Source organism: Pogona vitticeps, chromosome 3, assembly GCF_051106095.1.
Source record: "Pogona vitticeps strain Pit_001003342236 chromosome 3, PviZW2.1, whole genome shotgun sequence".
Classification (NCBI taxonomy): Eukaryota; Metazoa; Chordata; class Lepidosauria; order Squamata; family Agamidae; genus Pogona; species Pogona vitticeps.
In genome coordinates this window covers 151,526,678-151,598,766 of record NC_135785.1, presented here as the reverse complement: position 1 = coordinate 151,598,766, position 72,089 = coordinate 151,526,678, and the positions used below count along the sequence as shown (strand labels likewise).

At 41.3% G+C, this 72,089-nt stretch overlaps 1 long non-coding RNA gene across 2 annotated transcripts; it reads right to left on the bottom strand.

Moving 5' to 3' along the window:
• Positions 1 to 18,977: 18,977 nt before the first annotated feature.
• LOC140705455 (uncharacterized) lies at positions 18,978 to 68,923 on the bottom strand. 2 transcript variants are annotated; one of them, XR_013544026.1, is made up of 5 exons: positions 33,033 to 34,059; positions 32,238 to 32,401; positions 30,805 to 31,252; positions 30,309 to 30,470; positions 18,978 to 25,136 (listed from the first exon to the last, which is right to left on the bottom strand). It is a non-coding gene; the product is annotated as an uncharacterized LOC140705455 (long non-coding RNA). The 2 variants fall into 2 exon arrangements; XR_013544025.1 differs by having other exon boundaries at positions 32,238 to 68,923.
• Positions 68,924 to 72,089: the final 3,166 nt, after the last annotated feature.

Below are 72,089 nucleotides of genomic sequence, written 5' to 3'. Positions count from 1 at the left end.
GACAGAACATTCAATCCTGGAGACGAAGCGCTAATGCTAAAACCTATTAAAGGGAATAAACTCCAATTAAATTGGGCAGGTCCATTTAGATTAGTCTCTAAAATGAGCGAAGTGAATTATGTAATTCAGGAGGAGGGAGAAGAAGGAAGAAGACTGGTGCATGTAAATATGATTAAACATTATAGAAAAGAAAATTTTGTCTTATATATCCTGTTAAAGAAATGCCCAAGGAAAAACCTAAATTATGGTATTGGGAAGGAAGGGGTGTACCCCAGTATAACCCTGAGGAAGTCAAAATTAGCCTTACTCTAGCACCCAAGCAACAAGAAGAAACCAGAGCTTTATTGCAAAAATATAAGCACATTTTTTCTAACAAGCCTAGTGTAGCCAAGGGTGTAAGGCAGAAAATCCTCTGGACGGCCGACTGTGAGGAAGCTGTTGGCCAGATTGAAGGCAGTGTTGACTACTGGAAGCGGTGCTGAGCCAAGCAGATGACAACGGAAACCATCATCCTATAACCTATCTCAGTAAGAAACTGCAGGCGGGCAAGAGGCATTTGTCCATAATTGAACGGGAGTATCTAGCCATTGTATGGTCTTGCAGAAACTCAGGCCATACATATGGGGAAGACATTTTGTACTTCGCACTGATCATTCCCCACTTCTGTGGCTGAGAACTATAAGGGCAAATAACAACAAACTGATGAGATGGGCCCTACTTCTGCAGGACATTGATTTTGAGATCCAGAACATTAAGGGAACACAAAATGTGGTGGCAGTGTCAGCCAGGAGTCTGTTTGGACATACGTTGATAGAATCCAGTAGTGTGATACGGACTGGTAGGGTTGACAGGGTCTCTTACGATAAGTATCTCAAACACTCAAAATAAAATAAAGATTTAATGGTATATGTACTAAGACTAAAGTTAAGCATCATAAATACATATAACAATATTATGAAGATATAGCCATTTACCATTGAATGTCTGTTATACCAAATAATGAAGCACAGTACTTACTTTTAGTTTAAGTTTTTTATTGTTTCTAAACCAAGTCACTAGTGTTTATTATTTCAATTACTATTGCTGGCACAAACACACAATATGGGAGAATAGCTCTTTATACCATACAAACAGTGGTGGTTTTTAATTTAAATGCTTCCAGATACACTATGCTAATTCTGCTACTTTATAGGTTATAATTGATTTATTATAACCAAAACCCAAACAACCTGAACTGAAGATTACTGGAGTAAAACATATTTGACATATAAGACAAATTCTGTGAGACAACTAAATTTTCCTGGAAGCTGGAAACTCAAAAGATTTCACAGGAATCATGTTTAATATCATAGTTATCAAACACAGCTATGATTACAGGTTGCCCAGAAATGATCAATATACTGTATTCCAAGGATTAACACAGTAGTGTCACTGCTAAGACACTAGCAACGTGAATCCTATGTGAGGAAGTCAGGATATGTGGATGTGTGTGCATGTGCTCAGCATAAAAGAGTTGCAACTTCAACAGTTGCACCCTGTAGGCAGATATTACAGGTATAAACTTCTCCACACTCTGGTATCCAGTCAATTGTAAAATAAAAATAAGCAAAGAATGTTGGTGAAGTGTGTTGCTCTTCACCTTCACTGTCCTTCCACAAGCTGGCAAAGACTCTTCAGGCAGGCTTTTCCTTAGTGACTAGCAGCCTGAGAGGGTTCTTTTAAGTGGATCATTGTGCTCTGTTGTTCTGAAATGTGTTTTTGATATTGATTTTATTGACCATTTTCAACAGAATATTCATTTAATTCTTTTTAAATGTTTGTATATTCACAGTTTTTAGCTTTTAAATATTGTCTTTTAAGTGGTGCAAGCCGCCTTGAGTCCTTCTAAGGGGAAAGGCAGGGTTGATAGATAGATAGATAGATAGATAGATAGATAGATAGATAGATAGATAGATAGATAGATAGATAGATAGATAGATAGATAGATAGATAGATAGATAGATAGATAGATAGATAGATATTGGTGACGAAATAAGGTGGGATGGAGAAGAACATTTGGACTTAAACTTTGTACACCAAAATGGGTTATTTTAACCTTACTCCCAGTGCCAAAACTTCTTTTTGTGTTTGTGTGTGTGTGTGTGTGTGTGTGTGTGTGTGTGTGTGTGTGTGTGTGTGTGTGTGTGTGTGTGTGTGTGTGTGTGTGTGTGTGTGTGTGTGTGTGTGTGTGTGTGTGTGTGTGTGTGTGTGTGTGTGTGTGTTTTGGTAGGATTTATACAGAACCTACCCATTCCATATCACGTTCACCTACAGATTAGATTTTTGGAGTTCTGTTCCGAAATAGCTGGAGGAAACCAGCCTGGAAAAGAATTGTTTTGACTGCACACTGTTATCCTTCTGTAAGGGTATCCTCTCTTTGTTTGTGCCTTATCTTTCTCCTCCATACTTTCTCCTCTTTCCTTGTTCATCTTCTTTCTTCCCTCATATTTCCTCTTATTCCGTTGGTCACAGTTCATTCAACACTTATACCCGAAAAGAAAAATAAAGAAATCGTGCTGTTGGTGTGATCTGCTTTAGCTTGTGGTTGACCTACCAATTAGATGTCCATGCCAGAGCACAAGTGGAAGAGGAAGTCAGTGGTATAACTTAAAAGAAACAGGGCAATTTTACCCTGATGTGTACATTTTAATGTAAAAAAGGCAAGAAAAAATAAAGTTAAAGGTCAATTAAAAACATCATCTGCAAGGTGACCAACTAACAACAGTATTCTGTTTTGAAGGAAACAAAAGCTGTCACAAGGGACTTCCCAGTACAATTTTTAATCAAACTCAGCCTTCCTTCTGAATTTAATATATATGTATATGTGACAAATGAGATATGTGGTGTGCTGATTAGAGTGTAAGTTTAAGAAGACTGTGATTTAAAAATACATAGCAAGTTCCCTTAAATCAAGGTAAGATCATTTGTTTGTCTACCCAGACTTTTCTATTCTGAGGAGAAGAAATTCTCTATGGTCTTAGATACCAGATCCTTAAATGCCATTTGTCAATTTTTTAACCACAGGTACTGAGGGTTAAACCTGGAATTTTCTACACTACAAAACATGTGCACTGCCATTGAGTTTTGATTTCTCCTTCTCTAGTTACAAGGTATGTATGAATCTCTGGTCCAAATCCTCTTGTGTAGTTATTCTGGTATAACAAAAATGGCACAACTTTTGGGGGTCAATTTCTATAAATTATGAAATACATGTAAATATTATCTGTTGAATACTAACTTGTGTGATTCAGCATGCAATTGATAATGTCTACAGTAGAAATGGGCACAAACCACCAGTTTGGCCCAGTTCATTTATCACCATAAAATGTGCTTGGCAGTTCTGTGTCCCACCCCCTCTGGTGGTTCCCCACTCAGAAGCAGTATTCAGAGGAGATGGGGCAGGAAAGTCAGGATGCTGCTTCAGAGTGGGAGCCTGCCAGAAGGGGTGGGGTGCTGAACTGCCAGACACCTGTTATGGTGGTAAATGAACTGGGATGAACCACCAAACCAACAGTTCGTTTGTATCTCTAGTCTACAGTGAAGTCTTAATGTAAGAGCAATTTGACTCCAAGACTTGCATCATTTGCATTGCTACATAAGAAGAATTTGGCTACTATCTCTAAGCTTAAATTACTTCACAGGATTGTTATGGGGCTAGAAAAGTGAGGTAATAATGCTATCTATAAATAACATACTTTATAAGTTCATTCCTACAGAAACTGCACACACAACAAAATTACAAATAACCTTTTCTTTTTGTTAAAAAGAAGGGGGGGACAGGAACCTCTTCCTGTCAGGTAATAACAAATAAACCTTACTCAATATAGCTGTTATTGTGTCATGTGCATCTAATCATTACAACTTTTTTTTATATGCTGTCAAGTTGCTTCTCACATCTGCTGACTCTATAAATTTATGATCTCCAAAAGGTCCTGTCATTAACAGCTCTGCTCATCTCTTGCAAACTAAAGGTCATGACTTTATTTATTGAGTCAATTCATCTCACATTGGGTCTTCCTGTTTTCCTGCTGCCTTTTACTTTTTTGTTACTTCCTTTTCTAGCAAGACTTGTCATATCATTACATCTATGATAGCCTCAGTTTAGTCATGTTAACTTCTATTGAAAGTTCAGGCTCGATCTGATCTACAACCTATGCATTCTGTCTCTTTGGCAGTCCATGTCATACATAAAGCTCTCCTCCAATACCACGTTTTGAATGAATCAGTTCTTTTTTTTCTGTCAGTTTTCTTCATTCATTTTTTTGTCAGCTTTCTGTTCTGCACATTCACATGCAAACCATAATATGGATTGCTTTCAGTTTAGTTTCTAGCAACAATTCTAACATTTAAGGATCTAGTTTTAGTTTTTTCATAGCTGCTTTTCCAAATTTCAGTGCTCTGATTTCTTAATTGCTATCTCCATTTTTATTATGGTTAGAAACAAAGTGTAGAAAATCTTTCACAAACTTGATCATGTTGACCCACTTATCTTTACTCAACTTTCTTTTCTCAGTCATGAATTGAGAAAAAGACTATTCTCTGGAACCTTTGTAAATAAAAACCACTCCATTGCTTGGAGTATAGGTTATATATCTGACATTCAATATTCCATACATGGTTAAAAAATTGTAACATTTTGAGTAGCACTTAACTTGTATGGGAGACTAATAGATGTCCCTACAGTTATATTGTAATCTTTTACATCTGCATTCTTGAAGATTCACGTGTATATTGAAGTTTATGGACCACTGTTTTATTTTTCCTGTTGGTTGGCACATTCTTGTTAGGATTTTTATAGCTGTAATATCAGTAATTGGAAACATCTCTTTGTTATTCCATCTATTCCCAATGATGTTAAAAAAAACCCTTATATTTTCTTTGCCCTCACAGCCCGGAAATAAAGAGGCGAGACACAGATTGTTGGATTAAAACTTGGGCCACAACTTTATTTACTGTTTGAATTGTATCCCCCAAAATACAAGGGAGCCTACCGTAGTGCGATTTTCTTTTATGTCCAGATAATCCTAGATCTCTGGACGCTGCCTAGGACGAGCAGGACGAGCTCCTATTACTGAATTGTGCTGTCCACTGAACAGCACACCTTCAGTTGCTCTGTGAAATGGTACACCCCAACCAGCTCCTCCCATCAAGCCTCATGACCCTAAATGGGCAGCCTGCAGGGAGGTCCTTCCATATAAGACACCTCTCACCTGATAGTCGATAGGCTCGACCTGCCAGCGAGATGTCCTAGTTTTTGGTACCCCGTGCCAACATGAACTCACCCCTACTTTTTCCATTGCACTACCCAAGGCTGTGACCGGTAATGATATTAACTAAACAATCTTCACAAGCACATTTATAATGCCACACCCATTAGTTAAGAATGGGATGGGCAAAAATGCATCCAAAATCTTAGTCCAATTAGGTTGTGGGCCAAAAATTCCCATCTGGCTCCAGAGACAACCAGCTAATCTCACTCTTAATCTAAGGGTAGGCAGGAGGGATTGCTGCCTCAATGGGCAAAGAGGCTGAGCCGGAGAAATGGAGCCTTTTTGAAAGCCCTCCCCTCCAAAAGCAGCGTCACCTGTCATCCAAGCAGGAGGGCAAAGCATCCCTGCCATGGCAGCAGAGCGCCATGGCGGAGCGGACATTCTAAATTTGCTAATTCTTTGCTGAAGGATTCCTTAAAAGACTCTGTCATTCTTGCATCTTCTATAATTTTTCATTTTATTTTCTCTATCTTTTTATTTTATCCTGCCCAGATAATATATTGCATTATTGTTTTTTCAGCATGCAAGTTTTGATTTAAATTTCCCTTTCATTCCTTGGCTCTTCTGAAAGATGTCTCTGATTTTTTTTCCCTGTTGTTCTCTTCTGTTTCTTTGCAATAACCATGAACAGTTGACTTACCAGAATTCTATGAGCCACTCTCTTGTTTAATTTCACAATCCTCAGCCGAATAGTCTCATAATGTTGGCTTCTGCTTTTTTCCTGCTTTTATATTCCAGTCACTTACGCTTATCAGCACATGATTAGTCATAGCCTGCCCAATATCACAGGATCTCAGGGTGGGTTAAAAAGCTGTGTAAAATAATTTTAAACATAAGATATTTGAAGCAATTTAAATTCAAACAATTTATAACACAAAGTTGAAACATTGAAACATTAAAACCATTTTTAAAAAAACTAATGTATTAAAACTTTTGCACATCCTATTTTGGTGTGTGATCAAGTCCCGCCTGTACAGTTTCATAAATGTTTTCAGCTTCCTTTTCTATGGCACTTGTAGTTGAAGTCTGATTGATTATTCAGTCTCTGTGTGCATTGTAGGGACTGATAGCTAAGTTGATAGGTTTCCATTATTTTTTATAGGACCAAATGGAATTCTGTTGGTCCTTTGTAGTCTCTCATTTCTCCAGAGTCTGTAATTTACATACCATCCTCTAGGACAGTAGTGTTTACAAGGGTGATTTTCAATTTTTGATCCTCAGGATGCTTTGGACTTCAAATCCCAGAATTGCTGAGCAGAATCCATGTTGTCTGTGGGTCCTGGGAGTTGAAGTCCAAAATATCTGGTGGACAAAAGACTGAGAACTGCTCTATAGCTGGCCATGAAGATAGTGTACAGCAACAGTTCCCAACCTTGGGTCCCCAAATGTTCTTGCACTAAAATGCCCAGAAGCCTTCACAACTAGCTGTGTTGGCTAGGATTTCTGGGAGTTGTAGTCCTAGTACAGCTGGAGACCCAAGGCAACTGGTGTAGAGCATAACTGATGTGATTTATGTTGCTACAATTCCCATTTTGATACAAGTTGCTTTGCACTTGGCTATGTAGCTGCAGTAAGAATATACAATTCTTTTAAAAAAATGAATTTGAGATATTGTGCTTCTGTACTCTTGGTTCAAAACTCTAGGAAATGGCTTGATATTGCTGCACAATATAGGGCTTGCATTGCCAGCACAAAAAGGATGACAAGCTTTACCTACGAAAGGACAGTCTAAATGTTAGCAATGCCAATGGCAGCAGTCAATATGGTCTACAGGATATTCTCTTGTCGTTGCTACTATTAACAACATGGCACCAAGGAAGGGAAAATCTCAGAAATTGAGTGATTTTTTTCATCAGTTAATCTCTTCTCACTCAAATACAAAGCAGCTGTCGGGGCTGTTTTTCAACAAGTATGAATGGTAGTGAGCACAATAATATAATATTTATGTTATTTATTTGCTGCCTTTCTCCCCATAGGAGAACTCAAGGGAGCAGGTAATAAATTTAAACCATACAACAATAATAATATGTTAATGATAAGTTAATGTTTAATATTCAAGTTGAGAAGGGGCTGAAGGGGGAGAATTCATTGATTTTGTATCAATAAAGGGCCAAGAGGCATACGCCTTTGCAAGTGTCAATGCAATTTTGGAAGGGGAAAGGGGGCTTCATAGAAGGGGAAGAAAAAGTTGTGACTTCCAAATGGTCCCAGTGGAGGGAGCACCATTTGTATAGGATTTTTTGTTTTGCGTTATTATATGTTTTTGTGTTTGTCTTACTTTGTTTACTATATATTAAAAATGATTTTTAAAGAAATAAGTTAATACTGCAGGAGAATTACATTTCAGCCCTCAGTATCATTTGGCAAAACCCTAACTAATGGCCTCATGTTAACTATTTAAGAAAAAACAAACAGATTTATTTTCAGGCCATTTTTAAAATATATCCAGACAGTACAATGAAACTTGCTTTTTTATACTTGGAACGTGCCTGAACAAAGTATGAGTAGTGATAGCCATTATGAACTTGGATATATTCCAATCAGATTAGAAGGAGAGAAATGAGAAAACGTTAAATATACTTACATTGCAGGTCTTTTCCATTTGTGGTCACAAAATTCTTATTTTAGGAGATTTGTATCACTGGAAAGTGGTTGTAATTTATTTTCCTCCTAGCATAATGCATACTGAATGGGCAGTGGCAAATCATGTAAACATTTCCTCAGTGCAAATAACTATCAGCAATAGCTCAAATGGGACCCTGGGTGTATGAAAAACCTTTGTATCCAGGTAAGCAGGTAGGTAAGAAGGTATGGTAGTATCAAGCTGATATTATGTTATGTTGCTTTGCAACATAATTCACTGAGACATACCTCTGAGTAGGTTTAAATACAGTTGTTCTGTTGTTGTTTCTAAAGAGCTCTGTTCAATACAGTATGAGACATCTGAGTGGTTCTTTCTTTCTAAGATAAGTAGTCATTATTTGGTTCTGCCCACTCAGACTTTCACTGCTATGCAGGCCACCGCTGAATTGAAACCAAATCTTCTATCTCCTGCCTTCCCTGTCTGCTGAGGAAATATTAATCAATGGCTAAAATCTAGCAGTAAGTCACAACTAGAGTAGGTCCATTGTCTCTGTGGAGATTTTGTGAGTCAACTCCACCATACGTTTTATGGATTCAATGAGTCTGCTCTAGTTGCAACTTAATTTCAGCCTTTGTCTTCCTCTGGTATGTTTATAATATTTAATTATTTTAAAACAAATAAACAAACAAAAAACTCCAGTTTATGAATGTGGTATATTGTGCTTCTCCACCTGTGATTCAAAACACCAGGAATACTGCAGCCGTTGATGAGCCAAAAAGGCTTTGGCCAGCCCAGCTCCCACCCCCAGATAACACGGGACCTTGAAGGTCTCCCGAGAGCTCTGGAGAGCGAGGGGGTTATTTAAGGGGACTCCCCCACCTCAGTTTTAAACTGCAGTCAGCACAAAATGGCTGGATGTGGCACCAATCCCTTGGCTGTTGAAGTCACACTAAAACTCTCCCATCCCATCTCCCTTTTTCCCATAGCGAGCTCTTGCAACATCTGGGGTAAGCTTGTGGTGGATTGGGACGTAGCTCGGGCCCATTTTGATTGCCCTTAACAAAAATAAACAAACAAACAAAATTAATAATAATTAAAATAAAATAATAATAATAATTAATATTTTAAATATATTAAATAATAAGTAATATTAAGAAATAATTGGTAGTAGGCATCCTTCAGTCTCGAGAGATTGTGGTAACGTGCTCTGTATGGAGGTCTTGGAACAGTGTCTAGTGTGACTGAGAAGGCCAATTCGAGAGTGACAATCTCTTCCACATTGAAGACAAATACAATCTGTCCCCTGTCCAGCTCCCTGGTTTTGCTTGTTCTGGGACTGCCTCTTTGCCTTGACCTGCTGTACAAGTGTCTCTTCAAATTGGGAGAGGCCATGATGCACCGCCTGCCTCCAGGCTGAACGCTCAGATGTCAAGGTTTCCCATCTGTTGAGGTCCATTCCTAAGGCCTTCAGATCCCGCTTGCAGATGTCCTTGTATCGCAGCTGTGGTCTCCCTCTGGGGCAGTTTCCTTGCACTAATTCTCCATACAAGAGATCTTTTGGAATCCGACCATCAGCCATTCTCACGATGTGCCCAAGCCAACGTAGATGGCGCTGTTTCACTAATGTATACATGCTAAAAATTCCAGCTCGTTCTAGGACTACATCAAAAACTACAGTGCCCTTCATATCCTCATGAAAGGACATGATGATGTTAAGGAGTTGAGGTGGACATCCAATCTTGGGAACTATTTTAAAAAAGCTGTCCCTGCTAACCAAGTCGAAGGCCTTTGTGAGATCTATGAAGGCCACAAAGAGTGGCTGTTGTTCCCTGCATTTCTCCTGCAGCTGTCTGAGGGAAAATACCATGTTGGTGGTAGATCTATTAGCTCGAAATCCATACTGTGATTCTGGATAGACTGGAGTCTCTTCAGCACCACACGGGCAAGCAGCTTCCCTATAACATTGAGAAGAGAGATACCACGGTAGTTGTTGCAGTTGCCCCTGTCGCCTTTGTTCTTATACAATGTGACGATGTTTGCATCCCTCATGTCCTGTGGTACACCACCTTCCCTCCAGCAAAGACGAAAGACTTCATACAGCTTGGTGGTGATGATCTCTTCACAGCACTTCAAAACTTCAATGGGGATGTTATCCTTCCCAGATGCCTTGCCAGAGGCAAGGGAATCCAAGGCCGCTTTTATTTCTGCTAAAGTTGGTTCACTGTCCAGCTCTTTCAAGACAGGCAGGAACTCTATGTTATTTAATGCCTCTTTGGTTACTACATTCTCTCTAGAATAAAGCTCAGAGTAGTGCTGCACCCAGCATACCGTCTGCTGTGCTCAGTCCTGGATGATCACGCCTGTAGCAGACTTCAAGGGAGCAGATTTCTTCTGTATTGGACCTAAAGCCTGCTTGATACTGTCATACATTCCCTTGGTGTTACCTGTGTCCGCTGCTATCTGTATCTGAGAGCAGAGCTGAAGCCAATAATCGTTGGAACATCTCCTGGCAGTCTGTTGGACTTGGCTACGAGCAGCTCGAAAAGCCTGCAAGCTGTACTCACTAGGACAGGCTTTGTATGCTGCTAGAGCTCTCCTCTTATCCTCAATGGCTGGAATCAACTCCTCTGAGTGGGCTTCGAACCAGTCGGCTGTCTTTTTAGTCTTCTTGCCAAATGTGGACAAGGCAGTGTTATAAACAGCATTCTTGAAATGTTCCCATTGTTCAGGTGCATTTGCATCAGCTGGGCCTGGAAGGGTTTCCTGAAGCGCTTGGGCAAATTCCTCCACTTTTCTTTGATTGTGGATCTTGTTGATGTCAATATGTGGTCTTCCTTCCTTTTTCGTGTGATACAATCTCTTTGTTCGCAGTTTTACTCTGCTACACACCAGGGAGTGATCAGTATCACAATCAGCACTCTGATAACTGTGTGTGATCGTAATACTAGGAAGGCTAGAATGTCTAGTGAGGATCAAATCAAGCTGATGTCAATGCTTTGATCTTGGATGTCTCCAGGAAACTCTGTGTTGAGGCTTTGTATTGAAGAACGTGTTGGTGACACAAAGACCATAATAACAGCAAAACTCCAGCAAGCGTTGGCCATTTTCATTCATCTTCCCAATGCCAAAACGGCTTAGACAGGTGGGCCAAGAGTTGTGATCAGCACCAACTCTAGCTTTAAAGTCTCTGAGAATGAACAGTGTCTCTCTTTCAGGGACTTTTTTGATAGTAGCTGCCAGATCGTCATAGAATTTGTCTTTGACTTCTGTTGTGGACAACAGTGTTGGTGCATATGCACTGATGAGGGTGACCAGTCCCGCTGATGAGTGGATCTGCAGAGACAGGATTCTTTCACTCCCCACAGTAGGTGGAACAATGGATCTCAGCAGAGCATTTCTGACTGCAAAGCCAACACCATATTCCCTGGTCTCATTCAATGGTTTTCCCTGCCAGAAGAATGAGAAGTTTTTTTCTTTGACAGATCCCATGTCTGGCAATCTCGTCTGTTGCAGGGCAACAATGTCCATCTGCAGTCTACTTAGTTCGATGTCGATGACAGCTGTCTTGCACACGTCGTCTATTTCCTGCCGGTTGTCAGAAAAGCCAGGGGTCATTGTCTGAACATTCCAGGTTCCCAACTTTAGGGCAGAAGTTTTCTTCTGATTGTTGCATGGTGCAGGGTTATTAATCTGTTTGTCGGCTCTCCCACCATCAGAAGTAGCCCCTGGCGTCATGCTCTATGCCAATTGAGCAAAGTAACTGCTAGTTCCTGTGTTATTTCGACACTGTATGCAAAGCTGGAGTGTCCTCTCCAGAGCACAAAGCCTGGGTAGAATAACATGGAGGATAGGCTGTTACCCAAGCAGCAAATTCCCCCTCTCCACGTCACTGAAATAGTCCAATGGAAAGACAAGAGCCAATACAGGTGGTTCCAGCGACGTCGCAGGAGTTTTCAGAGCGACACAAACTGCCTACGGCAGTGGTCCCCAACCTTGGGCCTCCAGATGTTCTTGGACTTCAACTCCCAGAAGCCTTCACCACCATCTCTGCTGGCCATGAGTTCTGGGAGTTGAAGTCCAAGAACATCTGGAGGCCCAAGGTTGGGGACCACTGGCCTACGGGACTCCGGCTCTGGATTTTGCCTCGAGGTTATCTCCTGAAGCCTTTTCCATCAGTGGATATAGCCACAAGGCAGTGGAGGTCTGAAATCAGAGTTTTTCCTTCTACATGGGCTGCCTTCCATGGCTGATGAGCCCCAGCTACCCGCCAAGAAATAATTAATATTATATAATTTAATTACATTAATAATAATTAGGAATTAAGTTAACAATTAAATGGCAACAATTAAATTCTGAATACCAATTAATTGACAATTGATTGTTTACTGGGATTAAATTTAATAATTTCATAATTAATTAATAAGATATTGGAATTGATTAATTAATTGTAATGATCAATTCTTTTAGGCAGTGAAACAACTAGAGGGGCTGGCAAATTTATTCCACAACCAAGATTAAGGGAGCTGTCAATCAAAATTTATAAATTAAATTCATTATAAGAAAATCAATAGTTAAAAAAAGAAAAGAGAAAAAAAATCTGTGAAATAGTCAACAACTTTATTCCTCCAGAATTATGTACAATGCTATGAAGGGTTTACATTGACCGCGGCATAGGAGCAGGGCACACATGGAGCAACAGAAGATCTATTAATATGGAGTCAGTTTTAGCAGAATTTAACGGGATCTCCTTCTGGAGAGGTGAACTGGGCTAAAGCAGATTTCCAGGTTGATTTAGATGAAGCAGGATCCATGGGTTTGGAATTTATTTCAGAGGACGGTGGTGTGCTGGCACTCAGCCTGATGAGCGGCATTGGAACAGAGATTTGGTATGCCTATAATTTTTCACAATAGTGGGTGTACTGTGGCTATGGGCTGAAGAGTGATCAAATGCTATAGTACGATTTTGGCATGAAAATTAAGTGGTTGCTTGCATTATAAACAACCTCATGTCACATTTAGAATGGGTTATGACATTGCTCAGGGCGTCTATATTAAGGGCACTGCATCTTGACATAGTAGTGCATGCCCGATAGATACCAGGTCTAGATAATAAGATAGCTGATGCAATATCGCGCCAACGGATTGAGCTGTTCAGGAACCTAGACCAAGGAGTTCCCAGAACTCCTGACCTTGGAGGCCTGGCAAATTGGCATGGAGATTCATCAAGAGCAATAGGTTTGGCCCTGGCACCATAGGATGAATAAAGGTTATTTAGCCGTGAGGACAGAGTTCCAGGAATTTAAGAAAATGGTCGACCCGGAGCCAGTTTGGCCAGCATGGGTAGAACAACTACAACAATTTATGGTACATTAAAACACGAAGTGACTGGCAACTGGAACCATTCAGAGAAGGCGGTCAGCACTGGCCTTTTAGAAAAAATTAAGGGCCTGAGAGATCACGTGGGGATTACCGTATAAGGAAATCATAACGGGAGGGTCTAAAGAGAAGGGTAGAGTACAAGATACCAGGGTTCCTATATCACTTCCATTACTAGAGCATGTTTGCAAACAGTAGGCTCTCCCATGCAGGGTCAAATACAAAAGGGCCCTATTCGAAATGAAGTCATTAATGACATTCGCTGGGGCTCTTAGAATTAGCAAAGGGATAGCATTGGGAAAAAATCATAAGGCTAGGCTAGCCCTGCAATGGCAGAACGTTAAGGTTGAAAAAGGGAAGGTGCAAATTCTTATTCGGCCATCCAAGGCCAATTAGCTTGGCAAGTATTCACAAATCACCTGTGGCAGCATAGCATAAGCAGCATCTACACCGTGACAGCCTCACAGACATATTTATAGGTTAGAGGACAGGCCCCAGTTATGTATTTCTGTCAACATACTGATAAGTTGCCTCCGATGAAATCAGTACTGGAAATTAACTGACCTAGCATTAGAAAGAGTGGAAATCCAAGGCATGAGTTTTGGCACACATTCATTTAGAATTGGTGCAGCTTCCACTGCTATATATATTGGGCAGAGCGCTATGCAGCTGCATCCCCATGGGGAGTGACGTGGGTCTTGGAGCCAGAGCACATGTCACATAGAAAAGGCTGCCCGACATGCTGTGAAGCCAGCTTTGCAGGGTGAAGGCCATTAGCCAGCTTCCAACAGATGTGTTTGTGGTACACCTTTGCAGAAATGATTAGGCCAGGCATCCTGGAAAGGTACTGATGGTAAACATCATACGGGACCTGAAATGGTTGGAAGCCAAGCACCTGGCCACGTGTACTGTGTGGTCCACAATCATACATCGATTGGCAGGGTAAGACGCCAGGTTTTTTCCTCAATGTTAACATGGCACTCATAAAAAATGTGGTCTGCAGTGGCCCTGGATCGGTGATTGGTCACCAGAGGATCTGATTGGATAGGCCTGAAATTTTTAGGAAAGATGGAGTACATCTTTCTGATTTGAGTTGGATGTCCTCTTAGAAGACATCAAGGGGGGGGCTGCTTGTTGAGCTCGAGCGGCTCTATGGCAGGCATGGGGCTTTGCTATGCTAGTCCCTATTCTGTGGCAGGTAGTGCGGAAAAAACAGGTATTTTCTGGTGAGTCCCAATGTAAGATCAGATAAGCTAACAGCGCATCGGACCTCCCAGCACTGCGGATCGTGCGATTACAGTGATTTGGAGAAAATACGTGCTGGGCCACTTCTGGACCAATAGTCATCAACTAAAGATGGCTGGAGGTCTGGGGGTGGTTATTAGCAGCTGGCTGGGTTCCTGCTGTCTTTAAGACCACAAGAACCTGGGGCCAGGGACTCGCCCATCTGTTGATTAAGAGGTATTTTGATACCTCTGCGATTTACCTTTTTCCACACTACAGCAGCCCCCACCCTTTGCCAAAGGATAGCTAATTTGAATTTCCAATCAATAAGGTGTGGCCCATGTTTTAACCCATATTATCTGTCTTGTGTCTTTATTCCGGGGGGGGGGGCAAAAGGTCTGATATAGCTGCACAGGATATCCTCTTGTGCTCACTACCATTCACAAAGTGGCACTAAGGAAGGGAAAATCCCAGAATCAGGGAATCTCCCTGTTTCTTTTCCTCTAACTTCTCAATATATTGTTACTACTGTATTTTATTCTGTTACTATTGCATTTTAGTTTTTATGCCATTTTTATTCTGAACAGTAGTATAAGACATGCATTATTCTGAGTATTTTGGAGCTGAATTATTTCTAATGAAACATAATTTAATATGCTTCTACTTACCAAATCAATGGCCAAAAACCAGCTTGTGAGTCATGCTTATGAAAGTGAAATGCCGTAAGTCATGATAAGAAATTGCTGCTAATTATCAAGGTGCTGGTTATATTTTGGAGTACTTCAGGGATACAATCAATATCTTGTTAGTCTGTGACAATTTGCTACCTTTCTGTACACCATTTCATTTAAATAAATATAAATCCTCAGGTGGATTCTAGCCAATGCCTGCAATACATTAGTATCCTACCCATGCAATACATATGTACCCCCCCACCCACCTGCACACATCAGCTCATAACTGCTACTTTCTTTGCCAAAAGCTGCATTGCTTATTCTTCATGTTCTTATCATATCATGGATTAAGGAAATCCCATATTTGCTGAGTGAAGTTAAGATAAGTCCATTTGTGAAGAAATATATAATTCTTATAAGGGCAGCAAGATGTCCTTGATCTGTGTGATGCTTTTCACAGCATGGCAGATGTCCGGACCAAATAAAATAAAATAAAATAAAAAAGCAAGCTTAGAAAAGGATATTCAACCACATTCTGATGAAAAATGTGTCCTATTTATGTGTTCCTCACATACAGAACATACTGATAGAAAAAAAGTAGGTTATAATTCTGCAGGCCCCATTTTATTTCTGTGTGACACTGGCCACCTCCCTAGTTGTTCATGAATCGCTGCTGACATCTAAGGCTGTGATTCCTAAGTGTTGAATTTCTAGTCCAAGAAGTTGGAGCATGAGGCAATTCTGATTATAATTCAAAGGCCACCCCTAAACTGTGCTCATGCATCAAAAACTGAAAGCCTGTAATTTAAGATTATGTATGATTTGCATAAATTCCAGATTATGTGAGTTTGTACATGGCCTGAACTACTGTTCATACTACAGAGGTAGAAGTCATGATTTAATATTAAATTTAAAAAAAGTCTTGAACCTAGAAAATGGAGAGTAATGGAAAATATATTTTATCCATTTTCTCTGGCATCGTAGTCATCTGTGTGGACTGGGGTTCTTTTTTCCTGTGGGTGAACATGGGAAAAAAAAAAATCCACACCAGCCCATACACATGACAGAATTCCCAGTGAGGTGTCGTGGATAAAGTGATGGGCTAGAACTCTGGAAACCAAAGTTCAAATAGCTGTTCAAACATGGATACTCCCTTGTAAAGCCACTCTTTAAATATCTCACTTATTATATTTTTCCATTTATAAGATGCCTCCCCTTTTCTAATCCCCAAATGAAGAAATCTTAACAGCTTTGAATATTCAGCCTCTGGGCTCAGAACGCTTGGACATTACAAGTCCCTGTTGAATCGGAGCCTACAGGCTCCACCTCCAACGAGGTGTGTTCCAATTGGTTTGTACAGCATCAGCGGACATCAGGCATGTGATTGAAGAAGCTAAGCCACCTGATTGGAGGCAGACAAGCCTCATGATTGAAGGAAGCCTGATTACAGAGGCAAGGTACGGGCAGTTTTTTAATCTCCTCAGCTTAGTTCCGTGTATAAAACACTCCTCATTTTTTAGTGTAATGATTTTAGGGAAAAGGAGTATCTTATACACAGAAAAATACAGTACCTTGAAAGCCATAATAAGGTTGCTATAAACAAGTTCTGACATAATGGCACACACCAACCAACCATACACATGATATCTGAAGTAGTTACTTATTTCCTCTCTTTGTGTAAGCTTGAGCTTAGGTCGTTGTCGTTGTCGTTTAGTCATGTCCAACTCCTCGTGACCCCATGGACCAGAGCACGCCAGGCCCTCCTGTCTTCCACTGCCTCCTGGAGTTATGTCAAATTCATGTTGGTTGCTTCGACAAAACTGTCCAACCATCTCATCCTCTGTCATCCCTTTCTCCTCTTGCTCTCACACTTTCCCAACATCAAGGTCTTTTCCAAGGAGTCTTCTCATGAGATGGCCAAAGTACTGGAGCCTCAGCTTCAGGATCTGTCCTTCCAGTGAGCACTCAGGGTTGATTTCCTTTAGAATGGATAGGTTTGTTCTCGTTGCAGTCCAGGGGACTCTCAAGAGCCTCCTCCAACACCACAATTCAAAGGCATCAATTCTTCGGCGGTCAGCTTTCTTTATGGTCCAGCTCTCACTTCCGTACATTCCTACAGGAAAAAACATAGCTTTGACTTAGGTAATCAAGGTTAAATCTTATGCACACATCCCTGGACACAGCAAGACTCACCTTTGGTGAAGAGAGGGATTTCCTGTCTGAACTGGCTCACCTTCCTTGCCACTGTCACTGCCATCCATTTGATACAAAGCATACCTATGGACTTGCAGAGATATGCATATAGATTCCACACTTGTTTGGATGTCCTATATACATGTATTCCAAGCCAACAGGATTCATGGCATTGGTGACAGGACTTAGCACTGATATTTCACTTGGATATACAAGTGGAGTGGTTCTAGTGATCAGCATTGCATTGATAGTAAAATGAAATCTCTCAAACCAATTGAGTCCTCTCAGACAACTGGCTTACCTTGAAATCTATTATGGAGAATTACTTGTTTAAATATTTTCTGTTATGTGCTATCAATAACAATAACAACAACAATAAATTATTATTATTATTATTATTGTTGTTGTTGTTGTTGTTGTTGTTGTTGTTGTTGTTGTTGTTGTTGTTGTTGTTGTTGTTGTTGTTATGCTCCTGCTGAGCCTGGTAAGATTTTCAAATTATGTGTGGAATTCAAGGAGCAGTATATTACTGCCACCATCTCCCATAAGTTTCCACAGTCCAACAAGAATTTGAATCCAGGTCTTCTGAGTCCTTGTTCAATATGGTAACCATATTCTTCCTCTCTGTTTGAATAAGGCTTTTATATAAAAAAAAGAACATGAACAGGATAGAGATTCTTGTTTCTCATTCTCTTGTGGTTTTTTCCCCTCGTTCATGTTAACTCAAAAGTCCTATCCTTATTAGTGGGATTGCATGCAGAAGTCATCCATAGGTTGAGTGTTAAGGTGAATCTGGGATCAATTTGCCACATAAACAAATCTCAAAAGCATACATGCTCATTTCTGATTAGTTTCTGTGCTGTAAAGCAGGGGTCCCAAAGCCCCAGTCCATGACCTGGCAGCAGTCCACAACCTAGGCAGGACCGGGCCGTGGACACAGATCTCCTGCCCCCTGTGGGCGCCCCTCACAAGCACCGCCATACACATGCATGTGAGTGCAGTCCACCCCTTGTGAGCATGCTGCATGCATGTAAGCAAATGCCCCCTGCAAGCACCACTGCACGTATGCACACAAGCACGCTCCTCCCCCTGCGAGTGCACCATGCGTATGTACACAAGTGGGCTTCCCCACAAGTGCCACCACACACATGTGTGCAAGCGCACTCCACCCCTGCGAGTATGCCACACTCTCACGAGTGTGCCATGCCCCTGTGGGAGCTTGCCACACACACCCAACCAGTCCGTGGTTGGGAAAAGGTTGGGGACCACTGCTGTAAAGTACTGAGCAGATAAATAATATGAACATATGCAATTGCCATAAATGAATCCTTTTCAGCTCTGAAACCTAAGATGTCTGAACTTTGTATCTTCTGCATGCAGACCATTACTTCTAAACAATTTCACCTCCTGTTTATTCTAAGTAGACCTTAGAAATACATTTTTAAAAAGAATGAATATAAATGCATGCTGCAGTCATCCATAACGGAACAATAACTTATTGCTTTACAATGTAAGGGAATTTCCCATGTGGGGTGGCAAAGACTCAAATATTGTTGTACTAAAAATTTCTTGCAGGTCACTGAAGGATTAAACTGAGTAACAGATTCTTATCAATTAACATGGGTAAATATGGAAATGCAAGAATAACATTTGTAACCCCCAAAATTCTCTTTGTACAACATAGTAAGAACATAGTAAATACCATCGAAAATCCCTTCTTTAAACATATGCTTTTAATCAGGAATATGTATAGAAAAATATTTATCCCATCACTTTCTCCAGTATATCCAATGGTAGAGTGGGAGAAATTTCTAGGAAATTTGAAAGGAAGAATTAAGAGTTTACTAAGAAACAAGTTGTTAAGACAAAAGATTGGTTAGAAAAAAATGGGGAAATGTTTAGAACTCTTCTTGTCAAGTTTGCCATTTATCTCCTTACTATAAAACCACATCGATCCTCTTTAAAATACAGAGTTCTGAATCCTGTCCTTTGAAGACAGGACAGCACAGACAGAGTTCTAACTCCTGTCCTCCGAAGATGCCAGCCACAGAGACTGGCGAAATGTTAGGAAGAAAAACCTAAAGAACACGGCCAAACAGCCTGGAAAACCCACAACCACATCTTTAATATACTTAACAATATACTTGTTCATCCCATCTACTAGTATTGCAGTAAATATCTTAGCATCCTGATTAATCAAAGAAATAGGTCTTTATGCTTTCAGATCTGTTAAGTCTCTGTTCTTCTTTGGTATTCATATATATTTAATTAACACTTCCATGACGCTGGACTCATATCTCCCTTCATTATATTATTGTAGATAGATTCTAGTTTAGGTGACAAGATCATTCTAAATCTCTTATTCTGGTTCTAACCCATGAGTTCCTGGTGTCTTACCCCATTTTAACTCATTAATTACTACCTCTAATTCCGCCTTTCTAATAGGTTGTTCCATTAAATCTCTATCTTCATCCTGAAGTATAATTCCTACATTTTTCTCAACATAATTCCTTATTCTATCTTCAAAAATCAGCCTGCACTAGCTCTTAGATAATCTGCTACTTGTCACTGTATTACAAGGCAGATGTTTTGACCTGGCCATATTATTTTATTCCCGAACGTATCCGTTTTCACAAACTTTTTACAACCTTTCACAATGGAATATAATTTTGGAAAGTAGGACACAATTTGTAGGAATCACAAAGATCACAACTTCAGCAGTGCAACCTCATTTCAGCTTAGCACTTGTTATCCTTTCAGTTCCTCACTAGATATGTTTCATTTCACAGCATGGACGTCTGCTAGCCTTTCTGGTGAATATTTCTTGACGATCTGCCTTAGATCAAATGCAAATCTAGGGCTAAAACCAATTTGTATCCTATTCTTAACTAGAGGAAAATCAGACTTTTAAAATCATGGTTATCTAAGTCCCATGGATTCAACGGGTCTGCTCTAGTTGGGACAAACAACTGGATTTGGTTGTCAGATTTTGGAATTACAATACAGATAACATTAGACATACTCTAAAAGTATGAATACATGAAAATGATACGCATCTTCCAATCCACATACTTTTGGATGGCATTTACCATCTTCATATCAAACCATGAATAAAATAATGAATCAAGAGTAAAGTAGAAGCAGCAATTGACTATTTTCCAGAATCCTTTTGGATTTCATTGTACACATAAAGGCTATCAAGCAAGAAGTTATGTTTGCAGGCTGTCTGTCACATGACAGTAAGAATGATTGGTCAGGTGCTTGATTGTACAACCAGAGCATGGCCAAGCATACACTTGCATGATACTTGTTCTATGCTTGTTGACCAGAAAAAAAAAATTCTTCATTTAGAAAAAACAACTTCTGGTTTATGAATGTGGGATATTGGGCTTCTGTATCCACAATTCAAAATGCCAGGAAATTGGTGAATATTAGCTGCCCACTCCCAGTCTCACAAATGTATAATATTTGGAGAAAATCCTGCAAAATGACCTTTTTTCTTTACAGGAGTAAGGAAAAGAAAGCTCAGAACTTTTTCAAATGTCTTCCAAGAAGTAGTGGCTTAGCACTGGTTTGTAGTGGTTATTTAATTTTCAGTCAACAACCATTCCTCATTCTTCTGAAAGCAATAAACAAATATCTTAAGTAGGTGCATTAATTATCTCTCCAATGATCCCTTTTAAATTAATTAACATATCCAATTGCAATTCCTCAGTTTAAGTGATTGTTCTATTCACAACAACAACAACAGCAACAGGAAAATCACTTTTCAATTTCTCATGCTTTGTTAAAGGCTTCCTGTACTCACTCAAACTCCAAAATGCCAAAGAAAATGCATCTCTTTAAGGAGGGCATCTTTATCAAATGGATTGTTTAGGTAGCATGGATTTGGAATTACAGAGTGTATCGCCTGCAATGAGTTCTGTTTCCACCACTGCCTTGGAGGTGGATGATTGTCAGTAGCAGTGTGCTGGATTTAAGTCCCAAATAGGACTGCTCACTGGAAAAATCACTTAATCTGTGTGATGATCTTGTACCTGGAGGTGCAAGATTTCTCATTCCAAATACTCAACTGGCAGCCAATACAATCCACTTAAAATGATGAAGAAGAAAAGAACTGCATCTCTGTAACACAGTACTAATATAGTACAAGTACTATGTATTCTTTTGCTGGAACAATATGCAATAATAGCATACAAAAGGGAAATGCAAGAGGCTGCCATATTTTATTGGATTTTATTGGCTGTCTAATAAACAATGGAACCCTGTCTTAAAATAATTACCACTACAGATGACAGTTATATTGAGAAAAGTTTTTTTGTTCTCCTGACATATGAATTCTTACTTTTAATTAAGCAATCTTTCCATCTGTGCTTGTATCCTTGCCACAGTATTATTCTTCATTACTGGTTTACTTTCTATTGCATTTTTACGTTGTGTTGTGAACCAGTTTGAATATTTTATTTGAAGGTTGCATTATGTAATTTTTAGAGTTTTATTTTTTAAAAATAGTTTTCTCAGGTAGTCCACGTGGCCAGTAATAGAATCCCATGTATCATGTACATTAGTACATTGTTGTTAGCCACCTAGAGTGGTCCTCACCGACCAGATAGGCGGGGTATAAATTAAATAAATAAATAAATAAATAAATAAATAGTACCTTACCTACCACCTAATTTGTTCATGTGTGGATATTATATAAGCAAGTAGAACATTAGAAACAAATGAAGACAATATGTGTACTTGTATCTTTTTAAACCAGCTATGATGACTAGCCAATAATTCACCCACCAGGTTCTAAAGAATCTCTTATGCTATTCAGAAGAAAAACCTGTGCAATGACTAAAGCATATATCTGTCAAAACTGATAAATATATTTAGCATAGGAACGTAAAAAAAGAGATTACACTGAGTGAGATGCACTGAAATTTGATAATGATTTCCCTGTGAAACTGAAGCATATAACATTACATTTTTTATTTGGGCAATCTTAACAGAACAGAGTCTTGACAGCTGTTTGGCATATGGCTACATGTGTTGAAACTCTGTCCTCCTTGAACAGAATGTTTTTCTATTGTTGCTGTCATTGAGAGAAAGGTATCTCAAAAGTTTGCCTCAAAATGTAAATGTTGCCCCAAAGCTCTGAAGAATATTCCATAATAAACCCAACTTCCTAAAGACTACATCGTCATGCTTATTCCACACCAGTCTCATAAACTGGACAAAACAGAAGTGTCTGCAAGTAGAGACCAGATAATAATGTTCAAGCTGGTTTACGGAGAACTCTGGCATTCCTTCAAAAGCTTATCAGGTGATTGCCAGTGAGAGGATAAGGAATGGTGGTAAAAAGTTTGTCTAAGATATAGCTTATTCATCACTATACAGTAGGTACTGCCTGCAGTTCCAGTTGGCAGTGGTATGTATGGCATATTCTAGAGCAGTGCCTCTTAATCTTTGGCTTTCCAGACACTCAGAACTCTGTTAATGCAGAAGGGAATCCCATTTCCTACCAGGTGTCATACCTATGAATGGGGCCCGACAGGTCCATTGGTGCTTCTTACTGGCAAATGTGTTTTATTGAAATTTGGGGTTGACGTCCTCAGCTCTAGCAGCATAAGCTACCAGGATTTATTGGTGTCACCTAGTATTTCAGCTTCAGCCATCTTACAATGGTCCTGTTCCATGTCTCCCGTTGAGTGCATAGACCTTGGATGACTTAGGCTTTATGCCCCAGAACTGTGATACACCCTTTTGCCAGTCCCTGGTGGCCAGTGACTCTAGCTGGCAAGCCTTTTTCTCTTGTGGAGAGTCCTGAGTTGTTTCCTTCACTGCTAGCTTTTGTATCTTGTATCTCCTTCTGGAGGGCACTACTTTTATTGGAGATTCTCCATTGAACCAGACCTTTCTTTTGGTTGTTGTGGGTATTTCGGGCTCTTTGGCCATGTTCTGAAGGTTGTTCTTCCTGACGTTTCACCAGTCTCTGTGGTCGGCATCTTCAGAGGACTGGAGGGGGACCTTTCTTTGTTCGGTGTTCTGGGATGGTAGCCAGTTGCTTTGAGCAGCAGCTGCCTATACTGTCACTCTTGGCATTTAATGGGCTTCTGTGCTTCCTCCTGACTGGCTTGGGTGAAGAAGCTCCCTTTTCTAGTCCCCCAAGAATCAGGCAGGCACCATCTGGTTACAGATTTAATTTTCCAGAATCTTTCAGCATTGGCTATGTTGGCTGGATCTCTGAATAGTAGAAGTCAACAACATTGGAAGGGACTTTAAAAAGTATTTAGAGAAGGGACTTCAAAGGCTGACAACCACTATCCTAGGGAACATTCTTATTGCATACAAAACCATAGTAAAGCTCAAAGTGAAATGAGGACATGTCCTACAACACTACTCCTTATTCAGTGCAACATGAACAGATGAAGTAATGGAAGGAGTAAGCTTGCAAACCACCACTGTACTACATAATGTTAATAATTATTATGGGCTGGCAGGTCAGTAATGATTTATGGTAACCCTTTCCATTGTTTTCTCAGTATGGAATAGTCAGAATGTTTATCATTTCCTTCTGTTGGGTGCACTTTAGTGCTGTGCAGTTTGGCAAGGCAATAGAAGCTAAGTCTTTTTCCAGGAGGCACAGGGGAGAACTGAATTACGGACTCTGGCTCCAAAGCCAGACACTTGACTCAATGAGTTATGTTACCATAATGTTTTTATTACTTTTTATCATTATGGACATAGGATCAAACTAGGTGATACATGTACTACATTTTTTGGAAAAGACATTGCCCCAAGAGACAAAATATATTTGTCTTAGCATGCAATTCTCCTCACATACATATCTTGCTGAAACTCAAACAGGGGCTTAATCTACAAGTCTCATTGTTGAATCACCTATCTCTAAGAAAATCATGTTGAAGAAATGAGTTTATCACTAGGAAAATGCATTTCCCTTAATGACTAGTTCGATCCTTACTCAACATGATTTTGGTGTTCTGAAATCTTAGGGCATAAAATCACCACTTTCCCCATGATTTTGTATTTCTTTTTTGTACAACCTTCAGAGAAACATGCCTATATGGCATTCATACTATCCATTGGAAAACTGATTATTCATATTTATTCCACATTAATGCTGTTCTTATTTTATGGCATTTCCATATTTATTTTCTACAGAGCTATCCAATGTCATTTGTCTGATTTTTATTTAATTTTGACATTTATTGTTTCTGGCAGAATCAGTTCCAGTCTCTCTAAGTAGAGATGCCACTGTATGGGATGACTACGGATTTGTTTTCCATTTCAGTGTTGTTTCACAAGGAGAATCTTGAACTTTGATGAACTGTCAGGAACATGAGCTTATCAGCAATGATTTTTCATGATGAGATAAAACACAGTATGATGACTCCACCTCATCCATGCTATTCCAGCAAACATCGCTCCATGGCTCCTCTGTTTCTTACAGTAGCGAGCTATCCCTTTTCAGTGGACATTTGCATGGCCAGTAGTCCAAATAGCTTTGTAAGTTTAGTCAAGGTCAGTAGAAAAGTTGCTGCCACAGCACCACTGTGGTTTTCTATCTCTGACATGCCTCATGGCACCAGTGATTGCTTAAAGGGAATGACACCGCCTGCCTGTATTTCATCTGAGTCCTTGACACAGATCTGACAGTTCATACCTTCTGGGTAACTTCTATAATGTATGGCTCATCTCATTTTCACATTTGCAGATTTGTTATCAGTACTGGTCTCTGTTTTTCTTTTAAATCAATTTCCTCTACTCCTAGAAGAAGAAGAAAAGACATTCCTCACATTGTAATTGCACAGGGCAATTCACTGTTAATAGAGAACATTTTAAATGGAGATGCTACTACCTGTGACATCTGCATGCAGAATATTAGCTTTCACTGAACTATGTTCAAAGAAGTGAGAATCATGTACTCTTCCTAGAGTTATTTAGCCAGCTGTCAGAGACAGCCAAGCATAAGTTCAAACTTGCATAGATTTTCCATGAAATGACTCCACACTCTATTCCTAAGGCCATTGCAGCCCTAGAAGATGATACACAGATAATCCTTTCTCTGAAGTAAGGTCATAGAATTCCAGAACTTTAGCACAGTGCCCTAGCCTCTGATATACTGCAAATGCTTTTTGAACATTCCTTGAGTTTTAAACATAATTTGCCATGCTACATGGCATATTTCTGTTTCTGACATTGAAATCCACATCAGCATGTGAAATATTTTAGGAAATACTTTCTATCCTAGATATACCAGCAAGTGTGACCATAATATTTGTTTCCAAATCCAAACTTCACTATTTATGTATCACACAGCTCTTACTCTATCATTCTCTGCATTTCTATGCTCATCCTCAGCCAGAGGATGTGTGTGTATGTGTGTGCTCGAACATTGAGTGAGACAAATATAATTAAAGGTGAGATTGCACTCTAAATGTCACCAGTTCTTTGCTGTTGTTTAAATATCACTGTTCTGAATACCAGACATGATACTTTGCATGTATTGTATGAATTAAATATGAAGTGGCTGTTTTCACCTCTGTATTTTGCTCAATATGTCCACAAATGACCAACATGTTCCTTAGATCTTGGGGGAAATGTCAGCTAGGACTGAATAATTGTTCCACTTCATTAGACACATAAAAGCACTGTTCAGTTCGGTTTTAACATTTTGGTTGTAAGCCGCAACATAATGCTTTGAAGCACCTTACCCGGGCTTCATGCTCTGGAGAGGACACTCCTCGATTCAGAGCATGTTACCATAGTCTCTCGAGACTGAAGGATGCCTATACTTATTTTCAATAAAAAGGACAAGAATAAAAGTAGCACTATATATGATAGTTGTGTGCAAATGCTCTCAAAATTTCAGATAATAGGGACACAGCTACTAAATAAATTTTTAAAATAATGCTAGAGGACATTCTACAAAGTGGTCATGTGTTTCTAGGGTAAGAAGAGAAAAAAACCTACTGATAAATTTTAGCTTACAATTACTTGTGAGCCAAATTACATTTTTCAGGATTTAGCAGCTTTCCCAAATGTTACATGGCATTAGTGATGCATTCTGTCTCTGCTGACAAAAATGTGATGATAACAATCTCTCCCCTCTTGGTGTTGTAACAGGGAGGGAAGAAGTCCTGGATTTGGAGGGAGTATGATATTGTGTGTAGCAGGGCTGAGGAGAAATTCCAGATTCAGTTCCCCACTCACCCCCAAAATAAAAGAAAATACAATTTTTAAAAAGCAGTACTCTCGGCTGAGTGATTAAATTTGGCCTTTCATACTACCAGCCATCGCCTGGTTACTTTCATTGTCTGTTCACATATTTCAGAAGGAAGAGATGGAGGAATTCGTGGAGGTTCTACCACATGGTTGTACAGCTCAGCTGCTCCTTGACTACTCCATGAGTCTTGCTTGCCACAAAAAGCCCTCAAGGCCAAAGTATTAAACTAAAAGCTGCCCTCCCCCCCCCAAAAAAAAGGCCATGCAGATTATTATTTTCTGTAATTTTCATTAAGGTGTTATTAATACCATTTTGCTTAATTTTTGTGGGGAATCTCTCTTCTTCTCTTGAAGGGTTAGGCAGGAGGAGTGGGGATTTATTAATGGAATCCTGACCTTTTAGAGCCCCTAAGTACACTGTGCATAATGTGTGTAAAAGAATCTGTTTCATATGCCTTGGTGATGCATAGACTTGAGGTGGTTAATCTGACACAATCTTAGTTCTCTTCTGAAATAAGAATGAATATGTATTGTGTCTGAGTTAGTTCTTTTATAAGAACATGCTTCCCATTCATCTCCCATTTCTTTATATTTGGAGTGACAAGAACATGAGATGTGAACAAACTATAACTGATGGATTCACCCACTCAGGCCAGGATCTTTAACTGGTCAGCTCTTGAGAAGTCTGAGTTTGAATTCCTATGCACTCTGTGTGTAGTAGACAGCTGAAACTATTGAATTTGGCTAGGGCAGATGAGAATTATTTCAATCTAGGTTCTGTCTGAACAAATATTACCAAAACACACACATATTTTTAAATTTATGACAGGAATAACTTGAAAAACTGAACTTTGGAGGATGTGAAATTGCCAGATTTCTTATTCCTGTTCTGGACATTCATTCAAAGCAAGAATGAAAGTCTGAAAGTGGCTTACTTGAGGCTGAAAATATGGTGTGATTTTTCGAGAGCTAGAGCAAATGGTAGGATTTGTTTCAACACCTAATTAGCTCAGTTGAGGATCAAACCTGACAATACAATTCACATGTCTTTTTAAAATTTTTATTTCTGTTTTGCTTTTACCTATAATGATGGAAACAGGACTTCCTTAAGTGCAAAACTAGGTCTGTTTGCAAGAATGCAGACTTTCCCCCAGATGCATATTGCACATTCCATCATGATTGTTTTGTGAATGATTATTGGAAGTTAAATTCAGGCTTAGCCTTTAAGTCTTACTGGCCAGGTTTGTATCTTCAAGGAACTCAATTTGTGGGAGAAAAAAACAAGTTATTTGTTTCTAAATGCACATTCAGCATCTTACATCTTTTGCTCCTTAGCTATTATGTGAAATAGCAAGATGTGTCCAAAGGAGCAGATGTGCTATGCCTTTAGCTCCAGCACTATTGTCACATTACTCTTTACAATTATCTACAACATGGACCTATTTTTGTTTATGGATGTTCCCACAGCAATTTGTAACTCTGGAATATTAGGCCTATAATAATGATAATGATGATGATGATGATGATGATCATGATCATCATCATCATCAAACTGATTCTGAATTGTAGCGAACTACCTAGGGTTTTCTAGACTTTAAGTGCTCAGAAATGATTTCTTAGACCCTTCTTTTAGTGGCACTCTGGGACTGTGGAGCCTGCCCAAAGACCCATAGGTGACTGGGCACATGAACCCACCAACCCCCAATTTCAGGTAAGGAACTCTGACTAATGGAGCTACACGAATACTCAAATATAAGCTATTTTGGAGGAATTAAGAGTCAAAAGTCAGTACCTTGCTATTGAGTGCTCTGCATCCTCTCCTTATGAGCCAGCATGCAGTAGGCCTCTCACCACTCAAAATAACTTTGCTGAATTGATGCTGTGCTGATGAAATTGTGGTAGAGAAGTCTCCATCCCGCTTGCTTCATCACTACCAGTTCACAGAAGGGAACACTTAGGAGCAATCATGTCTACTCTACATATCTCCTCATTCCAGAGGTCTACCAGGGCTTTGCCAGATCACCTGCCAAAGCAACAGAAAACCTCCCAAGAGCCATTAGGTAACTATTCAGATGTATTAGTCACCCAGGGTGGACTATTTCATAAGCTTTCCCACTGCTGCAGAGGCTCTGAGTTCTAATTATCTGTCTTTAGTGATAGGACCACAGAAAGTTCCTGCACATTCTGATAACAAGCATCTGCCCCAGCACAGAAAATCAGTGCCCTACAAAATGGGAGGTCAGATATCATTTGGGACAAACCCATCGTCATCATGAAGGAGATGAAATATTGAGCCACTCCTAGCAAAGCTACCTTGGCATAGACATTAAAATCCTCCAGCAGAACAAGCTGTGGAGATTTTAATGCCACCTCCAAAATCAGCTTGGCTTATTCAACAAAGTATCAGTAGGATGGGCAGTGCACCAACATAATCCCTATTGCCCGCCCCCCCGTCCTGGAATAAAGACGTGAGACAGTGATATGGATTAAATATGGGCCATACTTTATTAAATCAAATCACATCTTCAAACATTATCAAAAGAGGGGGCCTGTTGTAGTGCAGAAACAGGAGAAGGCGGGGGTATCCCAATACCCCCTGATCTGTCATTGGGTGAGTCCCCGGCCCCAGGTTCCAGCGGTGTTAAAGACAGCAGGAACCCAACCAGCCACTAATAAACATCCCAGACCTCAAGACATTTTTAATTGATGACTGTTGGTCCGGAAGTGACCCAGCCCATCTTACCCGGCCCTATAATCACACGAACTGCAGAGCGGGGAGGTCGGATGCGCTGTTGGCTTACCTGAATTACAAATGGGACACACTGAGACTACCTATTTTTCCACACTACCCACCAGTGTGACCAAATCAACCACCAAAAATGCCAACAACCCTTCTCCAGTGTGAGATAGGTGAAAAATCCCCACATCCAAAAGCCAATCAGGATGAAGGTCAAAAATTCCTAAAAGGCGACCATAAAAATCACACTAGAAATAGGGAGGGTGGGTGGATGCCCGAACAGGAAAGAGGGCGATGAAGTGGGAGTGCTCCCTTAAATAACCACACTCCCTCACCTAAACCAGTCATGTGACCCAGGACAGTCTCGCACCCATCCAGGATGATGGGGCAAACACCAGCCACACTGTTCCAGGGCGGCAGACCACCCGTCCAGCGGCTGAAACCTTCTGCACCAGGCTCTCACTTTCAGGTGTAAACATTAAAATTTGGAAAACTGGGGCATGTGACACTTGGTGAGGTAAATTGTAACATTAAATATTGTATTCACAAAGGATTCCAGCTCAGATAAGCCACAATGCTCCAAATCCCAACATTCTAAATGATACGGCAATGTCTGTAAACAGTATATTTGATACAGGATAACAAGGAAAACTAAACTAACTTGTCAATTAATCCTCATCTCTCTCTCTCTCTCTCTTTCACACACACACACACACAAACACACACACAAACACACACACTGTATATAGAAACCTCTGGTGTTTTGAGATACTGCTGTGTTATTTAACAGTTCTGTGAACCAGTTGTTGATCAATTAGCACACAATTATGTGTTAAATGTTCTTTCATTTGCATGAAAAAATCTGTAATAATGATTAATGAAGCTTTAATCGAGCATCGTTTGAGACTTAGAAAATGTGCAACGATTCAATTAAGGTGACATAAATATTGGTTCATGATAGGAAAGAAAACTCTTACTGATGTTGTGGAGTGACTGACTCAGATGCTTGCTTTTCCTGCATCTTGTTCTCATCAACTGTGGCTTGCACATTTTATATAGGTGCTTGGTTTGTGACGGTGTGGGCCAAAAGGATGAGGATGCAGAGGCTTGTGATAATTTTCTGATCTTGTCCCAGAAAGCTGCAAGATTGGAAGAGGACTTTTACCCATGCTTGCCTGAAAATGGCTTTAGACAATCAAGAACCCTCTTATGAGGTTTCTAGTCTCACAGAAGAACTTCTTCTGCCATTTTTAACAGCTCCTTATAAACAGCCTTTTATGAACTAGAGACACCATTAATCTCATCCTCTTTTGCTAGCTAGGAAACTAGAACCACAGTGCACTACCCAATAGATTTGATGTAGCAATGCATTTCTGTAGGTTGAATTTTATTATGTTAAGAATTCTTGCATTGTTTAAAAAAAGTTTTCCAGTTTATGCAATTAAAAAATAGAAAAGATGGATCCGGCCTCACCTGAGTCCCACCTTGTGGTCAGGGTGGCAGCCCTGCCTCCCACACTTCTCTGTGGCTCTGTAATGGTGGCAGCCACATGGGAGCCTGGGAGCATTATGTTTGGCTGAGAGTTCACACTGGCAACCAGGGATTGGCTGGCACAACTAGGGGCAGGGCCTGCTGGACAAAAAAAAGCCCAAATAAAAAGGGTGCTCCCAGGCCGGGGATATAGTTAAAAAAAACCAAAAAACTAAAAGGTAAACAAAGATCCTGGGAGTGGGGGGAAGAAGAAAGGGACGCTTGTAAATTCCCAGGGATGACAGATGAGTGACTTTTGGATGTTCTGGATCTCTCTCTCTCCTTTTGTTAGATTTCTGCTCCACAGGTTGAGAAGGAGATCTGCTTCTTCAAGCTTTTCCATTGTGGTGGTGGGAAATCATTCTTCCATCATTGCTCTGCTGTCACTATTCTAATGGAATAAGAAAAAAAAGAGGAGGATTGAGGTGGATTGAGAAATCATCAGTTCCAATGCCCTGTTCTTTTTCTTTTTATGCCCTAGAAACAAGGGGGGGGGGAAACAACCCCCCATCTATTGTTGATTGCTTTCAGTTGAAAATGTCAGATGAAAATAAAATTAGAAGCAGGAGTATTGAAGGCCATTGATACATACTTATTTTTTAATGAGAAGTGCAAGCGCACGAGAGGGGCACCTGGTCGCACCATTGAGCTCCACACGTTGTTCGCTCCCCCGGCCCTGGATGACGTAGGCAACGGGCCACGTGATGCCTGGGCGTGAACTGTGAGGTTATAAAGGAGTGCCGGTCCGGGAATTGTTCCCTTTCGGTTTTGGCACCCACCCACCCACCCTCTTTCTAGTGTGCTTTTGGGTCACCTATTTTGGGGCCGGATAGGAATTTTTGACCTCTATCCTGATTGGCTTTTGGATGGAGGGATTTTTCGCCTATCCCACACTGGAATAGGGTTTTTGTGGCAATTGATGGTGGTTTTTTCGTAATCGGTCACACGGGCGGGTAGTGTGGGAATAACTGATTGTCACGGTGTCTCCCTTTGGTAATTATCAGAAAACAAACAGCACCCCAGTTCTGACGGCTCTGCGGATCGTGTGATTACAGGGCCGAAGGCGACTGAGGCGCTTGACCACTTACGGACCAAAGGTCATCAAATACGATGGCTAGAGTTCCGGGGTGTTAATGGAGGCCTTATAGGTTCCTCCGGTAGTTAGACAGCTGGAACCTGGGGCCTGGGACTTGCCCATTGACTAATAAGGAATTATTTGCCGTTATTTCCCCGCACTACCGCAGCCCCCCCCCCCATTTTGGTATTGGTTTACTTGGTTGAATTAATTTGGTTTAATAAAGTGTGGCCCGTATTTAAACCCAAAGATTGTTGCCTGGCGTCTTCATTTCAGGGCTTGGGAAAGCAAAAACACATACCTTACTGTACTATAAGAAGAAAGAATGTTATTTATGAATAAAATTTTCCAGGCATAGCTCAGAGAGTTATGTGGCTGCAGAGCCAGAACTTGGGAATCCAGTTCTCTACTGTTGTAAAAATTCTAGTTCATTTACTTCCAGCAGAACCAAGTCTTTTGGGGGACCTGTTGAGAAAAAAGAAAAAACCAACCAGGCACACAGGATTTTCTTTTAAAATATGAGTTTTGGGTTTATAGAAAGAATAAAGAAACAAAGAAATAGAGGAACTCTGCAGAATTGAGATGAATAAGATCTGCTTTGCCGAGATTAATTCATCTCAAAAGGGTACAAGGAAAAGCATTTCTTTATCAGGATCTTCATCTCATAACAAGCACAGATCACAAGATCAAAATATTCCAAATATATGGACAGTTTACACACAACTTATTCTTTTATAGCCTTGTTTTGATGGTATGTTTTTGGTCCTGTGACGCCAACTGACACAAATATCAGAATTCTACTGACTACATGGATACATCAGTAGGATACAATAGCTGTTTTGTATTTTTGAAAACAAAGAGTTAAGTACTGTAAGTGTTTCCCGTTGGACCATTCCTCTTATGTTCCCTGTCTGTTTGGCTCCCAGTGTGGAGGGAAGGAACAAGTGTCTTACTGAAGCACAGGAGAGGAATGTTTTTTTTAGGGGAAAGTTCCTTTTGAATAGGCTATCTCATTCTTTTTACTGGCACACATGTGTTTATGGTAATACAAAGGATTTAATACATATTGAGAAAAAAATAGGTAAAATAATTGTACCTCACATTCCTAGGAGGAGAGCCAGCCTATGCAGAAACTGAAGGTATCCTGAGAATAGAATGGTAAACTGCTTCTGCTTACTGTATACCTAGAAAACCCAGGAAAGGGTTGCCATAAAGCAAGATCAACTTGATGGCTTTGATGATGAGGATGTGGTTAAACCACCAATGTGCAGATTTGTGCTTGTCATCATTTGGGTCCAATTATGTAAAATAGTAACATATACATATGACATTTTCCTCATACTTGATCTTTTGAAAACATCAGAATTTTTCTTTCACTCTTAGCAACATCCCACCCCAGGAGGTCAAATAAAGCTCAGTCTCTTCTGCACAAAAGGCAGCACTATTTACTCTTCTAAGCAAAAGTATATTTTCTTCTTCTCTTTCTCTTTCTCCACACACTGTGCAGGAGATGTCCGTATTTTCCTCTGTCCTGCTTGCAGAGTTCTTTAGCTGATACATACAATAGACTGTGTGAAAACACAAAGTTCGGTGCATCATGATTTGGTTCTTAGTCACTTGTTGTCTCATTGGTCTCTTTTCCTTTTTTTACATTAAATAATTTCTCTAGGAGGATTTTCTTGTAGACTGGAGAGAGAGAGAGAGAGAGAGAGAGAGAGAGAGAGAGAGAGAGAATTTCTTCTTTCTAGGAAGCAACATTCCATTGCCTCTGAATTTGCCCTGCAGGGAAATGAAAGTGATAATTGTTAGGTCTTCTGTTAGCATTCTGGAAGAAAGTCAGCTTCAGTAGCTTTGGAGAAGAGTGAAAGTCAGACCCACACAAGGCAGAGGAGCAAGTGTTTCCTGGAGATATCTACTGCTCCATTTCAGAAAAAATGACTTTTTAGAAGTACATGCTCTCTTCCTCTCAGCAAAAACCTGTAGAGCTACTGTAAACTGGCGCTGAATCATTGTAATTAGATAATATTTTGTTCTGAATCTATTCATGAAGAAAATTCCACTTTTGTGTGTTTTCATTCCCATATAGAGATGGGCATAAAAGTCGTAAATGATATGTGCAGCAACAGAGCTGCCACACATTCCTTTTGTCCCACTCGCTGGCACCGCCACTCACCAGCCAGTGTGCACTACTCTATCCCTTCCCGTTGTGCAATCTTCCTATCTGGGCAGGACCCTGGACTTCCCTTCTCCATCTCCTCCAGAAGCTGGCCACTCAAAGGCAGATCTGCAGAAACCCCTGCCCTGCCTCTTCCTTTGAGTGGCCGGCTGCTGGAGAAGGTGGAAAAGGGATTGGAGAAGATTGCACAACTGGTGAGGGAGGAGCAGTGCATTCTGGATGGTGAGTGAAAGTGCCAGTGAGGAGGGTCAGGGAAAGGAACAAGTGGCAGCTCTTCTGTTGCACAGACAACTTATTCTGTAAGTGAGGGGGTATAAATTCAATGAATGAGCAACATGCCATACGCTCTCCTCCTCATCCTCTCAAGCAATGGCCCTACTATTATAGTGAATGAGGTACTCACCAGAGGAGGCCACACACAGATCCCTTTTTATATGCCCCCCCTTCCAGGACCTAAATTCAGGGGAGCTGATAGTATGTCTACAGCTATCTGTAACCATCTATTTCCAAAACAATTCCACAACCTATTGGAGGAACCAGCAGAAGAGATTCAGGGTGGGACTAGGCCCAAAGCAAGCATGGGAAATTGTAGGAGTAGAGGAGGAGGAAGGAGCAAGTAAGGTATAAAGGGAGGAAGCAAGGAGAGTGGGGCAGCCTTGGCACTGAAGCTTAACCATAGGCAAGAGACAGAGGCTGAGGATGAATGGCGGTGGAGAGTGGAAGAAGAAGAAATAGGAGAGGAAGAAGTGGGAAAGGTCAGGCTCTGGCATCAGGATTCCCTCAATCCAAACCTCACAAGAAAGCCCTCAAAGCCTCCTGCTTTAGTTGGCCCTGCAACAACATTGTGCAGAGGAGGTGCAACCAACCTCCCCCAGATTCTCCCCATACAATTCTGACCTCCACACAGTTGCACTATTTGAGAAGACCATTTAGAGGCAGAGATGCTACCTGTCCATATGGTGCACCCTTCTCACAACTGCAGACAGAAACATGACTTTTGGGGCACACTGCAAAACACAGGGGAGAGTGAGATAACCACTCCCCATCTTTTTGGAATATGATCCAACCATTAGAAGATAGAGTTATGTCAAATTAAACATTTGTTAAAGTTCTGTTGGTTTATAACTTTAAATCCTGCCTTGATGTCCAGATCTGTGGGGACTTTTGGTGCCTTCTAACTGGAGGACATGGGGATAAACACATATATTGGCAACAGTAGTTGTGCAAAAATTTTCACCCTTCCCTCTAAGGGAGCTGAAAAGCACTTCATTTGCTCCTCTACATATCAAGCATTAAAGAATGATTGTCAACTGTAAAAGCTGAAACACTGAAAATTCTGTGGAGATGAGCCTTCAAAGAAAAATAGCTAAGAAGACATGGCAAATCAGAAAGGTGTCATCCACATGCAAAAAAATTGGGTATTCATGTTTGTTTATTGAACAGCTCAGAGCCATCCCTGTCAAACTGGGGAAATAAGAGAAAGGAGAATATGGTTGGCAGATTTGAGATGATGAGTCATCCAAGTCCAGTGACAGCCACAACAGTGATGGAATGGATGGGAAACAGCCTCATGCTATTTTGACACCAGGACAATGAGCAATGACACACACAATCAGAAGCAATGAATCTCTTGCTGGATGCTGTCATCACCACAGTTCTTTAAACGGTGCCCAGGCAACATGTCTTAAGTCTGGTGGTGCAAATTTGTAACCTTGCTCTTCCCTGACAATTTTCTCTCTCTTTGGAAAAAATGACTTTTTCTAGTTTGATTAATTGGTATTGTCATTCTCTTGGTTGAACTTCTTTCTTTTTCCGGCTACTTGTTTTGGACTTATTGACATATGGCAATGTGGAACGTACCTATTTGAAGATTCACTCTATTCATTCTTCACATATGTGGATAGGGTAAGTATAGTGAAAAGGGACACAAGTTTAGCTCTGTCCTCAGAATTATGATGTTCCTCCTACAGTTCGTCTGTCAAACATAACCAGAGAATTATACTTTAAAGAAGCAACTTGTATGTTAGCAATAGCGAGGCAAAAGGAGAAAAACATTAAGTGAATCAGATAATCTGTAACAATGTTATGTGGCTCATTATCACTTACCTTGGCGGTTGTTGGTGACAGGGCACAGATATAGGTTTTCTGTTCAACGTTTAGGAGGGCTCTTGTGCTGTTCACAGCATCATCATACTCTGCTTGCTGTTTGCAGGATTGAAATTTGTGCCCGTTCTATCAGGGATACAGTGATTTTGCCCCAACACATGAAGTGTGGGCATTTCCCAACCACATGTCCTGTGGTTGGTAGAGCATTGGTTCCTGAATTAAACTGCATGGATGTCACCACTGGACTCAGTTTCAAGATGCTTTGGACAGTATGGGGCCCTTTCTCAATATGAAAAAAAGTGCACCATTTCACTTTAAGCACTAATAAGAAACAGGGATTAACCATTCCTTATTATAGCAAAAGGCTAAATATCTACAGTGGCCATCGTGTCAGCCCCCAAAAGTAACATTTTTAACCCCCTCACCCATGCTCAGAAATATAACAAAATACAGCCAATGGAAAAGTTTGATGTGAGTACCAGAGGCAAGGTAAGATTTTATTTAGAGAATGTCAAAGCCTAATTTAGTTAACATAAGCAGGTAAAGTTTTCAAATAAATCCATTATGTTCAACATTAGGTTAAACATTATTAGTTTTAAAGGAAATCCTAGGAGAAAATGGCATCTGTTTCTGTGGTTGACACTGTTCTTCCCATGGCATTTTGCCGTTTTCCAGACTGGCTGATCAGAGAAGGAGTTACCTTAATATGTCTTTCTCTGGGATTTAATTAAAGTGTGGGAAGCTGGGGGGAGGAGCTGACAGCTGCCACAGAGATGATTGTACAATAAAGGATAAACGATGTATACACACTCTTCAGCCACCTCATAGGTAAGTGCATACAAGCACAGTTCTCTCTCAGCTGGCTCTCCAGGGACCTGAATGGGGAGAATTGCCCCAGTTTGCTGGCCCCAAGTCTTCCCCTACAGACCCACTTTGAAATCTGGTGGTGGGGAACACAGTGAATATGTCAGTATGATTTTTTTCCCAGAGCTGAAGGGGTTCCTAAGCTCTTTTGAGGCTCCCAGAGTATGTGCTGCTGTTTGCACACTGCTGCTGATCAGGATATTGATTGGTCTGACCAGGGATAGGACTTCTGAGAAAAGGCCAATGTTGAACAGGTTTCACTCTGCCTGGGAAACATTTAAACTCTCCCCCAACAGATCCCAGCACCAGCCATTGGTGGAATTCACATCCCCTACTCACCCTTCTCTCAGTTAACTGGGATCTTTTGGGAAGGCCATGCTGTGGAATTGGGTGTCTGCTATGTAAGCAGGGGCTGTATTGATGCTGTGAGGTTCCTTGTTTTGACTTCAATGTATGGCACAATGTAATTAGTTTAGGTTTGGCACTTGTACATATAGGGACAGATCTAGTTTGTGAAAATAGGGTCTGTTAGTCTCTATCCTCACAACATGGATCCCCTTAAGGGATATTAGGGTGGACGATGTGAAGTGCATGCCCAGCTCAGGCACACCTGTGCTTGCTTTCACAATAATTGGCAGAGGGCCCATGTAGTAGCATAGGGATCCCAGCATGCTGTGGTGTATCCACCAGGCACATTGGTGGTGGTGGAGTATATTCAGCCAGAACTTGCAGCACCCAATGTTTTGATTTTGTTTCTTATGCTGTACCATTGCTATTCAACTGTGACCAATAAGATTTTCATTCTTGAGACGATATGCTAACAAGGCTTGAGTTCACAAGCCTGTCTCAAGGGATTTTACAATTTTGGCATCTTATTCCTAGCATTCTCTAAGCCAGAGCGGTGCAGTAATTAGTGCATTGGACTACAGCCTGGGACACCTGGGTTCATATTCCCACATAGTCATGAAGCTCGCTAGGTAAACTTGGGGCAGTCACATTCTTTCAGCCTGACTTAATTCAGAAGATTTGACAGATCTGAGGTTAGGGTTTTTTGGCCTGGCTGGCTGGAGGGGACAGACGCAGGCTAGTTGTGTCATATTGGGTGAGCAAGCCAGGCCCAGGGAGCCTTTCAGAAGGCTGCTCAGGCCTGCCTTGTTCTTTCTCTCATCAACAGCATCTGGAGGAGAGGTGCTGCATGAGCCAGGAGCAGTTTCAATTTCAACCACATGGCTAACGCTGCCTCCAAAGCTTTGAGGATTTCAGCTGTGCATAAGCACAGACCTGTGGTAGAGGGGCTCTGAGGGGGAAAGAGTTGAGAGCCCAGGCAGGCTCCAACAAACATTTCTCAATTAAGATTCTTTTTTAAAAATAAAATTAAATAAAATAAAGGTGAGAGAAAAACAGCAAGGAAGGCGAAGGGGAGTGGGGCAGTCACCCCTGAGGGTTGGGACAGGAATCCAGGAACCCACAGGGCTGGGTTATAAGGCCACCTGGTAAGAGGAGGGAGCTTGTGGATGGATCCCCCCCCAGCCCTGAATGGTAATAAATGAACGAACAAATGAACAAATGAACAAGCAAACAAACATAAGGGGGATTAAATTTTTAAAAAATAAAAGGGGAAGGGAGGGAGGAAGAAGTTGTGGGAAAGAACAAGAGGGTACAGTGCAGGGTCTGAGGGCTACAGTAAGGGGCTTGTGCCCTCACATTAATTAAAAAAAACAGGAGCATTTTTTTTTAAAAAAAAAACAGTTTACCAGGAGCAGAGGCTTCTTGCTATTAACTGGTGAAAGAACAAGTGTGGGATTGGTTCACACCACACACAGAGGTAGGTAGCATTAGCAGTATGGGACCCAAGAAAGGTCAAGGGGGGGAAGAAATGGAAGCAGCCTGCAAAGTGCAAGGCTCCCCCCCCAAACTCCCCCAACTACATCAGAGGATGAGGGATGGCATGATTATAGAACCATGTGGGAGAAACTGAATATGTTAGAAAAGGAGAGAGCTCAACCTTCAGGAAACTGAAGGTTGTTGTGGGTTTTTCAGGCTCTTTGGCCGTGTTCTGAAGGTTGTTCTTCCTAATGTTTCACCAGTCTCTGTGGCCGGCATCTCTGTGGCCGGCATCTTCAGAGGACAGCACTCTGTGCTCTGGTGTAGTTTGCTTGGGAGTGGAGTATTTATGGCTGTGAGATAGGCTTTTGTCCTTTTCTGGAGATGGGTGATTAGTGTGACTTGTTGTGGGTGTATTGTTGTGATAAGGAGCAGAGATTATCTGTCACTGTGATTTTTTAAAATTCATTTATTTTTAATAACTTGGGATAGGGTATGGGATACAAAAAGTAAGAGGGAGAAGGGATTGGGATTGTGGGGAAGAGGAGATACAAAAATATATTAACATCCATTCTATTAACATTATCATCCAAAATTCCATTTCTGCTTTTCTACTCTTTTCTGCCTTCTAGCCTTAATCCACATTTTATTCTTCTATGTTATTCAAACATTATCTGGTGATTCTAACCATTTGTAAAATATGTCCCATCTTTCAGTTGCCTTTTGCAAAGGGCAGTCCTTCATTACTTCCAATAAGATGTCAATTTCTGCTATTTCTCTTATCTTTTCTATAAGATCTTCTTGTTTTTGGAACCATCAGACTTTTCCATTTTTTAGCATATAAAATTCTAGCTGCAGTGACTATATATGTAGCTATACCCTTCTTTGCTTTCTTTATATTGTCTGGTATCATAGACAGTAAAAACAATTCTGGTGTTAATGGGACCTTACAGAGCGATATTTGTTGAAATACCAAATGCACTTCTTTTCCAATATTGTTTTGCTGCTCTGCAGGTCCACCACACATGATAATAACTTCCCACATGTGTTTCACACTTCCAACAGGAATTTGATACATCTGAATACATTTTCGACAGTTTTTCTGGAGTCATGTGCCATCTATAAAACATCTTGTATATATTCTCTTTAAAACTAACTGATTTTGTAAGCTTTATATTCTTTTGCCATATTTGTAACCATTGATCAATGTCAATATTATGACCTATGCTTTGTGCCCACTTAATCATACACTCTTTAACCATTTCATCTTGCATTTTAGTTTCTAATAAGTAGTTGTACATTTTCTTAATTATTTTATCTTTTGAACCTAGTAAGAGTTTATCAAATGTTGTTTGTTCTAGATATATGTCCTCTATTTTATCTTTTCTGAATCTAGATTCCAACTGTGTTCTGGACCACCAGTCTATATGAATGTTCTGTGTCTCTAACTTTTCTTTAGACCTTAGCGTATAGTCCTTTTTTAGTAAATCTTGATATCTTAAAAGTTTTTCTTTCATCATAAGCTTAGGGTGAGTATAAGCCTCTATAGGTAAAATCCATACTGGGTTTTTTTGGTAAGTTTGTTGTATAATCTTTTTCCAACTTCCCAGTAAAGCTCTTCTTATATGTGAATTAAAGTGTTTTTGCTGTTTATCCTTTTTATACCATAGAAAGGCATGCCAGCCAAATTACAAATCGTGTCCTTCCAAGTTAAATAGCCTGTCATTTTCCAAAATTATCCACTCCCTTATCCAAACTAGCACAGAAGATTGATAATACAATACCCAATCTGGAAGTCCAAGACCCACCCTTTGTTTTGCATCCTGCATTGCTTTTAATTTAATTTTTGGTTTTTTTTTCGTTGCCATACAAATCTCATGATTATCTTATTAAGTTCTTGAAAAAAGGACTTTTTAGTATTATATCTGTCACTGTGCTTGATGGGTTTCATTAGCTGGTCTTTTGTGTGTAGTGATCCCCGGTCCTTGTGGCTGGGAGAGTTCATTGACCTTTTGCACACTGTATTTTTGAGAGCTAGGAGCCAAGTTTTGTTGAGTTTCAAACTTTCCTCTTTTTTGTTGAAGTTCTGCTGGTGCTTGAGGATTTCAATGGCTTCCCTGTGCAGTCTGACGTAGTGATTGCTGGTGTTGTCCAATATTTTAGTATTTTGAAATAGAATTTCATGTCCAGCTTGTTTTAGGGCATGTTCAGCTACTGCAGATTTTTTCTGGTTGTTTTAATCTGCACTGTCTCTCATGTTCTTTGATTCTGGTGTGGATGCTTCGTTTTGTGGTTCCAATATATACCAGGCCACAACTGCAAGGTATCTGGTATACTCCTGCAGTGGTGAGGGGGTCCCTTCTGTCCTTTGGTGACTGTAACATTTGTTGTATTTTTGTGGTGGGCTTGAATACTGTTTGTAGGTTGTGTTTTTATAAAAGTTTCCCCATGTGGTCTGTGACCCCTTTGATGTATGGCAGAAATACTTTATTTGTGGGTGGCTGTTTTTCCTCTTCGGTTTGGAGTTGTTTTCTTGGTTTGATGGCTCTTGTGATTTCATTTTTGCAGTAGCCATTTGCCTGTAGGGCCAAATTCAGATGGTTGAGTTCAGTGCTGAGAAACTGAGCTTCACAGTTCCGATTTGCATGGTCTACCAATGTTTTGATTATGCCAATTTTTGTTGTGGGTGGTGGTTGGAGTTTTTGTGTAGGTACCGGTCTGTGTGGGTGGGTTTTCTGCAGACCTTGTGTCCCAGTCAGAGGTCAGTTTTGCATATGACCATGACATCTAAGAACGGGAGTTGGCCCTCTATTTCTTTTTCCATGGTGAATTGTATATTTGGGTGGCTGCTGCTGATGCAGTTTTGCCCTAGTTTAGGAGATAGGTTTGACAGCTGACATTTGGTGCAGAGAGCATCACAGGTCAGTACTTCCCATGTGATAGCGGACCAGGTGCTTTAACCCTGCGTGGTCTGCTGAGAATTTAATGAATGAGTATCTTGTGGTCAAAGATGATGTAAATTTAGGCACCAGTGTTCCATCTTTAGTGCACCTCATGCATCAGTGGCATATCTGAAGGGCTGGTCAGGATGTGTGTGGGGCAGGGAGACTGAAGGAGTTGGAAGCTGCCTCCCAGCCTCTCCAATAATCAAAAAATGTCTAATTAAGGTACCTCTTTTGGAGCAGTTGCCAAAAAACCACCCAGAAAGGTAGGTTTTTGAGTGAGGGGTTTTAGTTTGGTTTTTGTATTCCAGTGGTTGGGGACAGGATGGCCACTTGGGTAGATAATCTAAAGTCAGTTAGGGGATGGGAGGACATTGTTCATGCAAAAATCTGCAAGGAGGTTTTAGAGGGCAGAGTATAGAGTCCATTTTCATCACCAATGGTGCAGCATTTATGGGTGTCTCCACTGGGGTAGTACTAAAAAAGACACCTGGGATTGATTCACCATCTGTCCTTCCCAGCAGAGGACTCAGTTAATCCAGCAGGTACATATCGTTTGATGCTGCAGTACACATAGTGAGGAGTTGTGGGGGGATGGAGCTAGCGAAGTGTGACATTAAATCAGCCTTCCGGCTACTCCAAGGACATCTGGATGATTGCAACCTTCTAGGTTTTACCTCTGAAGGCAACGACTATATAGACACGTTATTACCTATAGGGTGTTTGGTGTCCTATTCAGCATTAGAGAAATTTAGCTCATTTCTGGAATGAGCATTTAAGCGCTAGGTTGGTCTAGCACAAATAGTCTATTATTTGGATGATTATTTGTTTTGTGGAGTATATGGAACTTCACAATGTAGGTTCCTCATGGATGCCTTCCAGGAACTAGCATGGGAACTCAGTGTTCAGTTGATGGAATTAAAAATGGGGGCCCTTGTCAGGTTTTGACCTTTCTAGGAATAGAGCTAGACACTAATCGGCAATCCAGTAATTTACTAAAAGCAAAGTTGACAGAGCTGAAGTGAAAGCTTTGGAGTATGTTTCCACAGGTTAAGGTTTCCTTGAAGGAACTGCAAGAGGTGGTTGGGTACCTGGATTTCTCCTGTAAAGTAGCTGCACCAGGCAGAGCCTTCCTAAGGCAGCTGTGCAACACCATGAAAGGACACACTAAGTTGCATCACCAGAGAAGGAGGAATGTAATTGTGATTCCTGAAAGGTTTTAATGGGATTTCTTTTTGAAGGGAGGAGCTGTGTTAAGACCTGAATTTCAAGTACAGATGGATGCAGTGGAATTGCTAGGCTATGGCATCTATTTTGGGGGAAGACGATGTGCTGTGACCTGGCCAGCTGAATGGCAAGTGGTTGGTGTGCTAAGGGACCTTACATTTTTGGGGCTTCTCCCAATAGTGGGGACCCTGTGGCTGTGGGCAGAAGTGTGGGCCAAGTCAGATGTTACCTTCTGGTGGGACAACCAGGTGGTGGTGTATGTGGTTAACTCCTTAACATCTAGGTCTTAGAGGGTAATGGGTTTAATCACAACTTCTATGCTGTGCTGCTTGCAATTTAATATAGTTTTCCAGCCCTGCCATGTTCCTGGGGTTGACAATGCTTTGGCTGATATCCTGTCCCATCAACAGATAGACTGGTTCAGGGAGTTGGCACTGGGAGTAGAGGCTCAATGAGATGTCCTACCAAAAGAGGTATGGAGGATTGAAGGGTTGAAGCCAATAGGGCCATGTGTTTGGCAGTTGCCCCCAGTACTCACTGCAGCTACTCGGCAACATGTACTGAGTTCTTTATGTTTTGCAAAGAAGGTGGTCTAGGGCATGCATGGCCTATTCTAGATGAACATTTGATGCAATTTGCCATTCATTTACATCAGAGAGGATTGACACCTAGCTCTATACAGTGAAGAATGTCCACTTCGGCTTTTTATGCACAGGGACCACATGATTTACTGCTGCATTTGGAAGATGATTGAAGGATGGAGTAAGGGGCATGGCTGCATGAAAGACACCCGCATACCCATATCACCAGGCATCTTGTGTAAATTAGGGAACACATGGGACATAGTTTGTACAGATAGTTTTGAGGCCTGCCTTTTTAGGGACTGATAGCCTTTTTGGGGGCCCTTCGGGTAAGCGAGTTAGTGGCTGCAGTGAAAATGGATGTATCTCTATTCTCTTTGCAGAGGAAAGATGTAGTGGTCTCAGATGAGTGGATAACCATTCACTTATGAAGGTCACAGACAGATCAGTGAGGGAAGGGACAGGTTATCCTGTTACGTCAGTGTTCTATTGTAATGATTTGCCCTGTGAAGGCCACAAAGGTATATCTATGCTTCAGATGAGAAGATGGGGGATTTTTGTGGCATAAAGACAGGTCACTGCTTATGAGACACCGATTCTGGAAAGTGACTTCTCAAGCCTTGTTCAAGGCCAAGATACAGGGATGGTGATTCGGGACCCATTCCTTTCATATTGGTGCCGTGTCTACAGTGGTTGCCATGGGATAAAGAGTGGAAGACATTAAGAAGTTTGGGAGATGGTCATCCCACAGGTATTGTTATGTGCTGCCATGTTTGTATTGTTTCCTGTCATTGCAGGTCCTCAGATACCATTGTCCAGAGTTTATGTTATGTTATGTGGCCACAGTTACATTTTCTGGGCAGACAAGTATGCCAGTTGGATCAGTTGGGGTTGGCATTTAGACTTCGGAGCATGGGCAGCACTTGAATGGAGGGGACGGAGAGGCATGCTCTGGGATGGGTTCTTTGAACTGGTGTCCCAAAGTACTCCGCATGTGACCCTGATATCTTCATGATTCATCTTGGAGGCAATGACTTGGCCCAAAGATCTGGCAAGTCTTTGATTATACAGGTCATCACTGACATGAAGGCTTTTGCAGCAAGCTTCCCGGCAATGTGAATTGTGTGGTCAGCAATTATTCCACGGCTTGTGTAGAAGGGTGGTCGTGACTCCAGGTGTATTGATTGGGCCTGGAAAGGAGTCAGCAGAGAGATTGGCAGCGAGGGCTTGGAGTCCATTATAACGTATCCTAACATTACATTTATCCAGCCTTGGTTATACAGGGTAAATGGCATACATTTATCAGACATGGGGTTAGACATTTTCTTAATGGATTTACAAGGGGGCCTTTGGGCCAAGATTTTCGGCTCGCTGGGGGTCATGGGGTTGTAGCCCCTATGCTGTGGTGGCTAGTGCAAAAGGAACAGGTGCAGGTGAGTTCCAAAAAGAAGGCACCCAGCAGGTGCAAGGCACCCCTGTTCTCAAAATGACATTAGCAGAGTTTTTGATGAGAGGAGGGTAAGCAGGGGATACCAGTGGAAGATGGGCACTTAGGGCCAGGAGGACCACCTTGGCGTACTCTGGCTATTGGAGGACCAAAAGTACACTTTCAGAATAGAACTCCCTAGGGTGAGGTCTGGACCAGAAGGGTAAGGTGGACTCCAGTTGCAAACTTGTTTGCACTATGGTAGGCCTTGTGGCATCTACCCAGGTCATGCATATTCATATGCTATTTGCATAGACCAATGGGAGTGCTGGAGGGGCAGAGTCACAAGATATAAGAGACTCAGTAGGACTAGGAGTAGTAGTTGAGATAGGGTTTTGAGATGGAGAATTAGGGTGTTAATTAGGGAGTTGAAGAGACTGAGAGAGATTTTTGTAGTTTGGGCGGGAGAGTGACAGGCCTCCTTGTGAAAGGGAAAGATAAAGTTAATGTTAAATAAATTAATAAAGTTGTGGTCCTAATCACCCCATATACGGTGACTCGTCTTGTTATCTGGGCTAAGCAGGCAATGTCTGGGCAGCAACTAGTTACAGTTATTTCCCTGATATACTGGATGGGCATGTATTGAGAGCTGCTTATGTGTGTATAGTGTGGGGTAAGTGGCATTAGTCAAATCTCAAGTCTTGTAGCTGTCCAACAGCATCTGTGCCACCTACCTCTTACATTGTACAACTTGTAAAAAATGCATCCAGCCATTTTCTGTGGACTGGCCAAACACACACAATGCTCTGGTCTCTGAGAATGTTAATTCTATTCAAAGCAAATCAAAGTACTAAAAACTGAAAGCATCTGAAGGTCTTTCAAGTAGGCTGTAAATTCCATTTTTTGGAATTTAATGACACACATTTCTAATCTATGGTCACCACCTGTCATTCTTTGGAATTTTCTTGATTTTAAGGGCTTAATATAAGTTTGAAGAATCATTGCATGCCATAGTTCAATATGCTCTATTTTTAGGTTCACTCTGTCAACTGAGGATGTCTGATAAACAGTGAATGAATTCTCCTTTTTAGAAAGCTAGTGCAACACTTTAAGTTGTTTTGGTTTACAATTACCTTTGATGCTTATGTTAATACATTCAGGAATAAGAGCCATGTTTGATGCAATGTTGTCCCATTAATAAACAGAGAACGTATTCATTCTTCTGGCTTGTCATTATTAATGGAGAATTTCTGTTCAATAGGAAAATTAAATGGCAGTTAATAATTTATTCCAACCTTCCAATGTATCAAATAGCAATAGTACATATGTCTTTTCTTTTGTTTTTCCTAGTATTAAGTGTCTTTGTTTCCCATTTGCTGTGAATATCTTTATTTGCCCTGCTAGCATTAAAAATCTCTTAAGATTCTTTAGCTAAAGTTTATTATTTTAAATAGATATTAGCTATATAACTAAGTTATATAGTTAAATAGATATTAGTTAAATAGATATTAACTAAGTTAAATAGACATTTAAATAAGTTAAATAGATATTAGCTATATAACTAAGTTATATAGTGCTACCAACATGAATTTGACCCAACTCCGGGAGGCAGTGGAGGACAGGAGGGCCTGGCGTGCTCTGGTCCATGGGGTCACAAAGAGTCGGACATGACTAAATGACTAAACAACAACAACAAATATAATTACGTATGCATGTTTTAATTATACATTGCTGAAATGGTACTGTGGATGTTCTAGCGAGCTGGGAAATCCTTATCACAGCTTTCTTTTGATTGTCTTTTAAAAGTAATAACTGTATCATTACCTTGAAAATTTACACTTCCTGACTAGTAAGAAAGGTTTTCCTAGCAACTTAAGATAAACTGCTGCTGATTTGGTAGAAACATGGGACATGAAGGTGTAAGCTTGATAAAACTGCAGAGAGATACTTTGCTGAGTGTAAGAGGTAGAATAAGAATAACCATTCTCATTCAATATAACTGAAAAGAAATTGCCTTTGAAAAGGGTTTCAGGGAAAGAAATATGTTAGAGAAATTCTTACACATAAAATTCTGGAGTCTTGTGCTTACCTTGTTTCCCAGGCAGCTCGCTCTCTCTCTCTCTCTCTCTCTCTCTCTCTCTCTCTCTCTCTCTCTCTCTCTCTCTCTCTCTCTCTCTCTCTGTGTGTGTGTGTGTGTGTGTGTGTGTGTGTGTGTGTGTGTGTGTGTGTGTGTGTGTGTGTGTGTATCTTATCTTTCACAGCAGAATCAGCTCTGTGGCAGAGGGCAAGCTTCCAAGCTTCCCGTGCTTCAGTTAATGCCAAGGAGAAAATGTCATAAGGTAAAGTGTTCTCATGTGGCTTTTTTAGATCAGGATCTAGGCAGCTGGGAAAAGTGTGGAGTGATTTAAAGATGTGTAATGGACAAATATTGTTCTCAAAAACATAACTGAAAGTAAATTTAAAAGGCTTTGATAATAGGGCAGAAGAATGGGAAGGTGGGAGATTGGAAGACAAATTGTGGCACAATACTAGCTTCATTTTTCCTTAGAACTGGACACAACATTCTCTTCTTTTCAGGGCTGTAACAGACAGCTTTAGTGCCTGGAGCAGGATGAAGCTCTTTGCACCTTTTTTGGGGGGGGGGGGACAGCTCACCTCCCCCACCTCCAACACTATACCAGGCCATAAATGACTCCTATATTGATCTATTCTCATTAGTTCTCCCATGACAGTACACAGCGTCTTCTTTCAACATAAGAAATTCAGCTCTCTCCTAGTGGCAGCTGATGCTCATTGTTGTTGCTGGGGCAGAAAGTATAGCAGTCAACTGCAGGTGGGCAAATTGTACTGTCAAGGGCAAAAGTGAGTGAGTCTTTGTATATTCACTCAGATGTTCACATGCAATGAGACACATATTGTCTCTCTTTCACACACACACACACACACACACACAAACATAGGGGATGGCTGGTGTTTATGTGTGTGTGCGCTCATACCTGTCCCATTCATTTAACAATGTACATCTAGTAACAACCAAAAATACTTTCTGACTCTGGAGTAAGCACAGGCAGTTTCTAAGATTTGTCTCTTTATGTAAAAGCATGGTTTCACTAGGGGAGAAAACAAATATTTGAATTGGGTTTACCATGCTTTAAATTGATTTTAAAGGGGTGACTACATAACAGACCTGGAAGATCAAATTGTTTTGACAGTTGTTTTAGTTTGATCAGAAGGACGTTATTTGGCTCTTTTGCCATGTCCTGATAAGGACATCTGACTTCCCCAGGAGTCTACATAGATTTGTAGTCCTCCCCGGCAATGAGAACAAATCCTGTGATTCATCATAGCTAACATTATCCCAGTAAAGGGTTAATCCCAGAATGAAATCAGACAATCAGTGACAAGCTTTTGCAAACTCATCTGGATATCTCATTTAAAGACTTACAGTAGGCGCAGTAATTCCACGCAACTTCAAAACTTGTTAATTCTCTGCAAGTTCTATTTATGAAAAATATAAAATGCACAATATTAAAAACAAGCAACTTTTGAGAAGGCACAGGTATGTTGCTTACATTCTGACATACAGGAGCATTTATGTCAAGAGTACATATTCTTTCAAGAGTAAAAATGAACAAATAGTGCTTATAGCCTAATAAGGCAGAGAATACATCTCTAGAACACTTCAAAGTTCTTAAGAATAAAACTATAAAAAGCAAAAGCCTTATAACTTTCAATGAAAGGCATGTAAAATATTTAAACTTTAACAGTAAAAATACACAGAGAAAAAAACATACTTGCCTCTGTTGTTAATTCACAGAGAATGCTTGAGCTGCTGCTGAGTCGAACTTCAGGGGTGTGGCTCGCCTTTGCCTCCCTCCCCGGATAGCGCGAGACTTCGGGTAGCACAAGATTAGCATAGGAGGAGAGGGGGGGAACATTAGGTTATTTAACGGCTGTTCCCCCTCTCCTCTTCCTCTTTCTTTGCTGGCATCAGGCAAGGACAGAGTTCCACTGCTCGGTCTCTTTTGAACTGTGTCGCATCAGGAGGCCTACAGTGATCATTGAATCAGAACTTGGGGGGATAGCATCGGCTTCTCCCCAGGGTTTGGCTACAGCATTTCTTTTAAGAAATTAATTTTATTTAATTGGGCTTCATTGTACTTAATTGAAAGTGGCTTTGGTTTAATTAATTACAGTAATTTCTGGTGATTTCGAGGGGGAATCACCAACAGTGAAGAGGGGGGTAGCAATCGCGCAAGCGTGGGCTGTGTTTCCATGCAAGCGGAGCACAAGACCTTTGACTGCCCAACACAGCCGTGAGTGATGCGAAGAGCAAATGGCAACTGAGCAGTAGTCCACGCAGTACTGGGGCCCGGTCATCGGGAGGTGGATTTGGTAGGGAGTGGCAGCTTTACCTACTGGTGGTTTAACAAGTTGATCTTTTTCCCCCATTGTACCTTGTGGGGTGAGGGTATGGGCGATCCATCGGGCCCAGTTTTGATTTGCACCACCTGCTTGACACTCCAATATCAACCCCCCTTCCTTCCTCCTTACGAGGACAAGTGTTCCTTGGGTATATTGGTTGCTTATTTGGCTGCACCAATGATCTTGGTGGTTAGTTTAAAAAAAGAGAAGTAAGCGGTGGAACTTTAGGCATCACAACTTCCTTTCACTTGCAGGTGTGTCTGCAGTTGAGTGTCCTTTCGGCTTTGGCCCAACCACTTCATTAGCTCTGGAGCGACTTATACTTGTCTCCTCCGCTCTTCCTCAATAGCATGTTGGATGCCTTCTGACCTGAGGGGCTTCATCTTTCAGCATCATATTTTTTAGCCTTTTGTTTCTGTCCATGGAGTTTTATTGGCAAAGATACTGGAGTGGCTTGCCAGTTCCTACTCCAGGTGGATCGTGTTTAGTCAGAACTCTCCACTATTACCTGTCCATCTTGGATATCCCTTCACGACATAGCCCATAGCTTCTCTGCATTACTCAAGCCCCTTCGCCATGACAAAGCAGCAATCTATGAAGGGGCAAGATAATCGTAGATTTACCCATCATCTGTCTTACCCCAATGGGGAGTCGATTAACAATGCCATCCCTCTGGAGCTTTGTACCGTGCGCTATACCTCCTCTGATGAGGCTGTTTGCATGTTCCGTAGGTGTGGTCAGGGGCACAGCTGGCAAAATGTGATGGAAAATCAGCATTCTGGATTTTGCCAGTTCACCCGCAGGATATTGATCTGTTAGGATTTTCTTCCAGTTTTTTTTTTCCCCTAAAGAATGAGAGGCTGCCCTGTAGGCTGCCCTGTTTCATATGCTGCATTTTAACGTTTCAGTTGGTTTTTTGAGGGGAAGCTTAGGCGTAGAATGGAGATGTAAAAATATGGCCTATTATTGGGATGCTTATCTTTTGTGGTGAAAGGAACACGGGAACATGTAAATCTAGATTAGATACCTTTTGTTCAACGGCAGTAGAGTTAGGTTTACCTCTGGTTGAAGAAAAACAGAGAGATCAACCATGCCCCTGATGCTGTTGGGTGCTGAAGTAGACATGGTACGGCAAACAACTAGGTTGGCAGACATCGAGTTGGTTGCCCTTAAGGTAAGGGTAGCCTCGATGTTACAAAAGGAAAAAAATGTCCTTGAGGGAGCTCCAGGAGATGGTAGGACATTTAAAATGTGCTGGTAGAGTCATGGCGCCTGGTCGTGCCTTTCTGCGTGGCTTTCCAAGGCAATGAGAGGGCTCCATTGCCCATTTCATAGGGCTAGGGTTATGTATGACATGAGAGAAGATTTGAAGGTTTGGAGTCAATACTTAGCTGAGTGCAAGGGCATTTCCTTTTGGAGAGGAGACAAGATGTTTAAGGCCGAAATTCAGGTCCAGTCAGCCGCTACAGGCTCCTTCTGACTCAAAAATTTACTTTAGAATCAGATGGTGCACATGCAAATGGCCAGAGGAGTGGCACCACATGGGAATCACCAGAGATTTGACATTTTTGGAATTTTTCACAATAGTTGGTGCCTCGTGGCTTTGGGTAGGCGAATGGGCTAACACTGTTGTATGTTTTTGGTGTGACAAGCTGACACTGGTCTATATAATTTATAACCCCACGTGCATTCAGACTGTGTCACGACACTGGTGCAGGCGAGACATATACCAGATGTAGATAATAGCTTAGCTGATGCATTATCATGCCAGCCGATCGAGTGGTTCAGGGAGTTAGATCCAGGAGCCAATGAGTTCCAGAATCTGTTCCCCTGGGGGCTTGGCAATTTGGCATGATGATGTGGAAAAGAGCAATAAGACTGGCCCTGGCACCAAGGACATGATCAATGTGCTCGGCAGTGAGTATAGAGTTTCAGGAGCTTAGGAACTTAGTTGATTTAGAATCTACGTGGCCAAGACTTATACTGGGTAGGTTATTGGCACAGACTTGCTTCACTAAAGTTGATGGTATCAGAATTTTTCTTCAGACTACCTTTTTAGGAAAATTATTGAAAGTTGGTCTAAGGAAAGAGGCAGATTTAAAGACTCAAGAGTAGCTATATCACCAGGACTATTAGGAAGCACTTGTAAGCAGTGGTAGGTTATCTGTAGAGATGATTATGAAGTTGTTTTCTTCAGGGTGGTGTCCTTAATAACTTTTTTGGTGCCCTGAGGATTAATGAAGTGGTAGCCACTGGAAAGGGAGACAGAACTGGAGTAGCTTTACAATGGCAGGTTGTTTGCCAACGAGACGGTACAGATTCACATCCATTGATCCAAGGCCGATTAGCGAGGCACCCCCTAACGTCTAGGCAGGGGTCTGGTTTGTTTTATCTTGCAGATGCTTTAACGGTGATGAGAGGAAGCACATCATGATTGTTGGCTGCAGCTATGTTTTGGGCAGCTCAGTACGCTGCCATGTCCCCATGGGGGAGCAGTCTTGGACTGGGAGCTAGAGCTCTATCACAGGGAAAGGATGCTGTGGGATGCTGTGAGGCCAGCTTTGCTGTGCGGCTGCCTTTGGTCAACATCCCCCAGATGTGTCAGTAGTACACTTGGGCAGTAATGACCTGGCCAGGATCTGTGGAAAGGCCTTGATCCTTGATGCGATTCGTGATCTTACATGATTGAGGGTTACGTACCCTGCTATGGACATTGTATGGTCAATGATAATTCCTGAGCCGGCATGGAGGGATGTGAGCATTTTTGGCCCGCTAACACTGCACGAAAGACAGTTAGGAGGGTGGTCTGCAGAGCTATCTGCAGTCGCCTGAGTCGGTGCTTGGTCACCAGAGGATCCATGTAGAGGCCTGAATTTTTTTCGAGCACTGATGGCACGGTACCCTGCTATGAACAGTGTATGGCCGATGATCATCCCTCGGCTGTCACAAAGGGATGTGAGGCATTTTTTGGCCCACTAATGCTTGATGAAGGAGTATTAGCTGGGTAGCCTGCAGAGCTGTCTGCAGCGGCCTGGATCGGCGCTTGGTCACCAGAGGATCCACGGATAGGCCTGAGTTTTCCAATCGGTGAAAGCACCGTATCATGCTATGAACACTGTATGGCCAAGGACCATCCCTCAGCTGGTATGGAGGGATGCAAGGCATTGGCCCACTAACGCTGCATGAAGTAGTGTTAGCAGGGTAGTTTGCAGAGCTGATTGCAGTGGCCTTGGATGGGTGATTGTTCACCAGAGGATCCACTTGGATAAGCCTGTTTTTTTCAGAACGATGGTGTACATCTGTCTGAATGGGATTTGGATGTCTTCCTTGAAGACATCAAGGGGGGGCTGCTGTTGGAGCTTGGTGAGCTCGATGGCAGGCATGGGACTTAGCTTGGCTAGTCCCTATACTGTGGTGGGTAGTGAGGATATAACAGGTTTTGTTGGTTGGTCCCATTGCAAACTCAGGTAAGCTATAGCCCATCTGACCTCCCCATGTGGTGGATCGTGTGATTACAGTGATTGGGGGGGAATGATGCGCTGGGGCAACACCTGGACCAACAGTCAACAAGGAGAAGCTGGCTTGAGGCCCAGGGGTGGTTAAATTGGGGGCAGCCAGGTTCTCTCTGTCTTTAAGACCAAGAGAACATGGGGCCAGGGACTCGCCAATTTGTTGCTTAAGGCAGTGGTCCTCAACCTTGGGCCTCCAGATGTTCTTGGAGTACAGCTCCCAGAAGCCTTCACCATCACCTCTGCTGGCCAGGATTTCTGGGAGTTGAAATCCAAGAACATCTGGAGGCCCAAGGTTAGGGACCACTGGCTTAAGGGGTCCTTTGAGACCTCTGTATTTAAACCTGATTCCACACTACGGCAGGACTCCCCTTTGCCAAAGGATGGTAACACTGATTATGTTTAATAAAGTGTGGCTCATGATTAACTCATAATTCTTGTCTCATATCTTCATTCCGGGGTTGGGACGGTAAAGTATTTTCTCACCCAGCCAAAGTCCAAGGTGTTCATGCTGCTTGTCATTTCAAGCATCCTGCTATCATGCTGCTACATCCTCTTTGGATAAGCCATGTTGCCATGCAAAAAGGACAAAATAAGGCATATGCCTTTCTTTGTCTTCTCCTGATAAGATATTTCTCCATTCATAGCAATGTTTATTCTCTCCCCCCACCCCCGTTTTCTTATTACATCTATTGTTTACTTTTTTCATGGCAAAAAAAAAAATCTATGAGCTACTTCTGCCTTCTTATCTTATCAGTAACTACATCCCAAAACAAGTGAAGGTGTTTTTTTAATTTTCTGATATAAACTATACTTCCAGCTGTAGTTTTTAAATAATACATTCACTTTTAATGCATTGCTCTGAAGCACATTTAAAAAATTAGTTTTCATTTTTAGGACAACACTTCTCCACCCCATTAACTCACTTTAAAAAAAATTATTAGCAACAAGAGGGGCATTTATTTTAATTTGAATGTAAAAGAAATTTGATTTAAATCAGTTTGGCATATGTGAATGCCTCTGTTGGCCTTAATTTCTAATGAGCCCTTGTGCTGGCTTCCTCTCATAGCCACTTGGCCCAGCTGCTATGGTGTTATTTTTTTTTTTTACAAAATTCTTGCTATGTGGTATAGTGCTCTATCAGATAGCAAGAATTAAATAGAAAAACCCATAGAGTTTTGCCCTGCTCTCCCTCAGTGCTGCCACCACTCAGCCCTCCAATGGGATCTAGTTTCTGCAGCTGGCTTCCTTGCCGGTGCACTACAGCATAGCAATTGAAATAGCACATGACTGCCACATGACTTTTAATCAATTTTAATAACACTGCCACATATTCAAAAGTATTTCAGTAATATAATTGCCCCCTAAGTCTGAAGCAAGAGAAGTGACTGTATACACATAGAGAAACCTCAAACCACTGTCCATTTTTTATCAAAACAAAACTGGAATTAGTTTCTCTAGTCAAAAACATGATAGCAATAAGCAGTACAATGAGGAAAGTGAGGTATAAACCTAGGTTTAGGGAATAATCTGTGTTCCTTTTTAAGGTTACAGTTTATGCACTTTTACATGAGAGAACATCCCACTGAATTTAACATGACAGGCTTTTGCAGAGACTTAAGTAGCATTGCATTTTTAATTGTGGTTTAACAAACACAACTCTCAGTAAAGCTTCCCATTCCATTTGATAAACTAAGCCAGAGGGAAACCTATACCCACACATTCATTCTTATTTGGCTAAACTAGTATTTGAAGAGCTTAGTTGCAAATAACCTTTTCTAAATTCTTATGTCTTTTGAAGATCCCCACTTCTTTCAGAAGAGGAAGAGGGGGCAATTTGGGATTCCTTTTTCCACAGACTTTTAAAAATAAATATATCTCACGGGCACCGTGAAAGAAGAAAACCAAGAAATTCAACATTTGTTTCTGGTGGAGAAAGCCCTGGGGTATCATAGATGACAGTTGCACTTAGGACCTAAAGACTTTTGTCTCTCTCTCCAGGTATTGAAAGAGACAGGGACCAGGGCTGAAAATTGTTTTAGGATACGTGGTCCTAAAGATACTTTGTTTGAGACAGAATAGGTGTTCCTGCTCCATATGGACAGTTTCTGTCCTAGGAACTGAAACTAAGTGGGTTACCAGTGGCTCTTTGTCAGCTCTTTCCTTTTCTGCTTTTCTGCAGAGCTGGCTGCCCTCTGTGTCTCTAAATGGACGCCTCATGAAAAACAGATCCAGAAAATGCTGGGATATGGCCTTCAATGAGAGTGGTTCCCAGGACACCCTTTCTGGAAGCGAGAAGGCCTTTATTTCCCAAATTTTCTATCCAGGAATGCAGCCAACCTTCTGAGCTTAGAGGGAATGTGCAGTCAAGCTTCTGGACTTAAAGGGAAGGTCCAATGGCCATTATGCTATAGAACAATAAGGAGCTGTTTGCTGGAACGCCTTAAAATTGCCCTGTGCTGAGCTCTCTGGATACTATGATGGCAGCAAGCCAGGCCACTTTGGAGGAGCCTCTCTCTGTATTGCTAGTGTGTTCCTGTGTGCATGTGCGTGAGAGAGACCGTCATAGTTCTTTGTGTTGCAGCACCACACCAGAACTCTCTTGTTACTTTTCTGCCTTTTCTTGTAATTCTAATATCTGCAACAATGACTTAAAAGAATGCACAGTAGCAACAGCAAAGATGCATTTAAAATAAAGGCAACATTGCTATTGCTAGATAGGCTGAAGGTAGTATAATTGTACACTCCATTAATATAATAACATCAGCCTTATTGCATCCCATTATTTATGGAACACCAGCATTTGTGACAATCAGTGCCACATCTTCAATTAATTTATTTTAGATCATTTTCTTAAAAACAGCAGCAACAGCAACCTTACTGCCTAAAGTGGATATGCTTTTGTGAATAGCAGCACGACGCTTAGTAGAATATTGTTGATCTTGCTGATTTTGTTGTATGAATAGAAAACAGGGTTTGGATTTGTGAAGAATAAGAGACGACACATCAGAAAGACTATTGGGCAAGATGAAAAGTCATTCTGTCTGACTTCTATGAATGGGATATTTTATCTAATCTAATCCCAGCACTTGCATTGCCTTTGGATAAATTCTTTTCCAATGATGTGGCATGTACCAACACACACAGTTATATTTCACATCTCCCTGTGGGATTATAAACTTTACAGTGATTAGTGTTCAAAACTGTGGAATATAATCACAAGCTGAATTCCTGAATTGCTTTACATTTTGCACATGACTTGCATTCTCCAATTGGATTGAAATTTTTGTCATTTTACATTCCACCAATATAAGAACAGCCAAAAGGGTAGGAATTTTCCTTTAGTCACAGGAAGCCTTTAGAGCTTGATAGGTTTAAACTTCTAAAACCCATGTTCTGCAGAAGGCATAGAGATTGAGCACAATGTTATGATTTTGTAAGAAGGTGTAACATAGGCATGTATAAAAATCAACAGCAATATTCTCCATGGCCAGCGGCCTTCTCCTGCCAGTTAAGCTAACCATAATTTAAGCATTTCTGTAGAACTCATGGGAGACCAAGGATTACCTACAGGGGGCTAAGAAGAACTGTTGTATTTTCCCTCTGTCCCCAACAGAGAAACTAAGCAAGCTGACAAAAGGGGGATTCCACTTCTTCTACACCCACTATTAATGTAGTTCATGTTGCTACAGGAGGCATGGAGGTCTCCATCCATCCTCTCTTAGTCCTCAGAAAGCTAGTAAAGGTCTCTGCAGGCTAGTAGCTGTTGTGAGCTAATCTTAGGACTGATTTATATTCCTAGCAACTGTTTTCACTAGAAGGTCTCTTTGAGAAGCAAGAGAAGAATGGAAGAGATAAGGCCTCTCACAGGTCCATGAAATGTGTCAGAACCCTGTGCCTGAGGGAAGCTGCTTGGGGGGGAAGTCCTCCATAAATTTAAAGGACAGGGATCTTCTTGCCTTGGTTCACGAACTCCTTCTTACATAGAGCTGTCTTGGTCATGTTTTTGAAAAATAATTGGTCAAAGTAAAGCAAAGCAAAGCAAAGCGTGCTGTTTATATACTGCCCCATAGCGCTTCAAGCACTCTCTGGGCGGTTTACAAGTTAATTTTGCAGGCTACACATTGCCCCCCCCCCCAGCAAGCTGGGTACTCATTTTACCGACCTTGGAAGGATAGAAGGCTGAGTCAACCTTGAGCCGGCTACCTGGGATTGAACCCCGGGTCATGAGCACTGTTTTGGCTGCAGTACAGCGGTTTAACCACTGTGCCACGAGGCTCACTTAGTACTGTAAATGGTATGTTGTGTTCAATTTTCTCACAAGGAATTCAATATAGCTGCAATTTCATTTTACACACAATATACCATGTGGGCCAGATAGGCGGGGTATGTATGAATAAATAAATAAATAAATAAATAAATAAATAAATAAATAAATAAATAAATAAGTAAGTTTCTGGGAGTGATGCTTCAACCTATAAACAGGTTACATGCTCACCATGCATCATGTAACACCTCCCAACCCCAAGATTTCAATATTAGATGTGGACTTCTAGCTACTTCCAGGTTATTTTTTGTTTGTTTGTTTGTTTTGGTATTTTAGTGGATTTTTGGTGGCTTGGGGAGCCTCAGAAGATCACAAAGACAGAATGCTAGCCTCTATGCCCTTGAAAGTTGTAGAACACTTCTCTAGGACATGGTGGGAAATCAAAATACTGTAGTGGTTTTTAGATGCACAGCACTGCCACTGGCTACCAGATTTGTCAAGTAAGTGCAAGTCTTATTTGCCTTGCTTTATGTCAGACCAACAATGACCCTGAATTTTAGCAGTTACTGCTACCTTCACACTCTGCTTTTGTTATTGGATTGGCAACTTAAGGCCACACATCACTGCTCAAGAGATCTGCTTTGGCTCCAGGACTTCTAGCTTCTAATTCCAAATTTAAACACATCCTTTTTATGCTTTCCTTCATCTCAACCCTTCTGTGTAAGGTGTATAACACTGATTTATGACATTGTTAGAAAGAGCCAGAGGGCACTTGGCTGGTGCTGAGAAGAACTCGGTGGAGGTCCTGACCATTGTGGAACCCTATTATGTCATTGGCAGACATGCGCAGTTGCCCAGCAGTGAAACTCCAGAAGGCAGCAAAGTGGAGAAGGTGGAAACCAAGGGAGAAGCAGGAAAAGGATATAGAGGTAAACACAGAGGAGAAGAAAAGGGAATTGAAGGTGGAGCAGGGCATATGGAGGAGAAGCAGAAGTGGATTGGCAGGGAATAGAGCTGTAAGGGTGGGGAGGTAAGGACACCGGGATTTTAGGGAGACAAGCAGAGGCAGGTGTTGATGTTGGAAATGGCTGAGGATAAGAGATTGGAGGTCTGTTTCTAGGCAAGAGGCAAGTGAATGCAAGCAGCCTGACTGTAAAAGAGCAGGGCATATTGAAGTCTGATCCATCTTGAGTTCTGTTAGACTTCTCCCTCAAGGTAGAGAAGTGAGATGCTCAGGGAGTGGATCCCGAATAGCTAGCATGATCTCTTCCATTGTTATGATTCCATCACCACCTCAATACTTCCTGTGTCTAACACAGACTCAATCTACCTTGTTCCTTATGTCATTGCCACCAACCTATGTCATGGTCTTCCTGACAGTAACCAAACATTTCTTCATTGTCCTGATCCTGTCACCATTTATTTCTCCTCTGCCAACCACCTGAGGGTGATGTGACCTGACTAGCTTGAAGAAGGTGAATCAAGCAATAAGATACTCCTCATCTTTGCATTTCACTGTTTCTTCAAACAGAGATATAGAGCTGTAGGCTTGAAGTGCCCCTGTCCGTACAGTTTCCTGAGCCTCTGAAACATTCAGACCTATCTATTGCTCAATGAAGTGTCATCAAAATAATGAAAGTGCAAACCCTAGATTCTCTATATGCCCAGCAGGAATGCAATGGTTTGTCCTTCGTTGTCAAAGAAGACAAGCTCCATTGGATTCAGGGTGTGATCACACAGGGGTAGGGAAGGTAGGCATCCTTCAGTCTCGAGAGACTATGGCAACATGCTCTGAAGAGAGGTCTTGGAACAGCATCTAGTGTGGCTGAGAAGGCCAATTTGAGAGTGACAATTCCTTCCACACTGAAGACAGATACAATCTGTCCCCTGTCCAGCTCCCTGATTTAGCTGGTTTTGGGACTTCCTCTTTGCCTCGGCCTGCTGAACAAGTGTTTCTTCAAATTGGGAGAGGCAATGATGCATTGCCTGCCTCCAGGCTGAACATTCAGATGTCAAGGTTTCCCATCTGTTGAGGTCCATTCCTAAAGCCTTCAGATCCTGCTTGCAGATATCCTTGTATCACTGCTATGGTCTCCCTCCAGGGCGCTTTCCCTGCACTAATTCTCATACAGGAGATCTTTTGGAATCTGACCATCAGCCATTCTCATTACATGCCCAAGCCAATGTAGACATTGCTGTTTCAATAATGTATACATGCCAACAATTCCAACTCGTTCTAGGACTACACTATTTGGAACTTTGTCCTGCCAGGTGATGCAAAAATGTGTCGGAGACAACACATATGGAATGTGTTCAACTTTCTCTCCTGCCGTGTACAAAGGGTCCAGGACTCACTACAGTACAGGACACAAGCTCTATAGACTTGGATCTTCGTATATGTCATCAGTTTTTTGTCAAGCCATACTCTCTTTGTGACTCTAGAGAATATGGTAGCTGCTTTGCCAATGCATTTATTCAGCTCGACATCTAGAGAGAGTGTGTCAGAGATCGTTGAGCCAAGGTACATGAAATCATGAACAAACTCCAATTCTTGTGTAGAGATGGTAATAGAGGGAGATGAGTCCACATCCTGGCCATGACTTGTCTTTTCTTCAGGCTGATTGTTAATCCAAAATCTTGGCAGGCCTTGCTAAAATGATTCATGAGTTGTTGGTGGTCTTTGGCAGAATGGGGAACAATAGCTGCATCATCAGCGAAGAGGATGTCCCACATGTATTTCAGCTGGACTTTGCTCTCAATTTAGAGAGATTAAAGAGCTTTCCATCTGATCTGGTCCGGAGATAGATGCCTTCTGTTGCGGTTCCAAAAGCGTGCTTCAACATGACTTATGAGAAATAGATTGCAGTTTGGACTGCTTGAGGGATGATATGGTGTGATCTATTTCCTGGTGGTCACACAACACATGGTGAAATGCACTCCAGCCTTACTCCTCTCTGTGCCCAAGCTGGACTTTTTTTGGCACAGCTGTGGGGCTGCTCATATTTGGAGCCAGGCTGGACTGATTCTCTTGAAGAACAGTCACTTTGAAGGAGATTGTTGTCATTAAAACCACCCTTTCTGGTGCAATCAGGTGCATACCTTTAAAACTATTGAATCACACCTTCAGATTCATCATTTAGGGAAGAACCAAGGAAGAAGTGAGTGATTAGGGTTGAGTGGTGGCCACGTTGATAGACACATGTGTAATTAACTATCCCAATACAAGCCCAGAAGACACATAAGCAGTGGAGGCAGATTGTGGGGCTGTTGAGAAGTTGCATCCTTGATTTCTCACTTCTCTCTTCTTACTGCATCATTGATTCTCTTTGTTTCAAATTATTTAGCCCCTTGTTTGACAACATTTTACCAGACTCTTCACTTCTGTGTGACAGCTTCCCTAATGGCGTGGCCAATATTCAATTCTTCCAGTGTTGTCTTTACTGTTTCATTGAATTGTATTCTCACTGGTAAGAAAAAAGAAAAAAAATAACTCATCTCCCTGTTGGGCGAGATTTTTATGCATTATTTACATTTATGTCCTTTGCCCTGGAAATTTTACAGACATGTTTTTTTTTTGGGGGGGGGGGAATCTGCATTTTGAACAATTATATTGGCATTGAAAACCTTGTATTTTGTGCAAAGTAAGGTTTTTATGCAAAAATAGCATGTTTTTTTCTTTGTTTTGTTTTAGTAGTGTGGACACTGGTGTTTTTTTTTTAATTGTCACTGTGTTCTCTTCACTCCCTTGTGGGACTGAAATTTTTTTGCATTGGTTAACTTCCTTTTCAACAGAGTGTGTTTGTGTCAAGACATTCCATTTCAAGAAGGCCAATAAAAAACCCCAGAGCATCCCACCTTGATCCAGAGCAGATCCTTGAGCGATATAGCATCATATGAAGATCACAAGGGAATCTAAAACTGTTGAACTCTTTCCATTTTTAGATTGTTTTCAAAGTTATTATTAGCCATAGGGCTTAATGTAGGGAAAAAAGCTCACACACAGAGACCCAAAATAGGGAAATATTTCACAAGTATGCAATTGCAGCAAATGTTGCCTACCAAGGAAACTTTTTATGTTCTATTTCTGAAAGTCTAGCTTTTATATCCCACAGGAGAATTTATCAAATTTGACAGGCCTTTACAAAGAAACCCCTTTAAATGCAAAAAACATTACAGTGTACCAAGCAAGGGAATGCCCATAACCCCTTCCTGTCCCGTGAATTTTGCAACACTTCATGATTGTAACTGGGAAGAACATCTGGAAAAGAAGTCTATAATCTCATCATGAAGTCATTATCTTTCGCCACCTCTTCTCTACTGAAAGACTTATTTGCTACCAGGTGGGGAAAATGAGATTCAAAATAGAAACCAATCAAAAGTAAGCTTCATTTTCTTCAGCCCTAATTCACAATGCCTTTTTTATATATTATAGGTAATAGCCAGGGAACTGTTGAAAATGTGCTCATTCCCTTTTCTGTTTGGCAGAGCTGGAACATTAAAATTATGTGGAAGGAACTGATGCTACTGTTCTTTCTTAAGCCATGATAAGGAGGTATGATATGATTTTCTCCCACTTCTTTAATAGTGTCCCTTACCAGAATGATAGAGAACTACTGTGTCTGTTAGCCCACTAAGGTAACAATAATAGTACTGGGGCTTGCCAGGTCTCAAGGTATTAGGTGAAATCTCAAAGATTATCTATCTTTCTCCCATATCTGGGTAGGGAGGCACGTCTTAGGATATGTGGTTTTGAAGGAGGAGAAAGTGTGAGTGTATTTTGTGTGTGATTGTTTAAAAGCCTGGTGTTATAGATTTGCTTGAGTTTTTCAGTGAAGGCAAGTCACCGTCCCTTGAACCCATCAATGGTGAGGAGCTGCTGGATCCATCCATCCATCCATCCATCCATCCATCCATCCATCCATCCATCCATCCATCCATCCATCCATCCATCCATCCATCCATCCATCCATCCATCCTTCTCTCTTTCTTTCTTTCTTTCTTTCTTTCTTTCTTTCTTTCTTTCTTTCTTTCTTTCTTTCTTTCTTTCTTTCTTTCTTTCTTTCTTTCTTTCTTTCTTTCTTTCTTTCTTTCTTTCTTTCTTTCTTTCTTTCTTTCTTTCTTACTTACTTACTTACTTACTTACTTACTTACTTACTTACTTACTTACTTACTTATTCAGTCATTCTATTGGCCCTCAGAAGTATAGGAGGCCAAGCACCCAAATTATGACATCTCAGCATTTGATCAAGAATCTGAATCCTCTGATAAAGATGGCTCTGGGGATCAATCAGAAGAGGCTGGGCCCCTTTCCCAGCCCACATGAATTCCACAGGTTGAAGGTATAAGCTTGGATACAAGCTCCCTGACAAAGTGGTTGGCTGCATGGAGAAAAAATCTTTGAAAGAATAAGTCTCCTCAGGAATATGAAGTCTCCTTGAATGAAAGCACTTCCTTCCAGGGAATCCAGCAGGTGAAATCCTGCAGCCAAGCTTTGTTATCAACTGGCCAATTTAAATTAAGCTGTTTAGCAACTAGCTTCCTTGTCTATCTGACACGGCTCTGTTTGTTAAACCAACCCTTCTGGTTCCATGTGCCCTATCCTATAAATACTTTTTTCCTTGGCTTAACCTCCCTGGGTGCCCATCTCCTTCCTACTTCCAACTGGCAACAGAGCTAACTGACTCACTGTGAATGGATGTACGTATATGCATGTTCTGCACCATTGTATTTGTTTAGATACTAGTGCAGGAAATCCACTTTTTCTCTTCCACTCTGTCACACATGCACATAGGAAACATAGATGCAGTACTGTTCTGTGGTTGTTATACAATTGCCTATCCCCATGTGATACACAAGTGCCCACTCACTCCCTGCTCTCAGGGAATGGGAAGCTCTTGACCCAGCAACTCTACAAAGCACCTTCAAGCTATTTTGGCCCTTGACATTTAGCTGCTTAGAAGAAGATCCTTAGCCTGAGAGTCTGGGGGGCGGTATTACTGGGTTATCCTGCATTTTGAATTGGCATCATTTCCAAGGATGCATTAAGCGTCCTTCGCTTTCAGAAAACTACATCTCCTGCCAAGTTCTCCCTCCAAGCAACTAGAGAATTTATTGCAAATGCAGAAACCAGGGCAAGTGTCCCAAATGCCAGTACATGCATAAGCCTGACAACAATATACTTGAATTCTCTTTGGATTCAGATTTTAAAATGTTTTTCAGTCGAAGCAATCCAGCAGTAACTCCAGAGACGTGTTTTCTAAGTTTGCCCTTTGAGCACTATGCACTGGCCTGCACAAGATTGCTTAAAATTCTTATATATCAGAGGATGAAATCCAGAGGAAAAGACTGTGCTAGCAGTCAGCATCAGTTGAACAAGAAATAAATTTGAGCTCAAAAATGCTGTGAGGAATGTTTCTCGCTCATGTTTGGCTACTGTTATGCTTGTCAGCATAATAATAGAGTAAGCACTGCTTGATTTCCTCCCACACCTCCAAAATATGCTTGCATTATAATAATAAGGTAGGATTCAGCTGAATCCCACTTTATTTTACAGGAAAATGTTTGTTTTAAATAAATCACGGGGATCAAGCTTACTCTTTTGTCTTCCAATTGTACAGGACTATGTGCATTCCCTTCTGATAGCCCTTTCCCCAATATTTGAAACAATATGGTCTGTGCTTATGATCTCCCTTCAAGTTAATTCTGAAATAGGCATTTAGCCCTAAGGAATACCACTCATTCTGAGGACATTTAGGGTTGGGATTAAAAGCCCTTCAGGAAGGATCGAGCATTTGCGGCAGCTAGAATTTTATATGCTAAAAATTGGAAAAGATCAACGGTACCGAAACAAGAAGATCTTATTGAAAAGATTCGGGAAATAGCCGAAATTGACATTTTATCAGAAGTCATGAAGGACTATCCCTTGCAAAAGGCAACAGAAAGATGGGATCTATTTAACAAGTGGACAGAATCAACAGGCAGCTTGTGAACAGTACATATTGAAAGGAGAACTGAATCTAGAAGGCAGAAAAGAGTAAATAGAATAATTTAAAATCTTGATATGGCAATAGGTATAGAATGGATGAAAGTATGTTATTGTCTCCCCTCTTCCTCATCAATCCCAATTCCCTTTTCCTTTCTGTTATCCCTTATAAAAAATAAAAAGCACAAAAAAAAAAAAAGGAAGGATCGAGCATTTGCCTGGAGGAGGCAGATGTTCAGGAGGCACCATGCTTTTTACCTTACGTTTTTACAGAGAGACACATAGTTCGCTTTCCAGCAACTTTAATTCTAACCATCACTGTGAACAGAGGTCAGAATGCCCCCTGGGACCTATTCTACCTTAGTCGGGTAGCACTGTACCCATGGGCATTCTGGCCCGAACTGCTCCTTTCATTTGCCGTGCTGGTTTGGCTTTATTTTGAAGTGGTTTGAGAATGGGGGAAGAAACAGTAACTACCATACATTTGCAGTGTGTGTGTAGTCACTATGTCATTAGGTAATCTATTCAGGCCACAGATTTTGGAGCAGCATTGTTAAAGGGCACAGCTAACCTTTTCCATGACCATGACTGGTTAACTGGTGATTCATACCAGTGCTTAAGTGGTGACCTTTGAAAAGGTCTGCACCTACTGAGATCAGGGTTCACCCACATACAGTATACACTTATATCTAGTAAAAAAAGTGTATCATTGGCTTTATCCTACCCCACTACAGTTGCATTTCATGTTTTTCACATACCATGAATAAGAACTGTTCTATAAACTGCTGTGAATTTCCTTTTTACCACTGGAATCCCCAAGTTAACCTTCCTTCCCTCTTAATATGTACCATTGATTTCCTAAATTGTTGGGTTAGGTAATGCTCTTTCAGATACTAAATTTTTAAAAAACAAAACAAACAAAAAAGCAAATGCTGTATTTTATTTATTTATTTATTTGTTTGTTTGTTTGTTTATTTATTTATTTATTTATTTATTTATTTATTTATTTATTTATTTATTTATTTATTTATTTATTTGGGAAACTGAGATGGCCTAATTGCCATTGTACCAAGCTTACACTACCAACTATGGCTATCTCACCTGCTCAATGATATTTTCTCTGTACGGCATACAGATAAAATAAGTCCTTTTTTTAAAAAAAAAAGAATCCAATACCACGAGCATTTGATGTTAGCAAAACAAATAAAATTGCCCCTCAATTTTATTATTTTCTGAAAAATAAAGCTATTACAGTCACTTAAGTAAAACAAATCTGAGATTAATATGGTGAGTCTTCAATAACTTTTGTGAAATACTCATGGAAACCCTTAGTCATTGGGATTCTGTTTGGTTTGCTAAGTTTACAACAAATGTCAAAGAAAGAAATATTATGGTATTTGGCTGTGCTGTTTGCACAATTCAGCGCACCACTTCGCAAGCATATATTATCTTTATTATTCTCCTGTAGGATATCAGAGTTGTTCCGCAGTAGAGCAGTTTGTTCATTTAGAGCTTTTAGCAATTCAACATTTTGGGGCAAAGACAACCAAGCATCCTTTGACATTCAGCACTTAGCTAAGAAGGAAGTTAATTATAGTAACCGGAATCCTGTTGAGCTTCCATGGACTAAACAGTTATACCAGTATAGTAACACTGAATTATACTGCTCATGCAAGTGTTGCCATTGGAAATGGAGGGTGGGTTCTCTTCATGGAGATCACTGTTGGTGCAACAGCAGTGTCTGCATAATAAGGTTGTCCTGACTTTGAAATGTTTTGCTGAGGTTTCTCGTGGACTCAAGAAACCTCATAAATTAATGACAATGAGGGATTTATCAAACACTCTTCACATCAGAGTACATTACTATTGCTTCTCAGCTTCATGGGTCACCAAAACAAAACAAAAGCAGGAGACATATTTGCCCAGATAGTGATTGGGGAAAATAAAATACTGCAATGAGAAAAGGCAATAGATATGGTAGAAAGTTGTTTGTTTGCGAAATGCAACCATAATCATACCTGATAATTAGCTGAAACAGGGAGACTTTATTTCACAACTGTTGTCTTTCATACAATTGGAATAAAATATTTCTTGTTCTCCCATAAGCATTCTTTTTCTCAGTGGTGGGACCTCAGCCAACTTGACTTTAGTTGACATTTCTTCCTGATTCCTCTGGAATAGAAACCAATGTTAGTGCTATTTGTATTGACTTAGACCAGTTCTCTAATGTGCATGCACAACACAAAATCCTGTTGCCATCCCTCAGTATTGTATTGCACTGAAAAAGGAAGTGCAACTGTTCTGGGAGTATTCTGTTAGAGAGAAATATAGGATTGGCTCTTTGATTTCACCTGACTACCTGGAATAGGAAGATTTGCAACTATTACATATCATCTATGATGTTGTATCTGCAGTTCCACTGACCCACACTCCAAGGTGATGCATTGGCCAGGGAGTATATCTGAAGGTCAGGCCTGCTGGACTGAATGTTGTCACTCTTGTTGGACAGCTATTATAAATTATTAAAGAAAGACCAAATCAAGTACTCTTACTAGTTTCAATTTATTATAATGGACTTCCTATCAAATCATTGTCTGCTCTGCATACTCTATTAAGAATGGAGGGATTAAAATTTGCTACAAAACAAAATAAAGAATATACTAAACAAGCTTATGAGAGTCCCCTGTTCGTATTCCACAGTGTTCTGCTAAATCTTGTCACGGCACATCACCCAATGATGTAACCCATTATTTGCTTTCTATGTTTCAGTGGCTGAGCAATCACCCAAGACAAGTACAATGTCTTCCAGAAATTTTAATCTCTCTAATTCTGCCAGAGTAATAAGGGTTTAAGACATCAAAATGCTTTTTATGTCCATATATCTTTAGACCTTGAATGCCTGCCAGACTGACCTTTGCAAAGGTTTGTGTCACAACAATAGGTCAGTGGTTTTAGTGTTTCTCCCCAATGAACAGTAATCAGCTGAAGAATCATGAGGTACCATGGAAGAACTCCTGTCTAGGATATAAAAAGAAGCAAAAAGAACAACTGCTATGTTCTCAGAATTTTCTAAACTGCTTATGGGAGATAAAGTGGTAAATCATTTCAATAAATTTTATCAGAGGGGAAGCTACTCCCCCAAAGTTTCTAGGGGTCAGGTTCAGTATTACAACTGGGAGCAGCACCAATGCTTTCTCAGCTTTACTAAGATTTTATATTCCGTCTTCCATTTTCCCCAGGCCTAGCATTACTGCAGGACATTTTGTGGGGGAAATTGTAGCTATTGCTGTAAGAACCAGGGGACATCCACTCAAATTGAGTGTTGGGAGAGTGAGAACAGACAAAAGAAAATATTTATTCACCCAACATGTTGTTAGTCTGTGGAACTCCTTGCCACAGGATGTGGTGATGGCATCTGGCCTAGATGCCTTTAAAGGGGGATTGGACAGATTCCTGGAGGGAAAGTCCATCACAGGTTACAAGCCATAATGGGGATCCTGGCGTTCACCCTTATTATGTTAAATAAGTCATGCATTATTCATGTTTTATGCTGATGTGATTGAGAGGTGGGGGCCACTAGAGATGTTAAAAGGCAGAGCCAGAGAGAAGGAGTTTAGTTTACGGGCTGGATCTGAGTTTGAAGGGAGAGAGAGAGATAGTTGGGAATCTGAGAAGTGATTAGTCTGAGGAGTGAATAGTAACCTGTAAGATAATATAGAAGATTATTATTGATGCTTGATGAACCTGAAGAAGATATGTATGAATTATTATAGAAACATCTGTAATCAATAAACCTGTTTTATTCAAAAGACAGTGATGAATGGACCTTTGTCTTTCCTAAGTACGTTAATAAAGAAATCAACTGGTGGCAGCATGTGAAAAGGTGTTTTTTTTTTTCCCTTCATGAGCTCTCTGTTTTGGGGAGAAAAACAGGGGTCACAAAGGGGCAAATGTCACAGGGATGTACAGAATAATCTTCAGGCTTCAAATTAAGGTACTTCAGAATGCCAGATGCAAGGGAGGGGTACCAGGAGACAGGTATCTACTGGTCTCGTGTGCTCCCAGAGGCATCTGGTGGGGCCACTGTGAGATACAGGAAGCTGGACTAGATGGGCCCTTAGTCTGATACATCAGGGCTCATCTTATGTTCTTATGTTCTTATGTTAAGGTGGTTGGAAAGAAAATTTGCAAAAGAAGAGTGATGTGTAGAAAGAAACTATTTCAGGAAGGGGGCAGGAAAAATCCTCAAATATGTCCTCTGAGAAATTTTCATTCTCCTCAGATAAAAGCCAGTAAAAGAAAAATCTGTTTCGTCCTTATTTTGCTCTGTAGTATTGGTCAGAATTCACACTTGTTGAAAAACAGCCCTGACAATTGTGTTTGAGAGAGAAGTAGAGATGTGGACGAATTAAAAAAAATGGCAATTTGTTTTGATCCATTATTCGTCAAGGTTAATGAATCAACAAATACAAATATACGAATACTGTATTCTTTGACGAATCAACAAATCGATCTGTTAATTCATCTGCTATAACACTGGCCCCTGATGACCTAGAGACACCAAGTTTGCAGGGAAGCTTCCTCAGATGTTTTTCTACAACTCCTTCACCAGAGTTATATAGTCAGAAAGAGGACCCCCCCCAGGAAAGCTCCCCCCAGGTACTTAGAGTCTCCAGAATCACAATGGAGCTTCCTATGTCTTTCCCCAATACTACTGCCAACTTTGGTGAAGATTGGATATCGCCCCGAGTAGACATTGTCAAGTACAAAGGTAGTTGGCTCCAAAGTAGGCAGGAAATCATGTCTTGATAAGCATTGGGCACTGAGGCAATTGACAGCAAAGTAGGCTTTGCCCACTGGGTGTGTAGTGGCAGAAATCTTCAACATCGATGAGCAAGAGGGTGGTGTTTGCCATCAAGGTGGCATATCAAGCATAAGCCTCCGGAAATAATTAATTATTTAGTCAAGTATGCTGTTTTTTACTACCAGGAAGGGCTTGGGTTGGCCCAGCCCTCTTGGCACGGGGAAGCCAGGAAGTCAGCTTTGGAAAACCAGATCATCAGCTCTGGAGTCTGAAGCCATGTGATGGTGTTGTTTGTTTTGTTATTGCTGAAGAAAAGGGATGGTGGTTGTTATTGGCACAAGATAACCTCTGCAGTCTCAAGCCGTGCAATGGGGCAATGCCTGGACAGGCTTTTGGGCCCTATCAGGGCACTGAGGTCAGTTGGCAGCAGCAAAGTAGAATGTGTTGCCCCATTGGGCACTTAGGCACACGGCAGATGGAAAGCAGGCTCTTTTGGGCCCCATCAGGGCACTGACACAAAAGGCAGCAGGAAAGCAGGCTTTCGTCTTCTTCACCAGCATCAGATTTGCCTGCAAGGGAAACGTTTTCGCCCCCAGGAGGCAACTGAGGTTGCTTGCAACTTCCAACAGCACCAGCAGCATCAGCAGATGAAAAGGGTTGGTGGTACTAACAGTGGCTAATCCACAGGGCTGCAGGGCTGTCAGAAACAGGTCAGTTCAGCTCTGCAATCTGAAGCTGGACGGTGGGGCAATGGGGTGACGCCTGGACAGGCTTTGGGTGGGTCTGAGACATGTCTAGGAGATTCACCTGTCACAGTCACCAACATCTAACTAGACTTGCTGACAACCTTCAAGCAAACAAAATTTAGACAGGCCGCCCCCCTTGGCACGGGTTGAGAACCAGACTAGCTCTGCCATCTGAAGCCTGGCGATGGGGTGATGGGGTGACGCTTGGACAGGCTTTGGGTGGGGCCTGTTGCCAATGCCCTGCCACTACTCAAGTCCTCTGGCTTACACCAGTGGGCTGTGAGTGAGAGGTAGCCGTGCTGACCTCCGCTCCACAGATCTGTTGTGAAGTGCGCCTTGCACCCCTGTAGCCATGAAAAATGGTCATGGACCACCTCCCTCACAGAGTCGTAGAGCAAGAGCAGCACTCTAGAACTGAGAGTTCTCCATGAGGGGAGGTTGTACCAGGGGGCAAAAAAGTGCAGCAACGGCAGAAGGCTTGGGATTCCATGATGGACAGTGGAAGTCCAAGCAGGTGATCATCTCGGTGATGAGACAAGTGGCCGCCTGCTGGGCATTGCCCTTCAACTGCTGGCTGAGAGTCATGGCAGACCCAATGGGTGCCACTTCATGGAGCGTGGCCTGCCTCATTCTCCTGGCCCCAGAAACCCCTGTGGCTGCCCTTTAGAAAGGAGGCGCCTCCTCCTGCCTCCCTTGGAGCTGCTCTTTTCCCTCTCCCAGATGGCGTGGATGAAATGCCTTCTCTGGACAGGAGCCTTGGATGGTGCCTCTCCAGATGTTAGCAGAGGGTGGTGGAGAACAGATGGCTGGGGTCTGACCTCCTCTGGACCACCCCAAGGCAGGTATTGCAGCGTGCCAGCTGTGGGTCATCGCTGAGCACCATGAAATTATACCACATGACCCCTCTGCCATGTTTGCCCAAACGAGGACCCACTGCCTGCCCCAACTGCTGGCCTGGGAAGATCTCTGTGTCCCAGGGGTGCTGCTGGTCTGGGAGGAGGGAATAGATGACTCTGGGGACAGGAGTAGGAGGGCTGTGAAGCCTGCCCTGCCATTACTGGTTCCAAATTGGACTGGGGATCTTCGGAAATCAGTAACTCCTCAGATTCCTTTAGGAAGAGGAGTGGCAGTTCTTTTGCTACCTCTGGAAGCTTTGCTCCCCTCCCTGCCTGCAAGGCCACCAGAGGAGAAACAGTGGCAGCACTGGTTATTTTACATGTGGTTGTGCACATGGTGGTTGTGATGACGGTGCTGCTACCTAGCCTGCATAGCTTCACAGCCTTCTTCCCCTTCAATTGCCCCTGAAGAAATCCCTTCACTTTCTACTGCCTGCCTAACAAAACCAACTAAACAAATAAAGCAATGGAGACTGAGGAAGGAAACTAATAGAGAGAGTGTTTAAAATTTATTTTTATAAATGATGGTGGTGTGATTCTTTTACTAAAACGTGACCTGCCTGCCTAAACAAAGCCCTTCCAGTATAATGTAATTAGGAAAATTCCCACCCCTAATCCACTGTGGCAGAGAAACCAAAAAAGTCCAAAAAGAAAAGCCCTGCTAGCTAAATCTCTGTCAGAGACACCTCCACCCCATAAGTACTTTTGGAAGAAAAGGGAATGATGGATCCAGCCAGCCACCAAATTCCCTGAGAGACAAAAGCCTCTCTAAAATTAACTTTTCAAAACTGAATATAAAGCAAAAGAGATTCCACGGTCACACAACAACAATTACACACACACACACACACACACACACACACACACACACACACACACACACATTCACAAGCCTCCAGGAAAAAAGGTTTGATTGATTTTATTTTGAAATAAAATTAAGCCCTTCCGAAGAAGCAGCCTAAGCTACTTGAAATCCCTCCCCAAATTCCCAGTAAAGTTGATGATGATTGATGAATATGATGATGATGTAAAAGAAAAATATAAGTCTTTGCTTTGCTGCCACAAAAGCAAAATCGCAAGAGCACCAGCAATCCAGCGAGCAGCAACTGTTCTCACTCCAGAGAGCATGAACAGAAGTGGGGAATGGGTGGATCGGAAAAGCTTATATGAAGCATCTGTAAAAGTAGATACATCTTTCAGCAGTGCTATTGGCTGCCAGACATGCCAATCCAGGATCTCTGTCCTGATTGGCCAGAGCTTCAAATTGGTCCCAGCAAGCTCAGAGAGGTCCCCCAAAGGGGTAACGAATATAGACAAATATGAACGGATCAATGAATAAAACCAAGGAAATATTCATCAAGCCACATTCGTCCTGAGT